The 68,111-nt window shown below is 45.8% G+C and overlaps 4 protein-coding genes and 8 non-coding genes across 12 annotated transcripts; 3 read left to right on the top strand and 9 right to left on the bottom strand.

Annotated features, from left to right (window-relative positions):
* Positions 1 to 878: 878 nt before the first annotated feature.
* RNASE9 (ribonuclease A family member 9 (inactive)) lies at positions 879 to 3,674 on the bottom strand. The gene is made up of 2 exons (XM_011237566.3): positions 3,589 to 3,674; positions 879 to 1,861 (listed from the first exon to the last, which is right to left on the bottom strand). The coding sequence occupies exon 2, from the start codon at positions 1,845 to 1,847 to the stop codon at positions 1,242 to 1,244; it is 606 nt and encodes a 201-aa protein (XP_011235868.1). The 5' UTR covers positions 1,848 to 1,861; positions 3,589 to 3,674; the 3' UTR covers positions 879 to 1,241.
* A 17,776-nt stretch (positions 3,675 to 21,450) lies between these two features.
* Positions 21,451 to 22,551, bottom strand: RNASE11 (ribonuclease A family member 11 (inactive)). Its single transcript, XM_034648638.1, has one exon. It carries the CDS (start codon positions 22,549 to 22,551, stop codon positions 21,952 to 21,954), a length of 600 nt encoding a protein of 199 aa, XP_034504529.1. The 3' UTR covers positions 21,451 to 21,951.
* A 3,732-nt stretch (positions 22,552 to 26,283) lies between these two features.
* On the bottom strand, positions 26,284 to 31,046 carry RNASE12 (ribonuclease A family member 12 (inactive)). Its single transcript, XM_034648639.1, has 2 exons — positions 30,599 to 31,046; positions 26,284 to 26,932 (listed from the first exon to the last, which is right to left on the bottom strand). Exon 2 carries the CDS (start codon positions 26,892 to 26,894, stop codon positions 26,457 to 26,459), a length of 438 nt encoding a protein of 145 aa, XP_034504530.1. The 5' UTR covers positions 26,895 to 26,932; positions 30,599 to 31,046; the 3' UTR covers positions 26,284 to 26,456.
* Positions 31,047 to 42,122: 11,076 nt separating this feature from the next.
* TRNAP-AGG lies at positions 42,123 to 42,194 on the bottom strand. Its single transcript has one exon. It is a non-coding gene; the product is annotated as a tRNA-Pro (tRNA).
* An 851-nt stretch (positions 42,195 to 43,045) lies between these two features.
* On the top strand, positions 43,046 to 43,127 carry TRNAL-AAG. The gene has a single exon. It is a non-coding gene; the product is annotated as a tRNA-Leu (tRNA).
* Positions 43,128 to 45,209: 2,082 nt separating this feature from the next.
* On the bottom strand, positions 45,210 to 45,281 carry TRNAP-AGG. The gene has a single exon. It is a non-coding gene; the product is annotated as a tRNA-Pro (tRNA).
* Positions 45,282 to 45,597: 316 nt separating this feature from the next.
* TRNAT-UGU lies at positions 45,598 to 45,670 on the bottom strand. Its single transcript has one exon. It is a non-coding gene; the product is annotated as a tRNA-Thr (tRNA).
* A 6,189-nt stretch (positions 45,671 to 51,859) lies between these two features.
* On the top strand, positions 51,860 to 51,941 carry TRNAL-UAG. Its single transcript has one exon. It is a non-coding gene; the product is annotated as a tRNA-Leu (tRNA).
* Positions 51,942 to 54,803: 2,862 nt separating this feature from the next.
* On the bottom strand, positions 54,804 to 54,894 carry TRNAY-GUA. Its single transcript is given in 2 exon segments — positions 54,804 to 54,839; positions 54,858 to 54,894. It is a non-coding gene; the product is annotated as a tRNA-Tyr (tRNA).
* A 645-nt stretch (positions 54,895 to 55,539) lies between these two features.
* Positions 55,540 to 55,612, bottom strand: TRNAT-UGU. The gene has a single exon. It is a non-coding gene; the product is annotated as a tRNA-Thr (tRNA).
* A 1,625-nt stretch (positions 55,613 to 57,237) lies between these two features.
* TRNAP-UGG lies at positions 57,238 to 57,309 on the top strand. Its single transcript has one exon. It is a non-coding gene; the product is annotated as a tRNA-Pro (tRNA).
* Positions 57,310 to 63,521: 6,212 nt separating this feature from the next.
* LOC100483896 (olfactory receptor 6S1) lies at positions 63,522 to 64,575 on the bottom strand. Its single transcript, XM_002929518.2, has one exon. It carries the CDS (start codon positions 64,573 to 64,575, stop codon positions 63,583 to 63,585), a length of 993 nt encoding a protein of 330 aa, XP_002929564.2. The 3' UTR covers positions 63,522 to 63,582.
* Between the last annotated feature and the right edge of the window lie 3,536 nt (positions 64,576 to 68,111).

Here is a 68,111-nt window from a genome sequence, read left to right on the forward strand (position 1 = left end):
AGTCTGAAGACAAGCAAAAGGATGGGGAGGAAATGAGCAGATTGAATTTCAGTGCAATGTGCAAAAGTAATCGACACTCTCCCTACTATCTCCCTTCACTACTTCTTATCCCATTTTCCGTAAGTTATTGGGAATCATAATTAAAGGATATTAAGGAATTTCACAAAGGGAGAGAAATTATTACCTGCACTGGACAGACAGATTTCCTTTATCGTGCAGATTTTCCAGCCTTTTTTGGAAGTGGCATATTCTCAGATGAAGCCACGTGTACTGGCAAGTACATAAAGGTGACTGTGCCAGAAAGTGAGGAATTGTTTGGAGTTTTGTGAACAGTGATGTCTGATGCAGAGCAAAGATGTAGAAATCTATGAACACAGCATTGGACAATTGAAAAGTACTTTGGGGAGCTTGCTATTCTGAATATTTAGGTATTTATCCTGAGACGTCTCATATTAGAATCTACACCTTCATGGGGCGCCTGGGTGGCTCAGTCATTAAGCGTCTGCCTTCAGCTCAGGGCGTGATCCCCGAGTTCTGGGATCGAGCCCCACGTCAGGCTCCTCTGCTGGGAGACTGCTCCTTCCTCTCCCACTCCCCCTGCTTGTGTTCCCTCTCTCGCTGGCTGTCTCTCTCTGTCAAATAAATAAATAAAATCTTAAAAAAAAAAAAAAGAATCTACACCTCCATGTTCTCCTTGGGTATTTCGTTGTATGGAAAGAACAGAACAAGTGAAATGCTTACAGATACAATACTGGAAAACTGAATTGCACGATTTCTTGAGGAGCTTTGCGTTCTTTTCCTTTCAAATTACGTTAAAGAGAAAGGCGCTTCCAAACCCGGAAACCCCGCACAACCGTACTGGAGACGCTTCGCTGGGTCAATGCACTTTATTAGTTTTCCAGAACTAGAGGTTGCCGTGAATACAACTCAGGAGCACACTCCAGACAACCATTTCCCGTTCCTCCTGGAGCTGCTCTCCCTTCACTGCAGCCGTTCATCCTCATAACACACTCAAAAGGTGCTAACTTACTTGACCTGTTTGAAACCACATCTCGGAGAGCCATCGATGAACTTAGCCCACCTCGCCTTTGCATGGTGTTAGGGGAAGAAGGGAAGAAGGGAAGAAGGTGGGTGATTCAAATGAATGGGACCACAATGACCATTCTCAATTTGAACTTGCAAGGATCAGTAAGCACGGAGTGGGTTAGGCCTCCTCTCGTGACTTTTTGGAGAACACTCCTTCAGAACGGCCACTCTAGTTCACTGTAGAAGATGTTACCACCTTTGACATGTTTATCTAAAGTCATAATATCATTTACGTAAGCAGGAATAATTTCTTGAATGTCGTTTTGCCATCGACAAGTGATAAGGACATAGCCCTGCCTATAAGATGACTCGTATTCACAGTCAGACATTCTAACCCCTCTTGTTAAATTACAATACACCCCTTCTATCAGTTGCCTGCTCCTGTGACATTTCTTAACTCCATTCTTGCAAGGCACGAATATGTTTTTACAGAGCTTTTGCAACTCCTCATATGCCACTTGGAGGAAGAAATGTTCTCTGACACAACGGAACTTGTTGTGAACATTTTTCATCTTCATTTCCGCAGTACAGTACTCTGGATCAGTTAGTGGTCTTGTGGGATCGATAATCGTACGTTGTTGGAAAGCATCTTTGGTAAGAGGTCTGGCAGGTCCTGGCCTGAGCAGCTCCTCCAAGTAATCTTCAAACTCTTCCGTCTCTTCCTCTGACTTGCCGAGATGCATACGCAAAAATTTAAACTGCAGCGGCTGCAGCAACAAGAGCAGCAGAGCCAGGGGCCGCGCCGCCCTCGGAGCCCGCATGCTCTCCGTGGGGACTAGGAGAGAGAAGGGGACAGGTGCCGCTGCCACGCTGCGCTTGCTTCTGTGCCCAGCAACACGCGTGCGTTTCTGCCCGCTCGCTGCTCCGCTCAGCTCTAAGGCTTTGGGCGATTTTCAAATTGACAACTCGGCGTGTATTTCAATATTTCTGAAACATGGACTGAAAAGTAGCCTTCCGACGCCCATAGTCAGTCTAGAAGACTGTGGACATGCGAGGAGAAGGGGAAGGAAGGCGGAAGAGAAAAGGAGAGAGAAGGGAACGAGGAAGGATGAGGAAGAGAGCAAAGGAGAGATGCAGGGCAGGACAGCCGCGGGGAGGGGAGAAAGGTGGAGAGGAGACTCCCGCTGCCGCCCTCTGGAGCAAACGCCTCCGTTGCCTCCTTGGGAGTTGTGACCCTGCACTGCAAAGAGCCCTAAGTGACCCTCCCTCCCGTCCCCCTGCTGTGAGGAGGAAGGTTCTTCATCTTAGGACTTCCCTGGCTTCTCTCACGGGAGCTGCCTGGGAGAAGGGATCAAGCCAGGGACCTCGGGTCAGAGGATCACGTCTGCTGCTCTTTGGGTGTCTGCTTTCCCCTTGGCCCGTTGCCGGGAGCTGCTCGGTCCACTGTGAAGCCTCCCCTGACCTCTCAGCATAGCTGAGCTGCATCACTTACGGGGAGAGGGGGGGAGTCATCCTATTTTGTTCTCTTTGGTCGACTTCCTAGACTTCCCGGTGTCACTGTGACCAGGTTCACATCCCTAACCTCTCTCCACCCTGTGTGCCTGTTGGCAGTTATGGTAACCTCACCAACAAGATTTCAGTCCTTACTTTCTTGCCTCGTCTTGGGTCCCCCCCGTCTGTTCACCCCACAGCAGGCTGCACCAATATCCCCCAGGACTTTAAATACCCGTGAGCAAGTGTCTTTGCTAAGCAAATGTGTAACACTGAGATGACTTACATTTTTAAAAATTGAACCGCCTTGGTGGCTCAGTTGGTTAAGCATTTGACTCTTGATTTCCGCTCGGGTCATGAGCTCAGGGTCGTGGGATTGAGCTCCGAGTTGGGCTCTGCACTGAGTGTGGAGCCTGCTTAAGATTCTCTCCCTTTCCGGGGCGCCTGGGTGGCTCAGTCGTTAAGCGTCTGCCTTAGGCTCAGGGCGTGATCCTGGCGTTGTGGGATCGAGCCCCACATCAGGCTCTTCTGCTATGAGCCTGCTTCTTCCTCTCCCACTCCCCCTGCTTGTGTTCCCTCTCTCGCTGGCTGTCTCTCTCTCTCTCTCTGTCAAGTAAATAAATAAAATCTAAAAAAAAAAAAAATTCTCTCCCTTTCCCCACCCCTCCTCCCACTCTTGTACTCTCTCTTTCCCCCCACAAATTGTCCTGCTTTAAAAAGAAGTGAAAATATCTAATTTGGCACATATTGAAGAAGCATGTTATTCCTAAGCCTTGTGGTCATGATGTGAAATACTTTAGAACCTTCCCTCCCAGAGCTTCAGCAGCAGTAACACGTGTCGCAGGAATTGTGCCCCATCGCTAGACACCTGGGCATATAGTTGGCCCTTTAGTGTCAAGTGTCATCTTTCACAGAGAACTCTTGGGCCTACCTATCATTTTCCATCCCTATTCCAAATCTGGCTGTGAATCGTTAATCCTGCAAGGAGGCTTTGCTTCCAGAGAAAGGCGAGGACCTTAGGTATGCTGGAGAGCAGGCTTCCAGACCTCCCTCTGCCCATGGCCTCTTTACCTCGTTCAGTCTTTGTCTTGTCTATGCTTCTGAGATTGGATGTTTCCAGGTCTGGGCTGGAGAGATCCTGATATGGGGGGTATTGGCTTCCCCTAAGAGACAGGAGCTTAGAGTAGAAAGGGAGAAAAACAGGTCTGAGCAGCTGAAATACATACATGCTTGGGGTCACCCTAAAATAAAATAAAAAATAATAATGGCTGGCATAATGAGCAATGATACGCCAAGCCCTATGCTAAGCACTGTATATATTACCATCCTCACCATCCGAACGACCTTTGATAAACATGTGTTTTAGTATTGGTTTTGTTTGCACTGTAGTCAGCATCTCTTGTGAAAGGAGGTTGCTTAAAATCTTATGCTGGCTCCGGCAGAACCCTGGTTCAAGCCCCGGGCACAAGTCCTTCTGATGTCCACATCTCGGGCCTTCGCTGCTATTCTATGGCCCTCATCAGTCCAGCTTCCCTTCCTGAGGCAAATGTGTACTTCCTTCTCCACGCTGTCTTTGTGACTATCCGAAGAGACTAACAGGAACAGAGAGATCACAAAAGTGGCCAGAACTAGAATTGTGTTTGAACCACTGGAGAGCTGTGAGAAATCGGCCCCGTGGCACGAAGCCTCACCGTACTTGCAGGGGCAGGGTCCTGGGTTTTCTTACTCCACTGTGCCCTTGCCCTTCCTCAAGGCAACCTGAGGGGTTCTCTAATACTGGTAACCCCGAGACCCGGACTGACGTGGAGGAGACACGGAGAGCCTCTGATTTCGGGTGGGAGGCAACCTGTGTGTACGTGAGGAGAAGAAGCCAGAGAATGGAGAAGTTAAAGAAAGGCAGATGTTGGGGGCCCATGGGAGCAAGCGGAGAGAATAGGAAGAGTGAAGGCAGGAGAGCAAAGAATCGGACTGCAAGGAAAAACGGACGTGCGCTGGGGCTGTGAGCGTGGGCAGGCTTGGTGTGCCCATAGTTAGAAGCCCTTCCTCCTGGCCCTGCTTGCACACTCTCATCACACTCTCCCAGGGAGTCTCTTCAGGAGAGCGAGCCCGTTGTGACCGTCGAGGGAGCTCAGCACACATTCCCCCAAGGGAGAGCCTGGAGCCTCTGCGACGTCTTGGGCTGGAGAGAACAGGACAGCAGGTGCATGGACGGCGGAGCTCAGGGTCCCGCTGAGGACACGCGTCACGCCTGGCCCGGGACTCCTCCTTGCCTCTTATGCCCGAAACTTCTTAATCCTTTATTTATGAATTCAACTTGTAGTTTTCGTGCTTGTCAAAATCCTTTCTCACCCAGAAATATATGCATTTTCGCTTCTGTTCTATTTTGTGACTTTTACGGATTTTTTAAAAAACTTAAGTCTTTTACCCATCTGGAATATATTTTGAAGTATAGTGAGAGGTGGGTTTTATTTTCACATGATTTGTCCATAAGCCCAGTACCAGTTATTTGGGGAATGAAATCCATTCTCTCACCTCTGATTGATTGATTTAAACAAAATATTTTTTTTAAAGATTCGACGCTTAACGACTTTACCACCCCAGCACCCTTCTCACCTCTAACTTAAAAGTTACGTGTTGTATATTAAATAATTCTGTTTCTGAACTCTCTATTATGTTTTTATGATAGTTTGATCTATTTGTGTCCAGTAATATGCTTTGACTTATTTTCATTTTATAAAATATTTTAGTATCTAATAAAGCTTGTTCAAAAGTTAGCACAGAGAGAACAGAAGGAAGATGAGTGGTTGCTTGGGGCAGAGAGTAGGAGTGGAGATGAGCCGTAAATGTGCACGACAGACAGAGACAGAAACAGAAAACACAGACAGACGGCATGGGAACGTGCTTGTGCGATGCTGCTTGAGTTTTCGCCTGGCAGCCTCACAGCAGAAACACCTGGCCTCCCTGTGGATTATAGATGCCTTGGTTTTTTCTCAGACCTTATTAATCAAAATCTCTGTGAATGGACCCATAAATTTGCCCTGTTAACAGACTCACAAGGTGAGTCTTAGACCAGGAAAGCTTGAGAAGCACTTCCCTAGTATACATAAAAATGTAATTTATGATAGAAAAAACATCCCCAAAGAGTGGGGAAAGTGTTAGGCCTTTTCAGTAAATGTTTTTGGGGAAAAAATGAGATGCATTGCTTTCACCTGTTGGCTACTGTGAATAATGCTGCTTTGAACATGGGTGGACTCTGACTGAGTCCCACTTTTCCCCTCTGCCTTTAAACTTGCTTGGGAGGGTTAGGGCAGCTTAGATCTATAGACGGGCCAGAGCCTGAGAAAGCCTGTGGACCCTGAGCCCCTTCTGTGATGTAGGTCCTGAGTCCCTCGTCAGGACTCTGTATTTAACACTATTTTTACAAAAGTAAAAGATTGAGATGAGTCATAGGCCCCTTAAGTAGACAAATACATATTTCAGAGGGATTATTAAGTGGTCTTTTAAAAGTAGGTCATTTTTAAAATGCAAGATTTTTAAGTGATCTTACAATAAGGCATCAATGGATTCTGATCATATAATAGTTACATAGCCTCAGTCCCAAAAGGAAAAACTAAAATTGTATCTTTCAAATTGCTGAAAATTATACCTTACAAACTCAATGCTGGTGAGTGTGGTAAGGTGGGCAATCATGCGTTTGTGATTAGAATGAAAAAGTGGGCAAATATAATACAAAGCTTTAAAAAACTGATAATTTCCCCCTAGTTTTAATAGGTAGGATTCTATTAATTTATATGGAAACATGGACAGCAAGTTTTATTTAATAGAGACCAAAATTTGAAAACATAACTATCCAAAATTTATAGAAAAAGTTAAATAGAGTCTGATATGTTCATAAATATGATAAAAACAACAATAAGCATTGCGATAAGAGCTAATACTCGAGGCAGTATTCGATAGTCATAGAATTATATATTTGTAGGATGGATTGTTTTCCAGAGTTTACACATATATTAATCAATGAAATGTCAAAAATATGAAATATGTTGAATATTATACTAGTAGGACTGGTTACGAGGACAGAAGTATCAAACAAATTAAACACAAGATGAACTCTATTAACTCACAGAAAACAAGTCCAAGAGGCACAGTGGGATGGAGACAGGAAGTCCTTCGCTACAGTCTTGTTTTCTCTCTTGTTCCACTGTTCTCTATGCTACCTTCATTCTCGTGCAGGGTCCCTCAATATAATGGCAGAGAAAATCATTTATCACCTTTATAGCCTATATTCAGGGTCACAGGAGGAAGTGTCATCCTCTCCCACTGTCATCCAATCTAGAAAATAGCTTTACTGATTGGCCTTGTTCCTGTCATATGCATAAATCCAGGAGTGTGGGGTCCTCCGATTGGTCAACCTGAAACTCATGTGTTCTTTTGAGAAGGAAAAGCAAAATCACAGAATTAACACTCCAGCAGAGTGTCACCTGGGTGGCTCAGTCAGTTAAGTGTCTGCCTCTGGCTTGGGTCCTGGGATAGAGTCCCACATCAGGCTCCCTGCTCAGCAGGGAGCCTGCTTCTCTCTCTCCTTCTGCCCCCCCTACTCATGCTCTTTCTTGCTTTCGAGTAAATAAATAAAATCTAAAAAAAAAAAAAAGGAAAGAAAAATTCCAACAGAATTCCAAGTGCTGTCAGAGGGTTGTTCCCTGCAACATAAGAAAGGAAAGGAAACCAAATACAAAAGTAGCAAACGTCTATTACAAATGGCTGGGGGGGGGGAAATAAAATATTAAATTATATCTACGACATGATCCAAATTAATGGAAATATAGATTACATGGTGGGGAAGGAGGAACTGAAACAAAACCTCAATAAACTATTATTTCTGAATGGTTGATTTTTTTATTGTTATCTTTAAAGCTGTCTATTTTTCACATTTAAAATAAGTAATCCTAAAGAAATGTCACTTAAATGCATTTTTTTAAGAGCTGGTTTGGGCACATTCTTAAATGTTAAGTGCCAATTTCTCAGATTGCCTCATTTTGATATCAGTGAACTTCCACTTTTTTCAGCATCAGGCAAAGTCAGTTCCTTAGTTTGAGTGGTTAAGCAAAGATAAAAACTCAGTCCTTAGACAGACTTACCTTTATGAGTAAGTCCCAGAGCATCTCTTAGTTGAATTCATTAAGAAGAATCTAGCCAGTTTCACATTTATACTTTGCAAAAACATTTTTGAGGCAATATTTATGTTTCTGACCTTTCCAGCCATAACCAGACTGAGAATGAGGTCAGACTGAGAAAATCTAGAGAAAAGTGTGATTTTTGTGGGTCATAAAAGGATCAATGACTTCCCTGAAATGCACATCTTTTGCTCAATTCAAGACATTTTTTTCCCTGTAGGGCCCTGGAAAGACCTGAATATCTGAGCTTATAGAGACACACAGAACAGGCCTGCACAGAGAAAGAGCTACCCAGTAACTAAGAATCAACCTTCGCAGCACAAATATAGAGTAGTTTTGGCATCTTATTTTGCAAAAATGGAGTCAAGCCAGCTCTGGGACGACAGAATTATCTTCACATTTGATTGCAGTTTTCTACCAATTTATATTTCCTCATGCCTTGGTTAGCTTTTTTATTGTATGATTCTATTAAAAAAATTTTTTTTAAGATTTGTTGCATTGATAGCTGCTATTTTTTCCCTGTAATGCAAGTGTGAGTTTAGAAGGTATAGACTAAGATATGGCCACTGGTTTGGTTTGATTTCATAATTTGGTCCTTCTCAACAATCAGGAATAGCCAGAAAATAAAAGCTTGGAATATATTAGGGTAGGCTATCTCATAGATTTTGCTTAGGAAAAGGAAAATAAAGCCCAATGAGACAACGGGCTTTATATCAAGAAAAAATAGGGGTACCTAGATGGCTCAGCCAGTGACGTATGCAGCTCTTGACCTCGGAATTGTGAGTTTGAGCCCCATGGGCTGGGTGTAGAGATCACTAAAAGAAAAAAATAACATAGATTTCAGTGTTTATAACACACACACTCCTCAATGTATGATGGACAAGAGATCAAAGGAATATTTTTAAAACAACATTAAGGATATTGAAACAAGTGTATAAAGTAGAATATTTTTCACAATTTTGGAGTTAATAAAGGATGTGTTCTATTAAACCAAACAAGAGTACAGCCACAAAGAAAATTATTGAAGGGCTTGATTACACACACATAGACTGACTTACATACCCATAGACACAAGTACACAGAAACCTCACCCAAACAGATAACATAATCATAATCCCTAATAACAACAGGCACCAAAAAAATGTTCAAAAACCAGCAACAGCTTGGAAAAAAATGCTTTGAAAACATATTCAGTATGAAATTGCTTCTCAAACTCAGGTGTAAGAAAAGTGTGAATTTCTTTTCTCAGTCCAACATATCTGCACCAAAACCCTGGCTCTTAAGGGCGGCAGTGAAACTTACCTCTCTTAGTATTTTGGGTGTCTGCTGCCTTTCTTACTTAATTAGGAAAGTCGAAGTGTCTGAATCTGTCCGGGTAAAGCAGGAAGTTCCGTTTGGTACGTGGGTGTTGAGTGGTAACATCCCAGTCTCTCTGGCTGTTACAAATTATCTTACTATGGAACATAGCGGTGCTGTTGCTCACCTTCTAGATAACATTTTAAAAACTTAACACAAATCCATTAACAACCCTTGGAGCCATCGAGACCCCAAAGTGTGACAATTTCTTGTGTTATGAATTTCTCTTTCATCAGAGTACTGTTTATCATGCATGTGGGAGAAAACCGCCTGAGGCTGAGGAAAGAACTATCTAAAAGGTTCAGAGGAAATAGTGCCTAACCCCACTAGCCAGGCTGGAAAAAGTCAAAACTCATGGGGCATGAGATAAAGCACTCAGGAAGGTCTTGCCTCAGTCGTGGGGAATAATTAGCCCTGGACCGTGACTGCTCTGCACCCACCAAACAAATCAAACAGATCAATGTGGTTCCAAATAGTTTATGTGTATCCCAGAAAAAAGTTCAAGAAGATTTACGGGAATACAAAAATATCCTGACAACGTAAACCAACAAGATAAAATTCACAACATCTGGCACGCAATCAAAAATTACTAAGCATGAGGGTGGCTCAGTCGGTTAAGCGTTGGACTTTGGCTCCGGTCATGATCTCAGGGTCCTGGGTTTGAGCCGTATATTGGGTTCCGTCTCTCTCCCTCAGCCTCTCCCCCTGCTTGTGCTCTCTCTCTCAAATAAATAAATAAATAAATAAAATCATTAAAAAACATTACTAAACATGAAAGGAAACAGGCAAACATAAACCATAATGAGGACAATAATCATTCAGTTGAGTTTAACTCCAAATAGACACAGAATAAAGACATTAAAACTATCATTATAACTGTACTTCTTATGTGTAAAAAATTAAGTAGATTCACAGACAATAGAAAAAAAATCAAACTTTAAAGATACAAACTAAAATGTGTGAGATGAAAAATACTCCAGATGGGATTAATGGCAGATTAGATATTGCAGAAGAAAGTTTCGTGAATTCGAAGGTTCCAGAAATGGTCCAAGTGAAACACAGAACAAGAGAACAAAACCAAGAGTGAAAAGAGCATCAGCAAGCTGTAGAATGAATTCAAGTGACCTCGGATGGATAATTTGAGTCCCTGAAAAAGAGAAGCAGGGGAACAGAAAAAAGAATTAGAAGAAGTGGCCACTTTCAAAAGTTGATGGAAAGTATGAGTTCATCTGTGTGGGGCAGATGGAGCCTGACCAGGTGTATGAGGGGATCACCTTTGACGACTTCCTGAAGATCTGGCAGGGGATAGACATCGAGACCAAGACGCACGTGCGCTTCCTTAACATGGAAACCATCGCCCTCTGCCACTGACCCGCCTGCCCCCAGAGGCCACGCTGTGCCCACAGCCTACCGCAGGGCCCGAGGCCACAGGTGTCCTTCCGCCACGGCTCTTGTAAATAGTCCTTACTCCTCGGCTGTCTTGTTCCCCCAGGGTGTGGTACGTGGGACTGCGCTGTTCTTATCTCCAATAAAGAAGAAAACGGTTAAAAAAAAAAAAAAGCACAAAAACAAAGGAAACCATACCAAGGCACATCATAACCAAATTGGAAAGAAAATAAACCCACCTAGTAATGAAAAGAAAACCTTAGAAGCAGCCTCAGGAACAAAAATATGCAATGCCTGGAGGAGCAAAGAGAGGGGTGATGTTAGATTTCTGATCTGAAACAATGTAAGTAAGAATAGAGTAGGAAAACATTATTAAAGTACTCACAGTAAGAAAATTAGACATAGAAATTATATACCTGGCAAAAATACCTTTAAAACACTAAGGCAAAATAAACCCAATTTCAGATTGCAGAGCTTAAAGAATGCATCACCAGCAAACTCTCACTGTAAGAAATTTTAAAGGAAAGGCAAAGAGGCAGAGAGAAAATTATACCAGCTGGAGATATGAACACACTCAAAAGAATGAAAGACACTATACATGGTAACTCCATGGCCAAATGAATATGATTTTTTCTTATTATTTAAATTTATTTAAAATAAAACAGACTAGGGGAACCTGGGTGGCTCAGTCGGTTGAACGTCTGACTCTCGATTTTGGCTCAGGTCATGATCTCAGCATCATAAGGTCGAGCCCCAAGTCAGCCTCCGTGCTCAGCGCAAAGTCGGCTTCTCTCTCTCCCTCCTCCTCTGCCCCCCGCTGCCCCTACCCCACTGGCATACGCTCCCTCTCAAATCAATAAATAAAATCTTAAAAAAATAAAATAAAATAAAACAGACTAAACAAAGCTTGTAGCAATGTATAATGGGATTTATATGGTATTTCAAAATACAATGCATGGCGAACGATAGCATAAGATCTGGGAGGAGAGGACTCTAAGCATAGTATTGTAAGGTTTTTATACTGTGAGTAGCAGTGCAGTCTCGGTTGAAAGCAGGCTATGATAAGTCGTAGATATATGCTGTGAATCCGAATGCAGCCACTAAATTAAAACAAAGAGCTATAGCTAAAAAGTCAACAATGAGATGAAAATGGAATCATCAAAAGGTTGATAAATCAAGTGAAGGAAAGATTTTCAAAATCAGAAAAAGGGAGCTAAGGATAGAAGGGACAAATAAATCAAATAGCAAGAGTTAGACTCCACCTAACCCGTATCAGTAATCCCATGAACTAGAAATGGCCGTAGCATACCAATTAAAAGCTAATGACAGACTGGATTTAAAAAAAAAAAGTTTCAATATACATCGCCTACAAAAAATACACTTTGTATGAAGACTCAAACAGGTTAACAGCAAAGGATGTCAAAACATGTACCATACCACTGCTTGTCGAGAGAAAGCTGGAATGCTACGGCGATATCAGACAAAGTAGATTTCAAAGCAAAGAATATGACCAAGGCTAAAGGGGGTCACTTCTGAATGATAAGAAGGTCAATTAAACAACGAGACATAACGGTCCTAAATTTTTATGACTCTAGAAATATGGCTTCAAATTACACAAAGCAAACATAGAAAGAACTAGAAGAAGTGAACAAATCCATAATTAGAGTTTGAGCTTCCGATATCCACTTCTCAATAGCTTTAGATCAAGCAGGCAGGAATCAGCAAGACTACTGAAGACTCGAACGACATTAACAACCGTTTACCCCAGCTGACAAGTATAGAATATTCTGTACAACAGAAGCAGAATACACGCTTGTTCAAGTGTCTGCAGAACATTTACCAGGATACACCAAATTTTCTGCCACAAAACAAGTCTTACTAAACTCAAAAGGATTCAAGTTAAACAAGATATATTCTCTGCCACTGAAATGAAATTAGCAATGAATAAGAGAAAGACCTCTCAAAAATCTCAAAACGTCTGGGAACTAAATAAACCAATTCTAAATAACCCATAGAGCAAACATGAAATCAAAATGGAAATTAGAAAATATTTTGATCTGAATACTGTTGAAAACAATGACACAGCCTAGCGAAGTTTATGGGATCCTGTTAAAGCAGTGTTGAAGAGAAAACTGATACACACTATACATTCGTATTAGATGCAGTGCATCGATCTTCTATCTATCTGTCTATCTGTCTATCTGTCTATCTGTCTATCTTCTATCACACAGCAACATAGATGAATCTCAAAATAATTAAATTGCATTAAAGAAGCCAAACAAAACATTGTACATAATGTACGATTCCATTCCTATAAAACTCTAGAAAACAGAAATGAATATATAACGAAAAGAAAACAGATCAATGGTTGCTAGGGAGTGGAGGGTGGGGACAGGTGACAGGAAGGAGTAACTAAAGGACATGAAATTTGGTAAATATTGGCTATGATTTCATGAGCATAGACATATGTCAAAATTTAGGAAATTAGACAATTTAAATACTTTCCGTTTATCATATGTCAATGGCATCTCAATAAAGCTGTTTTAAAAAATTAAAATATGAAGTCATATAACAAGTCTTAGTGGTGATCGGCTGATTGTTTGCCACACCTTCAGAATTTTGTTACCAGGGAGAAAAAAAGTCTTGGGCAGCGGCTGGGGACTTGGAACAGGGATCACCATACAAAGACGAGAACTGTAGTGCCTTTGAGGAATTTGGGGTCTGATCAAAGAAAAAGATGTGGCCACCGTGCGGCAGGGGCACACAACAAGCTGTATTTGGGTGCTGCTTGGCAGCTTTGTGTGTGGGTGAAGTCCCTCCTGGCAGCAGACCTCCCGGAGACTACAACGTGTGGTGAGGCATCACCCTGCAGGGAGTGGGGAGCGAGGAAACTCCCAGGGAAGAGGGAAGTCCGAGGGGGGGTTGTATGTCTAAAAGATGGCGCTCAGCAGAGCTCGGGGGGTCTCTGCATCAGACAGTCCAAAGAGCAGCAGCAGCTCGTGTTTTCTGTTTCTTTATAGCTACCGTGTTTATTTAGCCCGTGGCTTGTAGATGGTGGGTGTAGTTTTATGGGGTATGCAAAGCATACATGCTCTAACAGGCCAAAAAATATGCTTATCAAGGCTACATTTAAAACAACTGGATAGGTAAAAATTTGAGCTTGACACTGGCAACCTTTTGAAACTATGTGTCCCACTTGCTATAAAGAAGTAAACATAGGGCCGATATACAGGGACTGTCTTTGGTTCCTTTATATAACATGAACTGTCCTCAGAGTGCACTAGAAAAAAAGTCCACAGGCCACCCCTGAACTTAGACTCCAGCCCTCACATCTCTCCATTTGGGGGTGATATGAATACCGGGTCAGGAATTATACTACCCCCAAAGAACATTCTCCTATCTTTCCACTTTCGGGGAAATGGACTTTCTTCTTTCATTCTTGGCTATAGCTTTCTTTTGTAGGCCTAACACACAAATCTCTGGGAGACTAGCACAGTTTTCTCTACTGTTCATTGCTGTTCACTACCATTACCTGGCTGGAAATACAAAAGATGTTAACAACGCACGAGGCATATGTACAAAAACTCGCCTTCCTTGGTGATGGAAAAGAGAAAAATGCATTATATTGTTTTCATCTCTTGGAGGACCAAAAAAAAAAAAGCAACCATATTAGTATCTTAATTAATTTTCCTGCCATGCACATAACAGGAAAGGTGGTGATATCTGTAATATGTAAAGAAAATTACTTCTTACTGATTAAAAAAAAAAAGCAACCACCCAACAGAAAATAGTGTTTGTAAATAACCAAATGTCATCTGAAAAGAATCTTAACTTGAGTAGACATGAACAGATTTATATTTTGATCAGAAGATTGTGTTTGCACACTGGAGAATGGCTGGGCAGGCACGAGGGTGTGTCAGAAGAAAGGAAGTGATCAGGAATATCTTCACAAAAATTGGGCAGACCAGAAAGAAGATAAATGATAGGCTTAAAAATTATTTAGGACATAAAAACCACAGGACTTGCTGTTAGGATGGATAAAGGAGATCAGGAAAATGCGTCAAGGATAAATTCCTTGGGTTTTTCCTTAGCAGTTTTATTGAAGTATAGTTTACATAACATAAAATTCACTCATTTAAAACGCACAATTCTGTGATTTTTAGTAAATTTAGAATTGTGCAATTGTCACATAATCCAGTTTTAGGACCTTTCCATGACCCTTAAAAGATCCCTCGAACATGTCTGCCATCACTCCCCATTCTCCTGCCAGCCCTTGGCAAGCACTCATCTATTTTGTGTCTGTACTTATGATGGTTTGACCTAACAATTTTTTGACTGTATGGTGATGCAAAAGGGATACACATTCAGTAGAAACTGTACTTCAGATTTTGAATTTGGTCCTTTTCCTGGGCTAGGTGGCGACACGCGGCACTGTGCTCTCATGCCTGGCAGCCGCAGGTCACGAGGGTAAACGTCCTATACACTTAGAGCCATTCTGCACCTGTACAAGCATCCTGTTTTCACTTTCAGCACAGTGTTCAAAACTTTTGTGAGATATTCAGCACTGTATTATAAAATAGGCTTTGTGTTCGATGACTTCGCTCACCATAAGCTGAGGTAAACACTCTGCAATTACCTCGTTCCAGTCACACTGTCTTCTTCTGTTGTCGTCAAATGGCCACGCTCCTCCTCTCGTGGGAGCACTGACATTTGCACTCAGGACCAACCCGGGTAATCCACATCTCAAGCTCCTTAACTTCATCACATCTGCAAAGTCTCTTTTGCCATGTAAAGTAACATCTGCCAGTTCTAGGGATTAGGACCGGGACATCTTTGGGAGCCATTATTCAGGCAATCACAATCCTGTAGGGAAAACAGCAGACAAATTATTTATTCCAATACTCAAAGGATCCAGTACTCATCCGTCTATGGTGATCTTTCCACCTGTTCCTTATGAGTTTGTTCCCATTCCTAGTACCTTTTTCTTCTTCTGTTCAGATCTATTTGAATGGATCATCCATCAAGTTGCAGATTTTATTATTTACAGGAACCTACACTAATCACTCCAGACAAACGAGATATGGATGTCTCTCTCTCTTAAGAGGGTCTTCTATTGTCCTATACCCAATACCTTACGTAGTGAGGTACATTTACTTATGCGTTTTCCTCACTGTAGCTGGTACAATGCCTTACATATGGAAGTTTCTCGATTGCTTGACTATAAACATCTTCTGCTCATTAACCGCTCTAACTACTCTGTCCCCTTCACCGGCTGTCACTGTAATCTCATTACATTTCTCTCCACTAGGTCCAAAACCTTACTCAACCATTCTGAGCTACACAAAGATGCCTTTCAACTTATTTTTTTTTTTAGATTTTATTTATTTGTTTATTTATCTATCTATTTATTTATAGAGAGAACATGCACAAGCAGGGGGAGGAGAGAGGGAGAGGGAGAGAGAATCCCAAACAGATTCCATGCTGAGCATGGAGCCTGACTCAGGACTCGATCCCACGACCCTGAGATCATGACCTGAGCCCAAATCAAAGAGTCGGATGTTTAACCTGACTGAGCCACCCAGGTGCCCCCACTTTCAACTTTTATAATTTATGGAAAGGTGACTGCCCGACATGAGAAATAAAATTACGAAATAATTTTTAAAAAAGATGAACGTGATTTTTGAACTGTGATGAAAACAAATTTATGTCGACATAATTTGCTGCACATTGAGCGATGTCCATAGCCACAATGATATTGTCTGGCAACAAAGCACATGAGGAAGCAGTTCTCTGAAATCGTTACAAGGAGTATGATTTTCATAAAGACAGCGGAGCCGTTCCAGAGTTTTCTAAAGGAAAACAAGGGGGAGTTCAGCAGACCGGGGAGCAGACTAGCAGAAGCACCCACTAAAAGGGCTTCATGTGTACCCAGGGTGAGTCCAGCAATTCGTGCTGTTCTTGTCCTTTTCCACCTGGGCAACTCGGAGCCGTGTGTTCCCGGAGCCTGGATAAACAGGTGCGGAAGCCGTGACAGATTGCATAGTGGCCTCTAAGTGCAAGGCTTAGGGGTGGCAGGACTCTGGAAACCTGCCCAACTTGTCACTCTACGCCTGATCAGTGAGTCTGAATGCAAGACCCACAGAAAAGAACACGTAAAGTCAAGAGGTGCAAAGCCTGAAAGGAAGAGAGAAAGCAGAGGCCACAATAGGGTCCAAAAGGGAGATGTGTGTTGGGGGCACAATCTGGGCAAGAGAAGAGAACATGGACATTGGATGAGAAAGGGATAGAAGGGGAAAGGTGTCAGAAGGGGAGCAGGAAGAGTGGTCACTCTCAAGAGTCCATCCTTCCAACCTTGCTCTTGAGTCCACACTTCTGCCGATTCTTCCTCTGAGGGGCCTTGCTCCTGTGGCCAGGAGGGGTGTTTAATGGGATGGGTCTGAGGGCTCAGCTCATGTTCCCGGAAAGGAGAACATGGAGTCCTTAGAACAGCCTGAGCTGGGGAGAGAGAGGGGAGCAAACCAAGCAGCATAGCCTGGAGCTTTCATGCCTCGGGCTCTGCCAACCAGGCCCTGTTCTTTGACCATATGTAGGACAAGCCCCAGGGCCAACTCACGCCCCCAGTGAGATACCAAACTCAAAGTCCTAAGGGCCAGAATTGACTGAGTTGAGTCTCTTACCTAAAGGATGTATGAGAGGAGGGAGGAGTGTCATCAGTGAAGTAAAGAAATCAAATGTGCAGAGAACCTGAAAACTAGAATGGGGTTTAGTTCCAGTTGTTCTCCAGAGCGACAGCAAATGTACCGATTTGTTCTCCCAGGAGGAGTGCACGAGAATGTCCCCTTTCCTGTACCTATGACATCACTATGTTATTATTTTAAATCTTATGTCTGCTGATTGGGCAGGTAAAAAATGATATCACATTGTTTTTATTTGTATTACCTTTAGTAGAAAGGGGGGGAAACATCTCCAAATGTTTAATGACTCTTTATTTCTTCTTCTGTTAATTTTCTGTGTCCCTGGCTTATTTTTCTGTAGGCGTATTCATCTTTATCTTATTAAATAGACCACTCTTTTTATATGTGAAAGACATCAGCCCTTTGTCAGCCATCTATACTGCAAATGTTTTTCTTCAGTTGAGTTTAACACAGTGCCCTGATCTAATCATAATGAAAATAGTAATAATATTTCTCAAAACAATCCTGTGAGGTGGGGTTTTTATTCGGGAGCATTTCACCACTTTCTTTCTGTATCATTCCGGGCAAGTTTGCCTTCTCCTAGGAAATAAAGGTGAAGGGCACAAGCGTGGCCTATGGAATCAGACCCTCCTTGTTTGCTCCTGGGGGACTGCACATTTGAAGAAGAAACAAAGCACGAAGAGTTTAGGCGACGTACAAAGTCACGCACATGGCGTGTCCTCACAGTGCTTCCGTTTCTTCCTCACTGAAGTGGGATGATAATAACCTATCTCATGGAGGTTGTTCCGGGAATAAAAAAAAGCAATATATACATTTTAGACCAGTGCCTGGCATTTTATAAGCGCTCAATTGTTGTTATTAATTATTGTTATTACCTATGAATCATCCCTGTGGTTATTTATCATATGTGATCTTGAAAAAGTTTAACATATCAATAAACAGGAAGGTTTAGGGATTTTTTTTTAAGGATTTTATTTATTTATTTGATAGAGAGAGACAGCCAGCGAGAGAGGGAACACAAGCAGGGGGAGTGGGAGAGGAAGAAGCAAGCTCCCAGCGGAGGAGCCTGATGTGGGGCTCGATCCCATAACGCCGGGATCACGCCCTGAGCCGAAGGCAGACACTTAACAACTGAGCCACCCAGGTGCCCCAGGTTTAGGGATTTAAAACAGCCATCTTATCCACAACCTGCTAGTTTTCGGGTTGCCAGCAATGCATTCCATGTGTGTGACCCTTCTTCTAATAAGTGGGCTACTCTCGTGTTTTTGGAAACATAAGTCCCTGTTAGAAGGTGAATGTGCTTGCCCCCAGGTGTATCCCGGGGCCAGGGAGCTAGTTCTGGGACACTCTGTATGAGGGGGATGCTCTCTGAGTTAATGACTTGTTTCACCCTAGTGCTGTCCTCAAAAGCTCTGAATACATAGGCAGCAACCTTTTTTCTCTCCCTGGGACTAGAATTAGAATGTTCTGTAACTAGAAAGAAAGTTCATCCAATCTAATAGGGTTCAAGCTTGGAACCACATCAGCAAACCTAACACCTGTAAAAATCCCACACGCTCTAATCCTATCTCTGAGCTATCGAACCCAAATCTCCTGGACTGGGGCTCAGGGATTTGTATTTAATAATAGCTCCTAAAGCTAGTACATTTTTAGGGTAGAGCTCAGCTGACAGAACAAAATCTCTAAATGCAGTGCATTTAAAAATATACATGTTTATTTCTCTCTCATATAATAGTCCCGAAGTAAGCAGTCCAGATTGGCAAGGTAACTGTCTCGCACAGGTATCCAGGCACATGCCTTCCTTCCCTTTCACTGTTCAGCCGGTCCCTAGAATGCTGTGATCATCTGAGTGATTACAGTTGAGTCACACCCATGTCCATTTGGGGATCTAGCCGTTGGGAAGAAAAAAATTCACGGAGGAAGCCAGTCCGACGTCACAAGACCTGGATGCTGAAGTGGCTCGTATGGCGTCAGCTCAGGGAACCTTGGGAAAGCAGTGTTGCCGGGAAGGCCCGTGCCTCATCGGACCGCCTTAACTTCAGGCCAAGGAGGGTGGCTGGGGCCGGCAGCCTGAGATGATTCTGGTGCATACCAAGGTCTGAGAACCCAGCTGTACCCAACCTCCGCATTGTGTAGATAAGGACATTGAATCCTAGTGATGTGGAATGAGGGGGCGGGGGGGCATGAGTCAGTGAAGCGTATGAGAACTTCCCTGTGATGTCATGAAGGGCTCTCCTTACCTCAGCACCATCCCAGGCCCTTGGAGCCAGGGACTTGTTTCACTTTGGAATTGTTGGTTAAAGGAAATTTAGTGCATTTTATGTTGGAAAAGCAGAGGGAATGGTTGGAAGTAAGAAGGGCACTTCTCTTATGCTAAAGACCCCTCCTAGTATCCCTGTCTCAAACCTCTTTATCACTACATTCCCAATGCCTCTCTCTATCTGACTCTCCCTCCATGGGCCTTGGAATTAGATCTGTCTCCTTTATCCCCTCCTCTCATCTTCCCTAATGTTTCTTTGTCCCTACAGGGAGATGACACATATCTACTCTCAAGTAACTTTCTAGCAAGTGCAAGAGAGACTTGTTGGGCTCCTCCTAGCCAGGGAGCTTCTGTGATTGAGTGGACTGAGGTGATAGAATGAGAAAGGGAAGACTTCCTAGTCTACCAGGACCAGCCCACCAACAGAGTGAAGATAAGGACGCAAGTTCTGTGGGCTGTGAAGACAGCAGCCTCAAAGCAATAGAGCCTGGGCTGTGCTGAGGTCAGGCTAGGTAAGATGACAATTGGGCATTAGTGGCGTTGAGAGCCAGCCTGAGAAATTTAGGTGTAAAACTACAAGAAAAAAAAATTCCTCTAGCCCTCTGTGGTTTGGGAGCCGAGAAGAGACATTATGAAGACTCAGTGCTTTAAAAACTGAAGTCCCTTACTTATTGCCATCATGAAGGACATTAGGATACACATTATGTCATAAGGGTGACAGGCTTCAAGGGTGGGAAATGCTAGTACTCAGGAGCCCTGACACTCAATGGCACCCCCATGTCGGACATCTTTCAGACTTCATAGTATGATGATCAGATGGATCCTGGGAACTCCTGATTCCTTCAGAGAAGTGGAAAGTTTTGGTCTTAATTAAAGCTCTTTAGAGGATATTCCTGGCCTGGAAAGGGGTATCTATTCTGGGTCTTTGCTCTTCTCTCCTGGTGAAGGAAGAAATCTGTACTAAATTCTGAATGAGGCTGGATGTGCTTCTTCTTACATATAACCAAAAAACTCTGCCACGGTCTGCGTAGTTATTGTCTCTGGGGCTGCCATGCACGTCACCTACAGCTGGACTCTGCAGTAGGACTCTGCTGAAGGAAAGAAGTTACTCCAATTGGAACCAAGTTCCAACCAAGAGGAGACCCGCTGGATGCCCTGGTAGTGATAGAGCCTAGTCCATGTCTCGTGAATGGGTGGTAGCAGCAGCCTTGCTACACAGAACTATCCCTGGAATGGAACTCAGTGACCATATCTCCCTGCCAGCACCCTGGGATCTCGCCCTACGGAGAAGAAAACTTTGGGCCCCAAGCGTTTCCATCTACCACCTTCTCCACTGGCTGCCAAGAGAAAATGGAGTGCTGACTACACACGTATTTGGCCAAGCCCATAGTGACTGTTAATTTAAGCAGCCACCATACTGACAAGGAAAACCCAGCTGAAAGATACAAAAATATCTGCCCTTAATTCCACACACTGGTTGATTGTCGGAGTGTTGCAGTATTAATACAATGAGGATTCCACACAAAATGTGAAAAACGTTAGGGAAGTTGATGTCTAAAGAGTGATGCACAGTAAGAAAAGTGTTACAGTGATGTAACGTTTGTTTACATGCTTTTATTTGCAATCAGGACATTAAGAAAGAGTGGTCTCAGGATGGGGGGAGGATGTAAGATGAGGGAGCAGGAAAATGGAAGCACACATTAATGAACGAGATCATTGCCCATACTTTGTGTAGAGTGTTGAACCATAAAAATTTATAAATAAACAATTGGTAGTGAAAAAAATCCAATACAACATCATAAACGAGATTGAAGACTAAGCCTGCCCAGCACTTGGCAGAGACGTCCTATTTGCCATCTTTCTACCTGCTCTGTTCCTCCGTGGCCTGCCATCCTCGGGAAATCAAGACTATGCTGAGTAAAAACGGCAGTAAGAGTTTTACCACTCCGTCTGTAGCAACTTGTGATATAGAGGATGGAGGAATGCAGATTGCACTGGGCCCGAGCTGTTGACTGAGAGCAAAGGCCAAGCAAAAAGCACCATTTCCCCCTGGAGTCTTCTGGAGGACAGGCAGACACCTGGTTACAAGGGTGGGTGTTCACATTTGGTGCATCGATGCACACACTTATCTGAAAAGAAACAGTGATAACAATATCCCCAATGCTCATTCACTATTTCTCTGAATAGTCTCAGCGGCAGTACAATTAACGTTCAGTTACCAATATTGGTTTGGGGCCTTTTCTCCTTAATTTGGTCAAGTTGGGTGACTCTACTTCTTGGCTTTATAGCTGAGTTAGGATGGAGTTCAGTTTACTTCAGAGAAAGTGTGTGTGTCTGTGTGTGTGAGAGAGAGAGTGTGTGTGTGTATCTGTACCCCAGGATCAATTATAAATTTTAATCGAATTCTCCACAGTTTGGGATTTTTTTCATTCCCCCAGTTAGTATAGATAATCAAGAATTTACTATAGTGCCAAAAGGTAGATTCAGATAATAGAAGGAAATCAACAATAATAAGACTAAATATGTCCTTTAGTTAGACCCTGGTCTCAAAGCCCAGTAGGATTTACAGCTTAGAGCCACTAACCAACCAGCTCATCAGAGAATGACCTGTCAGCACTGCCAGTATTTTCTTTAATGAGGTATCACTGTGGTATTGGCACCTGGGGAATTGTTCGCCCACAGCAAGCTGGCACGTAGTGGTGTCCAGTTCTGGGCTCCTAGAGCAGTTTGTGCCGAGATTCTGTCCACACTTGCAGCTGGAGGCTTTGGGGGCCCCGTGAATGACTCCCATGGAACCATGGGTGAAGTTATAACTTAACTTGCGTGACCCATTAGCTTCTGAAACTTCTCTCCAGACCACCATGTCATTGCGATACTCTTTGTCATTACCTGGACTGTTTCCTTTGGCGAAGCTATAACGTAATCTTCTAAATGTCAATAATGAGGAAGACAGAATATCCTTGGACATACGGAGGCTGGTGTTTTTATATAACAGAGTCAAGTTCATTAATACCTCAATAGTCTGTTTGCCTTGGTCACTGTTTCCCATGTCATATTGCATCTCTCCCCCTGAGAATTCTTCTTTAATTCTCTCCATTAGGCTTTCTGAATCTCCTGCAAGAACCAAACCCAGGCTGAGTAGCAGCAGAGAGAAGGTCTCCATCTCAGATCTAGGGTAATCTCTTCTGCAGTAGAAATAAAAAAAAGTAAAGGATGAAAATAAGGAGAATGCTAATGAGATCGTTCTCTTTTCCTTACGGCAGTTAGTCCAGGAGTGACTCCGACATGTATGCTCGGGCTCCTTCAATGGAAGGATGGTGGCATGAAAAGATAATCAGCTGGAGAATCTGCAGACCCAGCTTCAAGTCCCCGCCCACCTACTCATAAACAATTTACTCTCCTTCCTCTAACCTCAGTTTCCCCATGTGGGAAAAAAAAAAGAAAGGTGAGACTTAGACTTATATAAGAGAATGTGTGTAAAGTGACCCAAACCAAGTAGTTACCTCTCTCCTTTCTCCCCTTGTCTATATCTCACTGGCAGGGTCTGTACCCCACGTCGTGGTCACCATAACCTCACCCAACCCATTCCTTATTACTGCCAGGCTCCTACAGCCTCACACAGTACCTGGCACATGGCAGCCATTTGGAAACATCTCTCATTCTTTTTCCCACCCATTCTCAGTCATGGAATTTCTCTTTACCAGTTCCTTTGGCAAGTGGGTCCTGAAGAGAAAGTGGGTCCAGCTTGTTCCCCGGCAAGAAGTGAAACTGTATTTGTTTCCTGGAAGTTTCTGTTATTGGTCTAGCTGAGGGAAGGAGGGGCAAGAAAGGGGTAGGTAGAATTGCATGAGACAGAAGGAGGGGACAATGTGGAACCAAGGATGTTCAGAGAACTTCATAAAGTGTGCCTTTGGCTGCCAGAATCCCTGTGACACGTGGGCAACATCACTGTTTCTTCTTCTGTGGAATCTTCCCTGTTTATAATCTTCCCTGCTTAACCCAGAGTGATTTGTTTTTCGCCTTTTTGAAACCCTACAGCGTAGATTACATCACACTTCATTTTATATGTTCTTTTTTTATTTTGCAAGTTGGTTAGTAAATGTAATTTTTTTCTCCCTCTTTTTAAGTATGAAAATTCCTTGAGCCTGGAACTTAGTTTCTGCTTCTTTTTAATCTGTACACCGAACTGCATATATGGTCGTTTCTCAACATGTGTTAACAACATAACATGGCTTGACTGGTGTAGAAAATCCTTTACTCGAGATCAATGCTGGTAAATTCATAATGAAAACCTCAGAAAGAATGGTTATTTAGGGTGATAATTCCTTCTCTTGCTCTAGAAAGAATTTCTTTTGCTCCCACCTCTAAGAGCCTCTTTCGCTTGTATTTCCTGCATTACCCTCTTACCTCCTAACCACTGCTCCTTACCCTCCAGGTCCTTGGATACACTGCTTTTCTAGAAACAGCACTTGCAACGACACTATTTCAAAAGCCTTGAAATATTTCCACTCCCTGCTGGAGGTAATCGAATCCCCTGAGGCCACTTAGTCAAGGTTCTTCTCGATCTGATCTCAACCCGCTTCCCAAGGCTCTTTCCCATTACTTTGGTACGCAGGCCTGCTGCAGTCACATCAGCGTGACCCACCCTTCTCTGAATATACCCTATTCTGTCTCTCCATGTTTGGTCCTTTCTGGAAGCCTACTCTTTTCGGCCTCTTGAAATCCTTCAGAGTCCAATTCAGATCATATTCTTTCTTTAACACATTTTTCACTACTTAAATCTACCAAATCCATTGTTCACTTCCGTGATCTTCTTATCACTCATTTCTTTTTTTTATTATTATTGATGTATAACTGACAGGCAATGTTATGGTAGTTTTAGATGTGCAACATATTGATTCTATAATTCTATATAATCATTCACTTCTTATCCCACTCATTTGACGTGAACACAAGTGGACTTGTATTTTTTATTATATTTAATTTTAAAATGTTCTGTGGGTGAAATTAGAGCAAAGACCAAGTACTAAGAATAGGTATGCCTTAATAATTGGGTTGATTGATTACTGATAGATGATTAGGAATTAAGTGATGTATTCATATGTGTGGTTTGAGCATAGACTTGCTGCGAGTTGAAGGGAGTAGGGAAGAAGGCTTTAGATTTTTTCCCAAATATCTTTGACTGTCAACATCAGTAGTGAGGTGATAATAGAAAAACAGAAAGACAATGAAGAGAAAAATGAGAAGGAAGAACAGTGCAGAGATTCTGCACTGAAACTATTTTTCTGAAACATCTTTTTCAAGTGCACAGAATTCACAGCTACCTGGGTTTGATCTGGGCTGCTAGGTGCCCATTGAAAAAAAAGAAGTACCCCTCGAACTACAAATGTCTAATACATTGCAATTCATTTGAACTGGGTCTTGATCCCTATTGACTGAAAATATTCTGAGAATAGATTTCACTGGAGAGTCTCAGTTACTTACACCTTAATGGGAATGCATTTATCTGCAAGGTTTTGTTTCTACTTAGAAGGAGGAAGGTTAAGGAAGGAAAAAAGAGCCAATAAAGCCTAGGGAGAGGGCCAGGAAAAGGAATCAGAATTCAGAACATAGAAACAGGGACATTAAATAGACATATTTCAGTTACTTTAAAATTTTGCCTAAGAAATGTTGCTGCTTGAACTAAGTCCAAATAAATAATGCAATAGTTGAAGTCTCTCAACTGAAAAGATGAGAACAGAAAGGGCCCTCTAAAGCTTTGGGCATTGCCTTGCCCGCTCTAGCTCGCTGTGTTTCTGGCTCTCACAGGATGGAAATGCCATAGCTCAGAATTAGTGACCCCATAATCCGGCGCTTAGCTGCCAATTACCCATTATTTCTCACGACCCCTCTGTACCAACCCTCCCCTCCAACGAGGAGAAATGGAATTGTAGAGTCACAGGCCTGGCAACCTCAAAGACTAGCTAGTCCAAGCCCCTCGCTTCCCAGGTGTGCGGACTAACGACAGGACTTAATGAAATCCCCGGAAAGAGGAGCCTCTCCTTCTCTTCATTCTCTCCCCTCGCCCTCTAACTCTAAGGACGCTGTGCCCACAGCTGGATGTGGGGGAGCTAAACAGCCAGCTCAGCTATAAGATCTAAAAGGGGAAAGAAGTTGGAGTCTGGAGGCAAGTTCTCTGTTCCTTCTGGGGATGCAAGCGGAGGGGCACTGAGCTCGGAGAGTCTCAATCCCGTCCTGGAAATCCGGGTTCTCTTCCCTCCACGGTCTTTAAGGGACATGGTTTCTGACCAGTCGGGCAGTCCTTCCGGTCTCCCTTTGCCTTTCTTTCAAGGCACAGAGGCAGCTGGTGATGGGAACAGGTGCAGTTTGAGTCACATATGCCATCTTTAGAGAAGACCCCAATAGACTATTCCAAGTGCCTGGACACGTACGGTCAAGTCTGGGAGTACAGCGCGATGAGAGGAGACACTCACTCCAGGTACAAAACTTAAGGGGGGGGTACCAAAAAGCCCACGCAACAGTTAAAAATGTTAATTTAATGCAAAATAATCTCTGATCAAGAACCATCAAAATGTCACATCATAGGATCTGACGCTGTACTGGCGCAATTCCCTAACACCCTAAATCCACCCGTCAGACTGGGTCTTGACTTAAAACTTCGATATTTAATTCATCAGAGATTTTTGCATTAATTTTGATCTTTAAAAAAATGTGTGTATATAAATTACTGGGGTTTGGGGTGCCCCTTAAATTTTGAACCAGAAGTGAGCGCCTCGCTCACTTTACCCAAATCTCGGTTCTACCTCGGATTCACTTTTGGCTCTCAACAAATGACCCCAAGAAAAGGGACAACAAATTAAAACACATGCTTATGATTTAATTCAGTAGAGGGTTTGTTTTTTTTTTTATTACAGCAGAATAAGAAGATTCCAGCTCAGCAATACTGGAAGGATAAATGGCTCCCCAGTTTGCTCAAGGCATTATCCCCAGTCCACAGTTCAGGTGTGCCTCGGGGAGAGCGAGTACTCCTGAGAGAGGAAAGAGAGGATCTCAGGCCCCGGTCTCAACTTATTCAACGTATCCCTGGAGACTAACTGGCCCCATGTCATCACAAGTGAAGGCAACGAACCCCTTCATAGAGGACATGCGGTACCTGCAGGCAGGGTATCTGGTGCCCCCCACGAGCTGGCACACTGTCATTTTGAACTTGGTCATACTCTGGAAACATAAAGTGGAAGAACGGTTCTGACAAATCCTCTTTTTGGAAGAGGTGCAGACCCTATTGATATTTCGAGGCCTCTCGTGGATGAAAACATGCTCCTTCTTGCAGGTGTTGTCAGGTCCCCTGATGACTCTTTGTAAGACCATACGGTTGCAGTACCTTACGGGAATGTCACTCTTGGGGTAGTCCACGTGCAACCGCTCCATGGTCCACACTTCTCCTTCCTCATTCAGCTCGTTCTCCCAGAACAGAAGCATCAGGAAAATGATCACCATTAGAATCATGAGGGGTAAGAGTCCCTTCACATCTTCTGCTCTAACTCCTACCGAGTAAAAAGAGACAGGACATAGCCGAGGGTAATCGGATTCCTCCAGCCCCAGCCCCTGATTTGCTCCCCCACCCCTGGGATATTTTACTTCCTTCTCTCTGCTGATTAAAATCTCACGTGAGGGGCGCCTGGGTGGCTCAGTTGGTTAAGCATCTGCCTTAGGCTCAGGTCGTGATCCCAGGGGCCTGGGGTCGCATCAGGCTCCCTGCTCAGTGGGGAGCCTGCTTCCCCCTCTCCCACTCCCCCTGCTTGTGCTCTCTCTGTCTCTGTCAAATACATAAATACAATCTTTAAAAAAAATAAAATAAAATCTCATGTGACCCTGCAAGCTCCAGAAAGCCCTTTTGGACCATTTCAGCTCTCTGAGTTTGGCCTTGAACTGTTCTCTGATCATTCCATTGTGTTGTGTTTGTTGTGCTTCTGCAAGCTCCTTGAGAGCTCCTGTTTCTCCTGAATCCATCAGCATGCTTACCCCAGCGCGGAGCATGTAGAAAAGGGAGCTACAAAGTACCCGTGCCTGATCGTTTCTTCCTATTGCCGAATGACTTCCTTCCCCGTCATTGTCTCAACACTGATTCCATCCAATTCCACATGCTTTCAGCATTGTCTGCTAATCTGTTCTTCCCAGTTCTTCCCCATCTCTCCTACTAGGCTAGCTCCTCTCACCTTTTGTTTTTGCAGTAGTTCTCACAGGTAACATATCCTGTGATCATGGGTCTGAGAAAGTCCTTTGTGTCTGGCTGTTCCGTGACAATAATGGGGCAGGGAGCAGGTCGAGGGTGGGGAGGGCCCAAGTATAAAGAGCAGAAAGGGAGGAGCCTGTGGGGAGTTGCTGGGGTGCCATTGGGAAGGATGACAAGTCACCTTCAGAGGGAGAGTTGCATAAGGCAGGTCCTGAATGTATCCCATTAAAAAGGCGTGGACTTTCCCAAATGTTTATTAAAGTCCTGATGTGTGTCAGACACAGTATCCTCTGTTTTCCAGATTTGCGGCCAGTCCTTACTACAAACCCGTGGAGTAGCTACTACCCCCCTTTCATTAAAGAAGAGATGACTTGCAGAAAGCGTCAGGTGGAGAGGGGAGATGGCAAGAGCAACGAGAGTCTCACCCTCTCAACACTTCACACTTGAACGCCAAGTTCTAGCAAGTGTCATTCTCACGGGGTGTCCAGGACAGGACAGAAACAATTCCCGGATGTTAGCATTAGCCTTGATAAAGCCCTCGGCTGCTGGGGGAATATGGCAAAGTTTCCCAAACCCTGCTGAACACTGGAATCCCCTGGGCATTTCTCAATGCCACCTTGAGACATTCTGCTTTAACTGGTGTTGGGTGTGACCTGAATCTGAGATTAGTAAAAGCTCCCCCAGTGATTCTAACATGGAGCAAAATTTGGGAACCACCGGAAATGGTGTTCTTGGGAAACTGACATGGGGAACTAGCAGACGAGGGTTTGGGGAAAGACAGTGTCATAAGGCATTGAGAAAATACAAGACTTTTTGTTGCTCTCATCTCCTGGTCATTTGATAGAGAAATGGGAAAACTACGTCTTGCCCTGAAATGATTTCTCTTTTGGAGAGACAGCTGCCTAGTCTCCTCTGTACACGTCGGTGTCTTTCTAACTGGTAAGAAGAAAACGATTTGGGGATGGAAAATCCTAGAAAAGCCTTCCAAGAACGGGTCTCTTTCTATATACCAACAATAAAAGCATAATTCCAGAGCATGAAAATGAACAACCAGGAGGTTACTATTTACTTTCCCCAAATGTGCATAACGGGTTCCCTTTCAGAATTCAAACCGTCCGTTTGGGATACATGTTGCTCAGTGCCGCCAAGATGTAAATGCATAATTAACTTTTTTCTAGTGAACAAATTTTGATTTGCACACTATCTGCAGAAACATTTCTACTGTATAAAGAGAAATATATACTGTAACATGTTCCCTATATCCTGCTGAAACTTCCAAGCAGTTGAATTACAGATACGGTTATGTTCAGTTGACAAACCAGAAGGCAGCGTTTGTTACAAAATTTATCCTCAACTGAGGCAGCTGGACCTATCTGTATATTTCAGACAATTACTCTGCAGAAATTGAGCTTAGACTGGGTTCACATGTTCAATAGTGTTGGCAGCCTGGGAGGAAACACTTGTAATACCTAAAACCAATTAAGAGCTAACATCTATATGGGACTTACTCCTGTCAGCAATAAAAAAGAAACTTCAGGGGCGCCTGGGTGTTGGGTAAGCGTCTGCCTTCAGCTCAGGTCATGATCTCAGGGTCCTGGGATTGAGCTCCACATTGGCTCCCTGCTCAGTGGGGAGTCTGCTTCTCTGGCACCCTCTGCCTGCCACTCCCCGTGCTTGTTCTCTCTCTCTCTCTGTCAAATAAATAAAATCTTTAAAAAAAAAAAAAAAGTAAACTTCAGAGGAGAAAAAAACTGTTAAAAACGTAGAAAAGCCAATTTGAGAAGAGAAAGCCAAAATGGGTGAACAATGAGCAACTTCATTACTAATCAAATAAGTGGAAATTAAGATAACCAAGAGAAATCAACTTATAATCATCAGATAATCAAAAATTAGAAAATCTTACAGTGCTGGCAAAAATGTTAGTGGGCATGAAAATCGGCGTGGTGATACAGGAAAATAATCTGGAAGTATCTGATGGAATTAAGAATGGGTATACCCTGAGCCCTTGTGAGTTCTTCCAGACGGAGCACATGGAGGGGTGTTCATCACGGCTGACTGGTGGCAGAACAGGGCTGTGGCCCCCGAGAAGGGAATGGATGAGTAAAGAAGCGTTGGATACATAAAATAGTATAAAGCAGTTTCAAATAATGCACTAGATTTACAAATGGCAACATGGAATAGAACTCGAAACGTGGTACTGTGTGAAAAACAGTAAGATACAGAATGAAAATTCTTTCCAGTTTATTTAAATTTAAAACATATACGCTCCAAAATAAGACAACGTGTTTTGCAAGGACACACAATATCTAAATAGGATGGAAGAACACGGATTAAATACGATAGCATAGGTGCCTGGGAGGGTGATTGAAATAGAAGCAGGCACAAGGAATAAAAGGGGAAATAATAAAATTGACTAAAACAAAAGAGAGGCCTAGCATGGGCCATAAATGGACTAGGACAAGGTCAATTCTGTGTGTCTGGAAAGGGGAAGGAGGGAGGAAGGAAAGAAGGAAAGATGGACGGAAGGTGGCAGGAGAACGAGGGGGAGGAGGAGCAGGGGGAGGAAGAAGAGGAAAGGAAGGAGTTGGGGGGAAGGGAGGGAGTGAGATGAGGGGGGGAGGAGTGAGATGAGGAGGGGGAGGAGGGGAAGGAGGACAGGGAGGAGGGGAGGAAGATGAAAAAGAGGAAGAAGGAAAGGAAGGAAAGGGAGGGAGCACCTGGGTCTGTTTTCAGATGCCTGCACTTGTCCTGAAACTCCTCCCCACACCCAGACCCCCCTTCGCTGAGCCTTAGGCAACGCACAGGGGACTACAGAAGCCACACAGCTGCCGGAAACTAAAATTCGTGTCAGGCTGTAAAACCTCATTAGCAATTCCCCTAATTACTCATTTTGTCAAATGAACAAGCTGCCTTGCAGGGTGGCTGGGGAGCTACCCAGCCCCAGCATCTGGGGATAGCAGAGGAGGGGGACACTTACTCTGGGTGCCTCCAGCCGCACGTACGAGGTTCCACTGTGTTAAGGCCCCACGTGGAGGGGACGCTTGGAGAGCGAGAAATGCTCCCAGAGCTCCCCGCTTGCAGCACTCCTGCAGAAACTGGGAGGTTGTTCGCGTCTTACGGATGTGCTTGGCCACCCTAGCGAGGCTTCTGCAATCGCCCGAAGCCGTGCTCGACTGGAGGCAACGTAGCAGATGGCATTTTCCAAAACTGGCCACAAAATATTTTCCATTCCACGTTCTCTTCGGGAATCTTGACACTCCCCTATGAAGAGGCAGCGTCCATGTCCTTTCCTGAGAGCTGGGGTGGGCCCGTGCGCCCGCTCCCCGCAATGCAGCAGGGTGCAAGGGATCCTTCGTGACTTCCGAGACCAGGTCATCCAGCTTCTGCCCGGCGGTGGGTCTCCCGGGCGCTTGCGCCGCGTGCCTTCAGCCGCTGTGTATGAAGTCTGGCAACGCGGAGGCCACCACCTGCAGATGCCACCCGGACAGGTGGTGCGAGGTTGCCCCCTGCCCCAGTTCCCTGGTGCTCGAGTCTTCTCAGCGCAGGTGCCAGACTGCTGAGTGGAAAAACCCACGCAACCGACCCGCTCCAGCCGCCGTGTGAATAAAAACAGGCCGGACCTCCAGGACCAACTGCGCAGCTGAGCTCAGTCGGCCTCCAGAGTCAGGATGCTCGGAACCGCTCGTTTCCAGGCACCATTTTACGGTGGTTGTAAAGCAGCGGTAGAGAAGCAGAACAGAGGGCTCCCCACTTGCTAAATGTCCCGAAGCAAATCCAATCCCACGGCGGTTAAGTAAGCAGTAGATAGCACTGAAGTGTTTGGGTATAGAGCAGAGGTTCTCACACAAACAGCGCAAGACTAGGTGCTTGTTTATTTACTTCAGAGAGAGAGCACAGGCGGGAGGGGGCGGGGAGACAGGCAGAGGGAGAGGGAGAAGCAGACTCCCCGCTGAGCAGGGAGCCGGATGCAGGGAGATCCCAGGACCCTGGGATCATGACCCCAGCTGAAGGCAGACGCTTAGCTCACGGAGCCACCCAGGCGCCCTGCAAAGCTAGCTTTAAAATCTCCATCTGATGTAAAACTCCTATAATTTCCTTTTTAACTCCCCAACTCTCTCCATCCCTGCCTGGAGAGCCTCCCCTGCTCTACGGGCTAGCTCACAAGGCCTCCCAGAGTCCACCGGCTCCTCCATGCCTCCTACCTTCCCATCCATCACCTTGTGACCAAATAAAGACCCTTCCTGAGCATCTAGTCACTTAAAAAAATCAGTGAAGTACTTTAAGTAGATATTTTGCTACCTAGTGGTTATGAATCTTACTCTACACACACGGGCAAGAAATTTATATTTCTTAATTCCTTCTATGTCAAATTGAAATTAATTCTAAGTCTTCTATCCTACTAATCTGGGGAGAAATTCAATTTATGCCATTATTAAGCTTCCTTTTCCTCCCTAGCTAGGGGTCCCCGAGAATTTGGAAGGCGTATACCGTTCTTGCTCCTTCCCACTATGGGCCCTGTACTGGCCAACAGCAGCAACCAAGGGAAAAACATTCTTACTAGTTTCCCTTATATAAACTCTCTCTATGTATAGAAACTTTAGAAGAATACTTTCGAATAACCTAATTTATTACAATTAGCATATTTATTGCTAGAATATATCTTTTGATCCTAAACGCTCTTCATAGGAAGAGCCCTCACCTTACTCGAAGTATCTTTCTTAATATCCTTATTATTTTTGTTGGCTTCTGTATAAATTCCTAGGCTATCCATATATCCTAATACACAACTGGTTTTGAAAAACGAAAAAAAAGCAAATCTAAAGGGGTCATCGTGACACCTTTCCCCAACGGCAGCTAATGACAGAAAACACGAAGTGACAGTAGTCTGAACGAGATGGAAGTTTATTTCCCATGTAAAAGAGAGCCTGGGGTAGTTAGTCCAGGATTGGCGAGGTGCTCCAAGGTGCTGGACTTCAATCCTGGCGTGTGGCTTCTCTGTCCCAGTCTGAACGGGCTGCTGTAGCTCTAGGCGTCATGTCTGCATTCCGCCACCAGGGAGAAGCAAAGCGCAAGAGGGGCATGACACTGCCTTCTAGGGGCCCATCCCCCAGTTTCCCGCACCATCTCCCCTTACATCTCATTGGCAATAACCTGGTCACGCGGTCACATTCAACTGCAACGGACAGTGGCAAACGCTGGGTGTATTCTGGGTGATCATGTATGTGCCAGGCTCAAATTCTGGTGTCCTATGACCAAGGAAGAAGGGGGCAAATAAACACTGGGGACGACTAGCAGCACTTTTGCTACTTGCCTTCAGCCAAACACTGTTCTGGAAAATGTTAATGAGTGCGCTTCAAGAAAAAAGTGTCCTGATCAAAAGTTTCATGAACGTTGTTTATTAAGATTCCTTCCCTTGGAGAGTCACAAGATTCACAAGGCATGAGATTCTGAAAAGCTTGACTAATTTCACTTAATTCAGAATTTTACAAACTGTTTTGAGCATAGAGCTTCATTTGACCACTAAGTGGTTAACACTATTAACATCCAAAGGAATAGGGTTCCATGGAACATCAGTTTGGGAAATGATGCAAGGGACTAGGAGCCATAGGTGGCATCTGAGTGGGAACTCAGGAAACAATAGACAAAGGGAATCTAATTTAAATAGTTTCAGTTAGTTAGATTTGGGGGATTGTCCTTCCTTTAATATTCATATAAAAATAACCCAAGGGCGCCTGGGTGGCTCAGTCAGTTAAGTGTCCAACTCTTGATTTAGGCTCAGGTCATGATCTCAGGGTCATGAGATAGAGCCCTATGTGGGGCTCTGCTCTGGGTATGCAACCTGCTTGAGATTCTTTCTCTCCCTCTCCCTCTGCCCCTCCCCCTCTCTAAAACAAAATCCAAACCGCATCCCTCACTGCTACTAGAATTTTAGTTCCCTTCCAGAAATGTCTTAGGAGCTCTCTGAGGAGTGCTTTTTAAATTTCTTGTCCAAAACTGACCTTCCGGACTTCCTTGCTATTCATCCCTGGCTTCTCATAAGTGCTCTCCGTGGGGCTGCAGCCTCTGGCCTGTTTCACCCTCCTCCCAAAGCCTGGATAGAGGCCCTGCCCTATGTTCTCTAACGCCCACGAAACCCAAGGATATGGGGTTGAGAGAAAAATCTTAACACTAACTCGCATGGACTACTTCCAGCAGCCATCAGCAGGCCTTCACTAGAACTCCCTTTGAATGTCCCTTTCCTCGGTCATTCTGATGTGGGGTTTGCTTATTCCCCTTATTATCCTCTCCTTTTTATCTCCTCTTCCTCAAGTCCTGGAGCCCCGGCTCTCTGTAGTGGTGACCACAGAGTTTCCGTGGAGAAGGATGCAGGAGACAGGGATCATGCCACAAGGGGGCGCTAGGGGCACTCTTCTCGAAGATGCCTTTTCTGAGTGCTTTACCCAAAGCTGAGGAAGCGTGAATTGCCCCTATTAAAGAATGGGAATGGACAGAGGTCGCAGAGTATATGGGGGAGGGTTAACGATCTCTCCACCGGCCCTTAACCACTCCTTGGTCTGCCACTGCCTGGCTCTCACAGATAAAAAAATATACGTATATATGTGGCGGAGGGAGGTGGCTTCTAAGAGAAATGCATCAGAGTTTCTTGGCTACTAATTAAAAATGCAGAAACCTGGACCTTACCCCAGACCTACTGAATCGAAGTGTCTAGAGGTGAGGCCCTGGAATCTGCATTTGTAATCAGCAGGCCATCTCTGGTGATTATAATGCACACTGATGTTTAAGGGTCACCACAATAGGTGGGCTCCGAATTGGTAAACAGCATAATTTCTAAAGAGTTGCACCCATCCCACAATAAAACTGACTTTTACATCATAATATGGAATGCTCAGTACCCAGACAAAGGGTAGGCACTTGCCTCATGTCATGTGACTAAAGCAGCACCTTGGAGTGTCTCCCTCCCTGGACAGTGGGAGGACTTGCCCCCAAACGCACCGCTGGAGGAGGGAGGATTGGTCTGTAATCTTAGCTGTGGTCCTCAATCCCTATGTTCTTTCACCAAGTCTGGAAGCCATTTCATAGGGGATCATCGAGATGAACTGGGGCGGTCTGAGTTCCACGGAAGGGAGGTTCCAGGGCCAGGCAGGAGTGCAGGAGAAGTGCCAACGTGCCTGTGGGCTGGCAGCAGGGCTGGGCAGGGGTGGGGAGTGGCAGTGAGGAGCTGGGAATCTGGGAACGGCTTGCATTCAGGAAGGTTACTTAGGGCAGAAGGTGCTCTCCTCCCCCACCATTCTCTAACCCTCTTCACACCCACTTCTCTATCACCTTCGAGCCCCTCCCTGAAGACAAAAAGGTTGGAAGTACTTCTAAATTGGGATCCACTAAGGTGTCCTCCCAAACCATTTTCACCTCCTAGCCTGGTGTGGGGAACAGTCAGATGATAACTTGCTTGCTTGCTTTCTTTTTTTTAAAGGTTTTACCCACTTATGAGAGAGAGAGGGAGAGGGAGAGAGAGACCGAGCCGTGGGGAGGGGCAGAGGAAGAGGGAGAAGCAGACTCCCTGCTGAGCAGGAAGCCCAATGCAGGGCTTGATCCCAGGACCCAGAGATCATGAGCTGAGCTGAAGACAGATGCCTAAGCAACTGAGCCATCGAGATGCATCGTTCCTCTCTCCCTTATTCCTTCCCTCTCTCCCTTCCTTTTTAAAGATTTTATATATTTATTAGGGGGTCGGGGAGGGGAAGAGGGAGAAACTCTCAAGCAGGCTTGCCCCAATCCCAGAGCAGGACAAGGGGCTCAATCTCACGACTCTGAGATCAGGGTCCTGAGATCATGACCCGAGCTGAAACCAGGAGTCAGTGAGTGAGTGAGTTAACCGGTGCTTAACCGACTGAGCCACCCAGGCATCCCGATAGGTTTCTTTCTAACCTTGGAAGTGGGCCTCACCTGTGAGGAAATCCGTGCTGGCTCCCACAAACTCTCAGGCCACCAAAGTAAGCCCCTGTATCAGGAAATATCTCTAAGTGCAATGCAAAGGCCGTGGGGCCTTACTAACTCCTCCAGGAATCTTTAAATGAGCTACGGCCATCTCCTCCTCGAGTCTCCATGAGAAGCCCTTCTCCACACTTCCTGTAGGTGATTTAGGCTTAGTGATTGCTGTGTGGGGCCCAAAGGGCCTATTTGGCCTCCTTTCCCACTTGCTGTGGGCTTCTGGTGATTCAGAGCAGGGGACCTGCTTGCTCTAACACACTGCCCAGTACTTCACAGGCAATCAAAAAGTGTTTGACTGTGGGTGTGTGAAAGAAAATTCCTAAGATGGCGTCAGACGTGGGAAGGGGCCGGAAGACGGAGCTCAGAGGCCTGAAGCGCGTCCTCACCCAGATGGACCCCGAGCCTCAGGCCCATGCAAACAACATGCTGGAAAACAGCCACATGCTTTGGCCGCAAGGCCGCAAACACTCTTTTGCAACATTGCCTGTACCCTCCAGGGACATTCCAACAGCTCAGCATATGTGCGGCTGGCACCAACCACATTTCATGCAAAACAAGTCCTGTAAATTCTCTCTTTCCTCTTTCATACCCTAACGCCTTTGTCTCTGCAGAGCGCACTCTTGGTCCACCTCGGCGCCTTCCAGATGGCGATTCCTAAGACCCCAGTAAACGCACATTGATTCCGAAGCTCGCCATTCTGTCTGTTGTTGGTCAACAGATGAAAAAGTGAAAGACTTTGGATCCCGTTCTTCTTCTGCCACGAACCGGCTGTGTGATCTTGGGATAGTCGTGTCACCTCTGAGTCTGAGGGCCTTCATTTCTCAAATGGAGGTGGCAGTCACTTCACTCCATAAGGCCCCTTTCCGCTGTCACAAACTGAGGTTCTGAGCTAAATTGAAATGACCCCGATGGCTATTCTCTTCAGATGACAGTTTTCTGGCTTCTATGTCCCCCCTCACAGAGGGAGTAGAGATGTGGTCTCCACCTCCCAGCCTGAAGTCAGGGTGAGCCGTGGGGAAATGGGGGGGCTGGCTCCTGGCCACCAGGCCCAGGAGTGGGGAGGTGGAGCTCTGATTCAGGAACGTGGTGGACGTGGAGTAACCCTGTGAAATGGCGTAGGAAATTGACATTTTGGTCAAAGGGACACACACCTCCCCAAATCAAGAACACTTACTATTACCCAAAAGAGGGGGCATGAAGCATGAAGCGCCCTTATTCCTGAGGGGTTCATTGGGTACCTTTGGCAACTGCAGAGCAGTTCCCTGGACAAGCGGTGACCTGCAGGATTCAGGCGATACCTTACTAAGCCTCTGGGCCCCTGCCAACTGCCCTCCCACTCGCTTTCTCCGCGTGAGACCGTCAGACTGGAGCTTGCGTGTGTCAAGAACACGCAGCTTCCGACTTGCGCAGGCCGAGTTCAGATCGGATCAGGCTAGCAACCTCTGCCTCACAGTGAAAAGCCCCAACTTGTGAACAGGGGAGATCCTGTTCTCCCTTGGGGTCAAAGGAAGCCTGTTTTGTTTTGTTTTGTTTTGTCACTTTATGTGTGTCCCTGAAATGACTGCCACCAGGCCATCGCCCAGGGCAGGTCAGTCAGGTTGAGGGGAGGTTGTCTAAGCCTGTCTTTCTAACAGCTACCTGGTAGGCCCCCTGTCCGTTCAGATTTCCACTTCTGAGAAGGCTTTGATCTTAGCACGTCTGGCTTCTCCTGTGTGTCCCAGGCGAGCCCCCAGCAGCTTGCTTTAAAGCTCATTGAGGAAGGACAATTACCCCAGCCTTTCCCACAGCACCTCCAAGGGCATTCAGGTCTTTCATACACTCCCAGGCTTTGCTCTCCTCTCCAGGCCAGTTCCAGCTCCCCTGAAAATCAGATAAGATTCCCTGAAAGAAGATGAATGCTTGTCCCCTGACCCCACATAATCATTGAGGCCCTAAAGAATCGGATTCATTTTAAAAACAAACAAATGATCAAACCAGCTCCTTCTCAGAAGCACCCAGCTAGGGCTGAAGGAGGAGGGGCCTGGGATTCCCGAATGCCAGGTTCCTGTCTTGACACTGACTCTGCCACTAACTAGCCCTGTGGCCCTGAGCTTGATTCCCAGGTTCTCACCGACCTCCTTTAAAAGTGGCTGGAAACTGGAATGCACGAGGTGAAAACAGCTGATAATTTTAGAGTTGGTAAAGCCTTCCAGCCGTAACATTTCCTCATGCAGGGCTCTGTGCTTATTAGAAGCGAATCGGGGCTCCCCATTGCTTTTTGTCAACCTTATTATACCATAGTAATCTTTTTAAGACACAAATCTAGTTCTGGGCCTATACTATCCACCCCCAACCCCACCAAAACTGTATCAATGGCTTTTCATAAGTCTTAAAATAATGGCCACTGTTCTGACCTCTGCCTGCCAGACCTTGTATAGAGAGCCTCACCTCAACCCACTCTCTCTCTGTGTCTCTCTCTAACCCTACATACACTCCTCCTTTCAGTTCCCTAAACTCACCAAGCTTCCCTCCAACTCAAGGTTCTTAACATCTAGTTCTTTCGTTGTGGAATGTTCCTGACCCCACTCCCCGTCCCCAGTCTGCCTGCTTAAATCCTGTGGGTTAAATCCTGTGGGTCCCTCCTTCCCTCATGCAAGCCTTCCCAGAAACCCCAGAGTAAGTGAACAGCTTCCGTGTTGCTTGTATACTACTCTCTATTTTTTTTCTTTGTGGCCCTTATCACTAGCACAATAAATTAATTATATTTCCTGATTTTTAAAGTTATCTGGTTGTTTCATGAGGATAGAAACCCCATCTGTCTGGTTCCCTGCAGTAATCTCTGTTCCAAGCACAGTGCCCGGAATATAACAGATGTTTCACAATGTTTGCCCAATAAATGTTTAGTAAATACTGATTGAGTGGAAGAAGGCATGACGGGATGACCTAAAATATTTTGCTCTTTTAATGGTAGTATCAGAGAGCTATTCTTTATTCTTTGTAAGACTCAGTAATCTTTTTTGATACTTGGGGTGGGACCCTGTAGCACCACACAGATCAGTGAAAGGAAAGAAAAATGTTGGTTCACCTCTAATTACTACTCAAGGCTCAAATCTAAGATTTTCTCTCTGAACCACTCACTTCAGCTGTTAAAGACCAACCCCAGGGTTTTGCTAGCAGTGCTGGCTCAATTTTCTGCTTTCCCTCCAGAACCAAGGGAGGCCATCCACCTTAATAAATAGTTCCTCTGAGGGGCACCTGGGTGGCTCAGCTGGTTAAGTCTCCAACTCTTGATCTCAGCTCAGGTCTTGATCTCAGGATTATGAATTCAAGCCCCACTTCGGCTGCACCCAGCGTGGAGCCTACTTAAAAAACAAAAATAGTTCAGCTTAACTGCACGAGCACCATCTCCCTGGACGAAAACACAGCTCTCGTCCCTATAAGTTCCACCTTTATATCACGCACACAGAAAGATCAGCAAAAAGTAGTGGGGTCCCCAGAAATTAGCTTTTAATTGACTGTGTCTCCTTTAAGACCCCTCAAGGGAAGACCCATGACAGTACCTGTTTTGCCCACAAGGGGACAGAGTCCAGCTTGCATTCATAGCTCCAGGGGGCAGGCACAGCGTGTGACCAGCACAGGTTCTCACTGCCTAAATCCTCCCAGCATGCCAGCAAAATGTCCGTAGGACTCGTACTCACCGTGAATCCTCCTCACAAAGCCTGGTCAAATGAGGTCGATGAAGTCCCATTGGTTATACAATTCCTTCCCTAACCTTAGTTTTCCTCTTCCCCTGGTGCCCCTATTGTGGACTTCTGTTCTTCCTCTTAACAATTACCTTAAGACCCTGCTCTGCGCAACCTTACAGTGTGACCCCCAAACACCATCTGGTTCAGAATTGGCTGAAAGTGACCAAGGCCTAGAGCAGCCCTGCATGTAAGCAGCTTTGCCTGGGGCAGGTTTGCAACGGGAATCAACGGCCCCGGCCCCGATTCCCCGCTCCCGAGAGCCTACCTTGTGCCTTCCTGTATGTCCAGCTGGAAGAGCCTTTCGACGCTTCTTTAAAACATTGATAAGGCCATACTGTGGCCCAAAAGGAGAGCTGCCACAAAATATTTTCCAGGCAAGCCCCCACCCTCAGGCTTTCCCAAAGATGGCACTTTCCCCACACTGCAGGAGCCCTCTCTCTGTTCAAGCCCCAATACCTCCCTGCTCCTGTCTCCCCCAGCGCGACAAGATCAGGTGTTCCTTACCAGCCTGTATAACTCTGTGATTTACAACAATTCGTACAAAGCATTAACCAAATATTTATCAAGTATTTATTAGGTGCTAAGAACTGTTTCAGCCTCTGAGATGTCAGCAGTAAAACACCTTGTTCTCATGGAGCTTCCCTTCTGGTGGTGGGAGAGGGGGAATTAAGAAAAGCAACAGCAGCAGCAGCCAAAGTCGGGGGGGGGGCGGTATGTGCAAAGAGGAAGCTTAGAGTGGAGAAAGGTGGACAGAGAGCAAAGAGGGTGGGTGCTATCTCATGTGAGGGGTCAGAGAAGACCTCCCTGGTAGGTACTAACATCTGTGCAGGGGTCTTAAAAGCAGTGAGAAACTGAGCCATGCAGGCAGAAGGAAGATAAAACTCAAGACAGAGAGAAGAGCATGTGCAAAGGCCCTGAGGTGGGAATTTCTGAGGTGCACTAGTGGCTAATGTAGTTGGAAGGAGTAAGCTCTGGGAGATGAGATCAGCAAAGTGAAGAGCGACCAAGAAGCGGCAAAATCACACAGAGATTTTTTTAAGCCCTGACAAGGAATTTGATTTTATGCTGAATGAAATGGAAACGCACAGAGGGTTTTAAGCAGAGTAAAGACCAGGTCTGACCCAGGTGTCAACAAGATTGTTCTATCTATTCTGTTGAGAATGGCCTGAAGGGCACAAGGGCCAGCCAGAGAGACCTTGCAAGGGGCCACTGCAACAGCACGGATGAGAGATGGTGGCGGCTTAGGCTATGGCGTGGGTGGCGCAGGTGATGAGAAGTGTTTGGATTCTGGAAAGATTCTAACTGTACAGGTAACATCGTATGGTAAAGGATTGAATGTAGGTTGTGAGAGAGAGGGCTAACAGATAATTCCAAGATTATTTTGCAGTTCTTCCAAATATCCAAGAGGTACCAGAAGTTAAATACTTAGCAGCATAGCTAAGAGTGAGGTGAAAAATACCTGTGGTTTCTAACTCTCGTTCATCAGGTGAGTCAGGGCATATCCGACTGAAATAGGAGGGTGTTAGCACTAAATACCCGCAGGCAGGGAGTCGGGGGGAAGGCGTGATGATAGGGTCTAGTCCTTTCTATAAGGACTGAAAGCCACACACATTTCCACTAGTCCCTCCTCAAACCAAGCACGCTGACCCCCTGGGCTGCCTCTTCTGGAGTTTTCTGCTCTTAGCAGTCTGTTTCTGTGGCCTGGGAAAGTAAGGAGCGTCACAGAGAAACTAAGTTTGGCACATGGTTGCACCCAGAACTAAACTTATCCAGGGAAAATGAAGTCCCAGCTGGAAGGGGGGTGATCCTGAGGAGGGTGGATGGGATGCAGGATACCTAGAATTACTGGGGTACTGGGCCCAGTCTCCAGCTGTGGTCTGGAGAGCAATTGTGTAGCAGCTGTACCGCCCAGACCAACCCTAATTACAGCTGGCAAGCTTTTTTTTTTTTTTTTAAAGATTTTATTTATTTATTTGACAGAGATAGACAGCCAGCAAGAGAGGGAACACAAGCAGGGGAAGGGGAGAGGAAGAAGCAGGCTCATAGCGGAGGAGCCTGATGTGGGGCTCGATCCCATAATGCCGGGATCACACCCTGAGCCAAAGGCAGATGCCCAACCGCTGTGCCACCCAGGTGCCCCACAGCTGGCAAGCTTTTAATCAATAACCCTGCCAAGGGCCTATCCTCACAAAATCCGATTTAATTGGTTTGGGGTTGGACCCCAAACGAGTGAATGATTAAAAAGTCCCACAGGTGAGTCTAATATGGCGGCAGGCCTGAGCATCCTCGTCGGAAGTTCATCCCATGGTGCTACAGCACCTGAGACTCCCCCACGCCCACAGGCACGAGGTCCCAGGAATGTTGGGCCCAGAGGAGGGAGGGAGGCCAGGCTTTATGGGACAACACACCTTGCCGCACTTGCTGACCCTTGGGGTCCCAGCACCCAAAGAAGGGCCCCATGATTGCAGTGGAGGAAAACTGAGGGTCATGCAAAACAATTGATATAAAATACGCCTCGCCCAGGCCTGAATGACCGATTTTTGGATAACAACACAAAACTACAGAAGAGAAACAATGGTCGATTTTAGAAATAGTGATTTTGCAAAAGAAATGCTATATAAATTATATGTAAAATCTGGTATTTACCCTGATGTAAATACACAAAGAGCACTTGTCTGAAGATTAAGCGTGTAAATCTGAACCAGTGGAGCACACACTGGTGTCCGTTCATCCATTACCCGCAGAAGGTGCCCCCTGAAGCCTGATGGTGACCAAGGGAGAAAAACAGGGCTCGTCCGGGATTTGAACCCGGGACCTCTCGCACCCTAAGCGAGAATCATACCCCTAGACCAACGAGCCGCACACAGCTATCTTTCTATTTCTAAAGTTTAGTAAAGAAAATTTTAGCCACGTCCACAGTTGGCCGGAAGGGCTTCTTTTTGCAACTGTGGGCATGGGGTGACGCCTAGCGGATGAACCGACCACTGCAGGCTCCCTCGCCCCCATTCCGGGAGGCGGGGCCCCTGGGCTACAGATCCTTTTCGGGAGAAACCCCAGGCATCGACGAGAAGAATTTCGGCACGTTTAGGCTCCGGAGGTTGCGGGAGTGGTGGGAGGCCATCGTCTCAGGGACGGTCCCGGGGGAGTGGGGAGGGGAGGACGCGCCTCGCCGGGAGGGCTGCCCGCGGCCGGCGGGACAGCGGGCGGTGGGGAGGCTCCTCCCGGCCTGGGCACACTGCAGACGGCTGCTGGGCTCGGCCAGCCCCACGGAACGCGCCTTCTGGAAAGCTTCCGCGTCTCCTCCGGGCGCGTCCCGGCGCCCCACCGCCGGCGGGTCCCAGACAGACTCGGCATTGTCAGCGGAGCGACAGGTCTCGCCGCGTGACGCCCTTCGTGGGGGGCCCTGCGAGACCCGAGAGGGCCCCGATTCTCCCGGGTGACCGGCCTGTGCCCCGCCCGGGGCAGGCGCTCCGAACACCTAGACCCAACGGAGGTTGTCCTGTCTCGGAACAGGACGTGCGGTAGGGCCCTTTCCACCAATCTCGAATACTGCGGCTTGAAAGAAGAAAGCCAGGCAAACCAGCCAGGAAGGAACGCAGAAAGAGATGCAAAACCCGGGAGAACTAGAAATAAATGAACCACGGAGTGGAGGGTGGGGAGGGGGGAAGAGAGGCAGGGTAGAGAATGTGTTTGTGAGCGCACGCCGAGCAGGTAGCGTGGCCGAGCGGTCTAAGGCGCTGGATTAAGGCTCCAGTCTCTTCGGGGGCGTGGGTTCGAATCCCACCGCTGCCATTCGCTTTTGAAACCGTTTGTGACGGACAGCGATGACTGCCTTGGTGTAGCCACGTAGAGCAGTGAATCCCTTCGCCTTCCTTTCGCGCCCAACCGCTTTCCCTGATTGGTGGGAATCTGGGTATGCACCGTTTTGCAACTTCTCGTATTGCAGTCTTTCAAATCTCAGAGTTCTTATTAAAGACCATAGTACCATCGCAACATTATAATTACGCCTTTGAACCCATGGTTTCCACGAGGTCAAGTACTAGTCCTTTAGTTTCCTCTATAACCTTTGTTTTGCCTTTCTTCACTCAATCAGAGAGCAAAGTTTGATCGCTTGTCTTGTTATTGACAGTGTTCAACCGCTGAGGAGTACAAAAAAGATGAATAAAACATAATGCCCGCCCACAAGGGAAGCCCACTGACCATCCTGGAAGAGGAAGACATACCATTGCAAAACAGTCTTGAAACACTGTAAGACATCATCAAACAGAAGATAAATGCCTTCTAAGGAAGGCAATGCAGTGATGGGAGGGTGCTGCGGGGCCAGTTCTGCCCTTAGAATACCAGAGCTCCGGTTCTCCCATTACTAGCTGTGCAGCCTTAGGCAGGTGGCTTATGCTCTGTGGGCCTCAACATCCTCATATGTAAAATGGAGATAATAATGCTGCGTATCTCGGGGAAGTTTCGTTAGTTCATACACGTAAGGTGCTTAGCGCAGAGTCTGGCAGTCAAAAAATGTTAAATGTTTTCGTTACTTAAACACACATTTTGTGGTATTTAAGACCACAGGACCTACCCTTTCTTTTCTCCCATCTGGGTTGAAATTTTACTACAGATTAGATGAGAAAAGATCAAACATTGTCTACAGAAAGCTTCAGAGAGCAAAGAAGTCTAAACAAATGTCGTGTTATTTATCAATACATACAGATATTTGTAATTCTTGTGTCTGCAGGTAAGCAATTTGGTACTTTCTCTCTGAGAAGAAGCCTGAATTGGGTACCTGGGCCCAAGTGGAGAGATGATCAAGTTAGGCTGTCTGTTTTTAATATAAGCCCATAGCTATGGTTCCTATCCTTTGGGGATATTTTAATGAGTCGGCAGAAGCCAGAAATAAATGCTGTTTAATTGTGGCTTCTGGAGGCCAGCAGGTACGTCCAGGAATATGGCACATTCATTCATTCATTTATTCACACATTAATCACCCACTACATACCACACACAGTGCTGAGCGCTTAGGGCACAGCTGCAAGCATAATAAAAAAATTTTGGCCTTCCGGAGCTTATATCTTAATGGGGGAAAAGGGAAGGAAAAAAGAAACAAATGTACATAATCATGTCAATACTGGTAAGTGCTGTGGAGAAAAAAATAATGTAGGGAATAGTGACAATTGGGGGCCATTCTGGAAAGGGTGATCAAGGAACTTGTCTCTAAAGAGATGACGTTTGAGCACAGGAGGAATTAAAGAGGAAGCTACAAAAATATCTGAGGAAATAATATTCCAAGAAGAGGAAACGGCAAGTGAAAGGTCCAGAACAGAAAACAAGGGCCATGTATCTGAGAAACAGTCAGAAGGCCAGTGTAGCCAGGGGAGGGAGGGAGAGAGGGAGGGAAAGAAAAAGAGGAAAGAAAGACACTGCTATGTGACCACACGTAAAAACTCCCAGCGGCTAACGCATCATCCATTTGTAAAACGGTGGCAGCGTCAGCATGCAGCAGCCCCAGTTCCTTCGCAGGAAAGCAAGCAGCTCCGTATATTTGGCACGATATAAAGTTTCCAAGACAGTCCCCTTACACCCTTTGAGGTGACTAACCGAGATCCCTGGAGTCAGGCAGGGGACAGGAAAGCGTTACCATTCCGGTTTCGTGTCGGATGCACTCACGGGCGGGAGAATGCTCTGCTCTCCGACCTGCCCGTCTGCCTGTCTCCCGGGGAGAGTGGGCAAACACTTGGTCGGACAAATCAAAAGGTAGCTTGCGGCTGGGTCTACTTTGCTATTTCACATCAGAGAGCATTCGATCGCAACTTTCTAAAGCAGAGTAGAGAGAACAAAATGCAGCGACGGAAATATTGGGAAGAAGGCGATGGAGGCAAAACAGGGCTCGTCCGGGATTTGAACCCGGGACCTCTCGCACCCTAAGCGAGAATCATACCCCTAGACCAACGTGCCGGTCTGTAGGAGTTTTTTAACTCTGCCTCAAGGCTCATTCCCGTCACTGGGCGTTTCCAGAAAAACTGTGTATTCGAGTGCCTTCTGTTGGAAGGAATGCGTGCTTGTTTACCAGAAAGCCGAAGCCTCCCGCTGCAGCCGCTGCCGTGGATCCGGAGCCGGAGAGCCGCAGGGGAAGTGGATCACCCACTGCCTGAACGTCTCCTCCGGGCTGCGGCCGGCCTGGGAGATTCTGCGGCGTCGGAACCCTCCCTCTGACGGTCCTGCCGGCCTAGCTCCAGAGGCGCCCAACCAGATGCGGAGAAAAAAGGACCACAGGCCCCAGCGAGATTTGAACTCGCGACCCCTGGTTTACAAGACCAGTGCTCTAACCCCTGAGCTATGGAGCCCTCTCCCGTGCTGACGTTCTCTAGCTCTCATCTTATACAAGTGTCTAGTAAAGCCAGCATCCCAAAGCATGAAACGCAACTTGGGCTCGAGCAAAAATCCAAGATAGTCTCCCACAAAATTAGATTTTCTTCCTGTCCCGTCAACTCCTCTAAAAGACTCCGTTTTGAGTACAGCCACTACCAGGCTGTCTTGTCGTCTCTCATCTTGATACTCTGCTGAGACATTGCCTCCTGTGCCTCTGGTGACCAGAAAGGAGGCGGGTATCAGAATTCCAGATACTTGGGCACACGGGAGACCCACCAGAGAAATAAGAGGCGCGTAGAGAGGGCGTCTGATGGGCACGCGACGCACTCCTTTCACTTAATATTGTGGTAAAATCTGGGGAAGGTGAAAAGAGGTTTACCACGGTTTTTTCCTTTCTGAATCCAGAGCCCCACACCTTTATTTTGTATTTTGGAATTAATGCCTCCCTCACAAAGATTGAGGGGTAGGAGCAAGTAGGGGAAAGGGGTACTGGGGAGAAAGAGTTTAATCCTTCCTTAAAGACATAGACAGATTTATATACATCTTTGGTAGGAAAATAACATAATTTTAAAAAAAAGGATTTTCACTTTTTGAAAACCTTGTTTATATAAGCTAGTTAACAGGAACTAAAAATAAATTAAGAAAGGTCTTGTACGTTTTTCTTGCTGCAAATATAATCACAGATGAGCACTCATTCATGCCACCCCAAGAAGTGAACCAATTCTGTTTAGTAAGGGTTAGACTCTCCGCCCACACACCTGCTCTCGTACCCACTGTTTTTTCATGTTTCCATTTGTCCGCGATCATGAAGTTTGTAAGAAATCTGTAAGCCTGTGATTCGTTGTTAGAGTGGGAGTTAGGTTCCAGCCCAACACCCGGGAGGTCGGCAAGGAGGAAGTCGTGGTCAGCGATCAAAGTCAGAGGCCTCTCCGGGCAGCGCTCCATGAGCAGCAGGACCACGTCAGACAGGCCCAGGACCACCGAGGCCAAGCCCGGAAAGCCCTGACCTACTTAGAAAGAAGTGGGAAACCCTGCTTCTCGCCCCAATTAATGAATATTCCACCCCCTAGTTAACAACTGCAGGTAAAAGATGGAAACCCAAACCCCAGGGACGCAGTCCTCTCTCTTGATTTCACTCTGGAGCTCGCAGGCTCTCGCATATCAAGAGTGTATTTTTTGCCTTAAACTTTCCTGCTTGTGCCGCTCGCTCCTCTGCGGTGCTGCATGTCTGTCCTTGAATTATTTCTCATGACAAGACCAAGAACCTTCCATGACTCCTTTGGTTCTGGCTGAGTTGAGGCCCCAGGACCCCAGGTCTCCACAGTGTAGAGGCCTCTTTCAGGCTGCAGGCTTGAGCAATGGAAACTTGACCAAGACAGAAGGGCCCGTGACAACCCCCTGGCTGAGTACAGACAGGCCTATCAGGTGACCCGCATCAAAATATCCATAAGCTCACTGACCAATGGGCTCCTTACAACCAGGCACAGTTTCCAAAAAAGGGAAAATTCCAACCGTTCCCCATACCTGCTCACCTTCCCTCTTTAAATACAGCCCCCCACCACTGCCTCCTTGCAGACAGTCTGTCCTTTGCTGTCCTGCCTGGAGCTCCCTTGAGGTGTATTCGGTAAAGTGTCACACATCTAAAAGGAATTTAAAATGCTCAAAGGAGAAGCCAGAACAGCAACCATGGGCCTGAGGTTTTTTGGTCTCTCCTTCACAGACATCACCTCCAGGGGCAGGGTCCTCACTCTCCTCACAGGATAAATGAGCGTTTGCCCAACAGACCCTATCTACATGCAGTCCATTTCCTACCCCTGAAGTCTGACTCAGGACCTTACATCTACCCCTCTCCTTCTTCCAGCCACGCTCTGCCCTCAGCTCACTTGGGTTGGCCTGACTCCGGAGGTTCCCAGAGCCCATTCCACTGGCCCGTTCCAGAGAACAACATCAAAAGGGCATGTTCCAGAGTGCTCTGGCCAATTAGAAGTTCTTGACTTCTAACTTGACCCCTACGAGCGATCTTAGGATTGTTTTTAATTATTTTGTTTGTTTGTTTGTCTCTATTTCTTCCATTTTCCCTCAACTTTTTATTTTGCGAAATTTTAACTCTAGGGTGGAAATAAATGAAATCCAGCTAAAAGACAACAAGCAAAGGCTATATATTCAGAGCTTGCCGTCGCAAGGAAGTGGTCGCTTGAGTTCTGGCAGACAGAAAAGGGAAAGCTTTGTAATGGGGAAAAAAGGAAGGCTTCAGGTGTACCTTGATTGGGGGCTATTGGTATGGGGAAGCGGCACACAATCTATCTGGAAGCAGGGAGTCCTGTGGGGTTGGTTAGGGGTACATATTTGGTTTTCTCTGGTTGGTCCTAAGTTGGAAGCAAGGACAAATATTAGCAAAGCTGTCAGTTACTAATCAAGTCTTACCCACTTGGCACTGATTGTTACAGGGTTATTGCTTGGCTTCCTGGATTGTTACTAGAGAGAGTGGTCTGAGTTCCTATAGGTCTGACTTAAAGAGAGTAGGCTGCTTTCCTGAGCTGATGAACACTGTAAGGGAAAAATACAGAATTAAAAATAAGAGGCTTGAGTCTTCCTGTTGAAAATGAGAAAGTGATTACCCTCCTCTCCTTTTCCTTTGAACATTTACTTTAGAAAACTTGCAAGTATAACACATCACAGTATTTTGCATTACTGTGATGAATGATATAATTAACATGTGAGACCATATAGGAACTAAATATTTACGTAGGGGCTCAATAAATGCTGAAAGGACTATCTGCTACATTCCTCGAAAGGAACATATTATTTACTAGTATTTAATGTTAGTGAGATTTTTACAGCACATGCGGAAGGGGGCCGCAGGCCAATACCTGGGTGGCTCTCTATTGGACCTAGGGACAAAACTTTACACTGCAGTGTAATGCAAGCCTTCTGCTGATCCAGAAGGATTCTTATGGAAACACAACCTATCTAAGTCAAACAAAACATAAGAGGAGACAAGTCGTAACAAGGTAAGCATACTGGAAAGTGTGCTTGGATAAACTTTCAAATGCCCTAAATTGAGCATAGGGCATTTGATACACAGATTGGAACACGGAGTACTTCTCAACGTTCTCTCACCTTTGGGGAGTTTGTTAAGACTCCAATTCCTTGAATCTCAGGCCTGAGATCCTGCATTTCTAATAAGTTACCAGGAGACGCTGATGCTGCTGGTGCCTGGACCGCACTATGAGTATCAATGTCTTGAATTTCCTGCTTGTCTATAAATTTTCATCATCTGGACTATTAGCAAGGTAAGGATAGCACAACACTCAAGGTTAAATTCTCCAGCAGTACTGCAGAATGCTAGAGTCTAGAATACGAGCATTCTATGCTGAAGAGGGAAGGGATAACCATGTGCCAGACAAACACATCGCATTTATCTGTATCCCACATCTTTCCAAAGAGGCGCTTATCTACTTGCTTCAGATACAGGACAATAAAGTGGGTGGCAAAGTCGGTACCCCACTGGGAAAGCTGCGACACCTGGCTTGTGAGTCTCTGGGCATTTCTTATTTGAACTGTCCAGTCCAACATAGGATCCATTTCTTGAGGGGACTAGACCAAGGCACCTCCCTCCACTGAGGGCCGGTGAGTTCAAGGTAAGCATGAGTCCTCAGGCACTATGCAGGGACTGGTCAGGACAGCCACGCACCCTGGGTAGTAAAGGAACTTCAGCCAGGTACGGGAGACTGTGGTACCTTCTCTCCTGGTAAGAAAGCGCCTTCAAGCCTGTCACTTTGGATGCTGAACACGCAGCGTCCCAGGATCAAAGGGAGCTCTGCTGTAATGACCAGGTTCTTTCCTGTTGACTGGTTTTTTTTATGGCCTGATCAGGAAGGGCTCAGGTCACTGCCATCTTATGAGAATCTCTGTTGTTGTTTTAGGTTAAAACATAGTTACAGAAACTGTGGTTTATTCAAATGTGTATGTGCCCTAACATACATGGACACGAGTGTGTCTGTGTAATCACATTTGGAGATCTCATCCAAAGTGTCAATAAGACCTTCCCAAGACCTTCCCAAGACCTACCCGTAGACCCTGAGTCTCTTGTCTGGCTCAGTAGGAGGCATAATAGTTCAACCGATATTTTAATTTTTTTTTTTTTTAATTTTAAATAGGCTTCACTCCCAACCTGGGGCTGGAATTCACCACCTTGGGATCAAGGGTCGCATGCTCCACCCACTAAGCTAGCCAGGCCCCCTCAACCTATATTTTAAATATTTGTTCTCTCCCTTCCCATTTCCTCCCCACTTCTTCCGAGTAATAAAAAGCCTCAGGTTCTTTTCTCCCTTTCGGACTCCTGCTTCCTTCTCTTACTGAGGGTTACACAGGTTCTCTCCACCTTGAGATTAACACCAGTCTTCCCACAGCAGTCTTTCCAAAGTGGCAAAGACTTTTGCGTACTGCTGAAAGCAATCAGCTCACACTCACTTTTTTCCCTGAGGATTCTGAAACACAGAGTGAAGTTTCTCAGTACACTTCAGCCAAAAGGGCCGGCTACAGGTATGTGAATCCCTCTGGCTCCAGTGTGTAGGGCGCAGAAGCCACAGCGTTGACCATTGTGCTGGACTGGATGGTGCCCCCTGGCCTTCGCTGCTGACAGCCGCCAAGCCTGTGCCTGGCTCCTGACTCTGGGAGCTTCTGGAGAGAAAAAGAACTTGGCTGGAGCCTGAGGCTGGACGCCCATGTCTGCCCAGGGAGCTCAGAGTGCCCATGAACTAGAAGTAGAGAGAGGAAAGCAGAAGGCATAAATGAGGCACTTAATATGTTGTCTGCAAGGAAAGGTCGGGGGGCAGTAAGGGTGCAGGTGGCAGGGCGAAGGGGGTATGGCCCAGCAGGCAGCCGTCTGGAGGGGATGGGGTGCTGATGCAGAGCCCAAGAAGACCCCGCCGCTGATCCCGGTCGGTCCAGGACCCCTCCTTCGCGGGGCCCCAGCCTTCTCCTGACCCCTCTTCCCCGCCTCGGTCTACAGCCACCAGATGCTCCCTGCGCCCTATTTCCAAGCAGCTTTTCTAGAACTTCTTTTCTGTTCGTCGCCCCCTCCCATGGCAGCGAGGACGGGAGCTAGCAGGACCTTCGCCCCCTGAAGATCCATAAAGAACAACTTTTTCTCTCTCTGCGCGCCTCCAACCCCCGACCCTCAGGCCACCAGGACTTGGGGAAAGACCTCGGAGAGCCCTGAGGCAAGGAGAGGCAGGAGGAGGTCGGAGCGGGGGAGGAGGGGCCCCTGAAGTTCAGAAACTAGACTCCCGGGAGAATTTCTGGCTCCAGAGACTCAGAAATGGCCAACCAGAAACAGGAAGGAAAAGAAAAAAAGAATATGGGTAAGATAGAATCCAGGGCTTTGAGCCTAGTAGAGTTCGTGGTCAGGTACGAGACCCCACTTTGGGTCAGGAGACGGCAGTTATCATCATGAAATTTTTCCTAGCTTTCCCTCTGCTCCTTTCAAAAGAAATCGCACGGAGCTAGTGGCGCCTGGACCCAAGGGAAGCCCGGAATCCTCCCCTTCTGGGGCTGGGGACGCTCCTGGCATGCAACCTCCCTGCGGGGTCACTTTGGTCCCCATCTAAGGGAAATGGTTCGGTTACCACGGCCGAGCGGTGGTTACTGACCAAGAGGGCCGCAACTCCCCAGTCTCTCCGTTCTGACTGAACCTGCAGGAGGAGGCGACCAAGGGGTGCCCCCGGAACGCGGTGGCGGGCGGGCCAGATCTGTGAACGAAAGGGCGCCTCCTGCTGGATCTGAACTCCGACCTCATTCGCGCTGAGACTCAGGCACCGACGAATGACTCGACAGCGAGGAGCTCCTTATTCAATCTTCTCTAATCACCTGTAATAAGTCGCCAGCGGGGTTTTTCTTTTCTGGGTCTTACTGCCTAGGTTAAAGAAAAGGTAGAAATCTTCCAAGGACATTCACACTAGTAATCGTTGACTACCTTGTGGCTCACTTCCCAGGCGTGTGACAATACGATTCCTCCTTTCCTGCGTTTGCTCAGATCCGCAGGGATGAATGAAAACGCTGCGGGGAACCCTACTAACCATGAAGAAAAAATCCGAATTTTGAGCCCACACGCTGGGAAGGGTAAATAACTTAGTGATGGGGAAAAAAACTTCCTGGCAAGTGGTAGTGTGGCCGAGCGGTCTAAGGCGCTGGATTTAGGCTCCAGTCTCTTCGGAGGCGTGGGTTCGAATCCCACCGCTGCCAATGCTGTGTTTTAATCTAGCTACAAATAGTCTTCTTTGTTAGAAGGGAGTTTGAAGAAGACTGTCTAGCAGTAACTATTCGAAATCCCTCTTCCCCAACGTAAAGTTCCTAGCGGACACTAATTTCTCTATTTGCACATCAAACCACCTCGGTTTACTGCTTGAGATCGTCCTGCTCTTCTGACATTCCCTCCCAGGCTTAGTATGTGCACCGGACCTTCCTCTTGTCTAGGCTTTTGCACTGCTTTTGTGTACCCCCAATCGGGAACGTTTTTGGTCTTCCTCTTCTAAAATCCACTCACGCTGATTAATTCTTATGACGTGGCTTAGGCATCATCTGGTCAGGAAGACGTCCCAGAAATTTCCTGCCCCCAGCCCCCGCCCCAGTCATTCCGCCCCTGACACTAATTTAGGAGCTGCAGCTCTGTGGTCTGAGAAGTAACCTGCACAGACCCAATTTTGGTTTTAATTACGTTACTTTTGTAATTGAATACGATGGATGAATGAGAAAGCCAATACTACCCAGGCTTCAAGCTCTCACTCGAGCATCATTGCTTTATGGGGTGGTGTTGGGTAGGTAAACAGCTATTTTGAATTTGACTCTACAGGTGGCTTTGTGATTCCAAAACACTTCCAAGCTGATTCTTGGCTGACTCCTTGCTTGGGGCCCAGGGAGCGTGTGCTGTGAATGGTGTTGGCTTAGCCACTCCCCCGCGCCTTCCAATGAATCTACTTATCTTCGAGACTGTCCAGGTCTCTAAACCACTTAACTGCAATACCTGTGCAGAGCCTGATTCAGTGTGTCCTCAGGGACTGCTTAGTGGTACCCTCTTAGAAGGGCTGTTCCACTGAACTTCTCAGCCATTTACAACCCCTGTTACTTACAGTCCTACTCCTGGATTTGAGCAGGCAGTTCCCTTGGAGAAGGTAGAGAATTCCCCAAGAGTGTCATGAGGAATGAGTGAAATAAATGGAGGAGGGAACGAGGACTCTGCAAGAACCAAGGTCTTGGGGTTTTTCATGCCACTCTTTGATTGTGCCTTCGTTTTTATGACTTTCCCCCTCCTCATTCAAAATCCTCTCCCATGTTCTCCCAGGCCCCCTTCATTTCACTTTGATGACTCCTCTTTGATGTTCCCTTCCTTTTCACCCACCTCCCACCAAGAAATATCTTGGGCAACTGAGATTTTCACAAAAGAAACCGTTTTTCTCAGAAATGGAGAGATTTCTCTCTTAGCCATGGGAGGATTCAGCGACAAGGCAGCTGTCTACAAGCCAATAAGCAGGGCATTGTCAGACACCAAATCTGTTGGCACCTGGATCTTGGACTTCCTAGTCTCCAGAGCTGTGAGCGATACGTTTTTGGATTAAGCCACAATGGTATTTTTGTTATAGCAGCCTGAGCTAAGACTAGCAGTTTTAGATTTACAGCAAAATTGGGTAAGAAAACACAGCGTTCCTACACACCTCCTTTCCTCCCTACGCACCACACAGCGTCCTCACCGTCAGCCTCCTGCACTAGTGGTTTGCGTTCGCTACAATGAGTGAACCAACGAGTACGTATCGTTATCTACCCCAGGCCACAGTGAACACTAGGATTTACTCTATGTATCATGCACTCCATGGGGTTTTGACAACTGTACAAATGACACATATCCACCATTCCACTCTAGTATCGTACAGAAGAGTTTCACTGCCCTAAAAACTGTGCTCTGCCAATGCAACCCCCCCAACCATTGGCGACCACTGATCATTTTACTGTCTCCATAATTTTGCATTTTCCAGAACGTCATATATTTGGAATCATAACCTTTTCAGATTGGCTCCTTGCACTTAGTGGTATGCATTTAAAGTTTCTCCGTATCACTTCATGGCTTAATGTCTCATTTCTTCTTAGTGCTGAATAAATATGTCCTTTGTTTTAATGTACCACAGTTTATTGTGGTTTTTGTGTGGACGTACTTTTCAATTCATTGAGGTAGTTACCTAGAAACGTGATTCCTGGATTACATGATAAGAGTGTATTTAGTTTTGTAAGAAACTGCCAGAATGTCTTCCACAGTGGCACAGAGTATGTTTAAATTTTATTTTGTAAGGTTAAAACATTTTTTTTATTAATGTAATGTATACAAGTGATATCTTTTGAAAAAAACAAAAAATATAAAGAGTACAAATCACCCACAAATAACTAAATCTCGCCATATTTCCTTTTTTCATGTATAAATGATAAGTTTATAGAGGTAGACGAGAATACCTGACCGAACGTTACGCCTTTTACGGCTCCTGATTTATAACGCCCAGTGCCCTCGAGAAAGTAGGGACATTCTCCAAGAATGTCATAACTACATCCTGGTCAATATTAAATAGCAACCAACATTGTCTACTCTGGTGATGAAACAGTACCCTCTCGTTTAAATCAGCATCTCCTTTCTTCTTACTGGAGGGACAGCTGCGTGCGTAGATTTAACCGTTTGCATTGCTTATTCTCCATCGTGTAGTTATCCTTTCCAAGCGTAGCCTTTCTAATGTGTTTCTCCTTAATCTCTGATTTCTCTAGTGTACATTACTCGCCCTTATGAAAAAGTGGGGGTATCTGGTGAGGTTGAGGGATGTTACCCCAATATTCAATCAACGTAAACTGGTCCCAAAGATTAGGAGATAACAGATCCAAGTCTTATATGAAAGCCATTAGTTCACATCTACTGCATAGTCAGAAAGAAGATAAGTGAAATTAAGTTTCTTGGCAGGGAGTAAGTTGCTCTCTTATTGCCTGAAAATAGAATTACAGTAAATGTTTCAGGTCATCCAGTTGGGAGGATAAAATTTTCAGGAAGTAGGGGCCATCGTCAAAATGCAATGTACCTCCTTCGAGCCGGAATCGAACCAGCGACCTAAGGATGACAGCAGTTGTTTCCCTCTACAGTCCTCCGCTCTACCAGCTGAGCTATCGAAGGGCACGACAACTGTGCCTTAATGTAGATTTTTGTGGAAATAGTAACAGCTAGTGAGCTGTCTGGCCTCTTTGTATTTGAGGTTCGGACTAAGACTGACGCCCACCAAGTCCCCACAGAGTCTTATCTATAACAAATCGAATCCCGAGGAGTAGCCTGGGGTGTAGGACGCGGACTCTGAGTCTGAGAAAGTGAGCTTGGAAGCAGCACAGAAGCCCAATGGGGCGTAGCTTCTGGACTACACTGCAGGATTAACCCGCCAGCGGGTCGCTCCACCGGCGCAGGAGAAACCCGGCTCCCGGCTGGCTGCACTCGGCAGGTGCACAGGACTCCACGCCGCTGGGGTCAAAGCTGTCAATGGGCCGAAGTTGCCCTGTTCCGCAAATACGGAGGTGTGGACTCGTGCCAACCCATTCTGTGTTCTAGCAGCGACTTGAGTAACCTGGTTCCTCTCCTGCTTACTGAACGGTACAGACACGTCAATTTTACCTCGGGATCACAGGAGCCCAGATTCTGTGATCTTCTGTCCTGGATCTCTAGGATCTGATTATCCCAGAAAGATCACACAGTGCTTTTTCCCTCCAAGTCCTTTTCAATAAGTGAACAAAAACGGAGAATAACATTGGGGGAGAACCAGCATCACACCGAAGGCTCCAGCGAGATTTGAACTCGCGACCCCTGGTTTACAAGACCAGTGCTCTAACCCCTGAGCTATGGAGCCAACCCACAGCCCACTTCTTACTGCTGAATTCTTTTGTTTTAAAAAACTGCAGTCAACTGACTTTACATCTAAAGTTTAACAGACAATTCAAACTTGAGGGGAATTTGTTTTGAAGGAAGTACCTTCAAACAAGGGAGTGATGAAGAAACATGTTCTTGACTAGGCCTAAACGAGGATGCAAGTCTCTCCAAGAGCAGGGCAAGCCCCATAGCACAGTCTGGTCAGCCTCAGTCCTGACAAGTCCCTGAGCTCCGGCCACAGCAAGGCCAGAGTGGAGGGAGGCCTGAGGTCAAGTGGGGTAGGGTGAGGGTGCCTTACAGAAGAGAAGGGTGAAAGACATGGACGGCAGCAGCCCCACCGTCTCCAATCTGCTTGGACTCACAACGAACTGCTCCAGCTCTTACAGATTACGATGGGGTTGTTTTATGTTTTGTTTTGCTTTGTTTTAAAGGGAGGTGGCTTTCTCTAAACACAGTTCATACCCCTCCGACCCTCAGAATTTGGGGGGGGGGCGGAGGCAGTGAGAACCGGAAGGCATCCAGACCCCCCTTCCCCCCTCCCCAAGCCTTTCAGGCAGAGTCAGGCTCCTCACAGTGGACCCGGGCCTGAGATCCCTCCAGTTTTCCTGAAACAGAAGCCGGCTAAAAGAGAGCGCGCCCTTTCCTCGGTCCTTTAAAGCTCTCTGCTAACAACTTGGAGCGCGAGAGGCAGCTGCTTCTCTCTGGGCCACCATGCTCTTGTAAATGCCCAGCCTAAAGTCCAGAACAAATAGAAAGTGGAGACTTGTGGGAGGGTTGGAAGGGAGCGCTCCTCTTTTCCTTTTCCCTCCTCTGGTAGCTCGCCCAGGAGTCTGGTGCCTGGTTCAGGGGATTCAATAGCTATTCACCGAGTTTGCACCCCGTGCCAGGAACGTGTTCGGCGCAGGGTAGACAATGTGACCAAGGCAGACAAGCCAGAGCCCAAGAACTTCGTTCCCCAAGCAGAAAGCCTTGCAAAGTAAGGACAACGCCCTCCCTTCCCTTTCCACCCACCACATTCTGGTTGATAGAGAAGCGGGCAGGTCCAGCCTTCTTTAAAGAGGGTATGGGAAGGGGGCAACTCTTCCCCGAGGTCACCTTCTGCCCACCCTTGAAGGGTGCTTTAACTAAAGCACAAAGTTTATTAAATAAAGCTGAAAGGAAACCGCAAAAGCGTTTATGCAAATGTTGAGAGAGAGAGCCGAGTGGACTAAAGCGGTGGTTCCAGGATTTGACCTCCATGGGGGCTATAGTGTCCAGTTCCTCTGCTGGTCCTGGAGGTAACCTTTGCCTCTTAGTGAGGTCGGTGGGTCTTATTGTTCCTGTGTCCTTACACCCCGGGATGCCTGCGACGGCTCTGGTCCTAACGGTGTAAGCATCCAGACCCCAACTCGGGAGGGTCCACGGACAGACTCGCAGCTCAGCCTGGACTGCTTCATGAACATCCCTACCTCTGGAACGCCGCGGCTCGCGTTCCTCCCAATGCGCACATTGATGTTCTTGGGGTCTGGAGGAAATTGCTGGGTTTATGAACTGCATCAAAAACAGCGTGATGCAGCTAATAGGATGAATGAACATTCCAAAAGAGGAAAACCCCTTCTCAGGCCTGGCTCGTTGGTCTAGTGGTATGATTCTCGCTTTGGGTGCGAGAGGTCCCGGGTTCAAATCCCGGACGAGCCCAGTTTTTGTTCTTTGGGTTTTTTTCCCCCTCTGCCTCCCCTGTAGAGCCAAACAAAGCCAACACCGCCCCAAGTCAAAATCCACCTAGGCTGAGGTCAGTTCCACCCCGGATCTGTTTCGAGATCAGCTTCCGGGCAAGTTGGACCTTCTGTGGACCGATACAAGGACAACGAAGATGCTACCGCGAGCCAAGGGCTTCATGAGATCGGGCTGCCCCCGTCCGGCTCTGACAGGTTCTTTGGTCAGGAATAGCTTGCTCCGGCGGTTCTTACCCAGGCACTTCGCCGGGAAAAAAGCTAGTGCCCTTCTCGCGAGGGCATTGCGCACGGAACAGAGCGGCACCTGGAGGTGTGTTCGGATCGCAATGCCGGGCCAGAATCCTCCTCCAGAGGCCGGGGTCCACGGCAGCGATCCCTTCGCGGTGCAGAATCTAGCCCCCGCCTGGGAGCCCCCGCCTGGGTGAGGAGCGCGGCTGCGCTTTTGGTTCCGGACACCGTCTACCCCACAGTCACAAGCGCCCTGGCAGTCTTCCGAATAATGCACAGCTGCGGACTGGGGACACTTGCGCTCCGAAGGCGCAGACATCCATTCCATCCAAAAAGAGCCCAACTGAATGTTTTCCAAGACTCAATATAACGTAGTGATAAGTCGTCTTGCCATTTCTAGCAAGAATCCACTAGACCCGTTAGTGCTCTTTGATTGCTTACCTGGAAAACCAGCGGGCTGCCGTGTGAGGTGTCTTCCTGAAACCTTACAGTGTGGTTGATTTCGGTTTGCAGGAGTAGCCCAAACCTGCTGGAATGACAAGCCTTAGTTCGCTTATCTTCTGAAACAGCTTGTACAAGGGCAATCTCTGATTGGATTTCTGACTGATTCTATCGTATTTGTCCTTTCCCAGGTTCCTATCTTGGAAAGGTTATGTGGCCAGGCAAGAATCAAGGGTTTTGTGATTGGTGATTGGAAGGAGGGAAAAGTGAGGGCGGAATCTGCCGGGGTGCCCTGGTTACCAGTTGGTAGTCCCGTCAGAAGTGTGATGTAGCTAGCCTGGGCTTTCATGTGTTGGGTGTGTTTGCTACTGGGAGATGCACAGTAGGAAGCTGGATATAAAGTCCTGGCGTTCAGGAGAAAGAGTCAAACTAGAGAAGGGAATTTTTAGAATTAAAACCATAGTAATTGTGTGCGTGGTGGCAGGTGGGAGCTCCACTTGTGATCACGACATAATGTATTGACTTACTGAATCACTATGTTGTGCTTCTGAAACTAACGGAACAGTGCGTGTCAACTACAATTTAAAAAAAGAACCCACAAGGTGGTAGTTAACGTTGGCTTGGAGAAGAATGCGCAGGAAAGATCATTCACAGAGAAAGAATTTAAGGACAGGCCCTGGTGATCACCAGTGTGTAAAAAGTTGAGAATGGAATCCTGTGAGTGGAGGAACTGGAAAGGAAGCATCATGGCAGTCCCTTGCCCTGACAGCTGATTTGATTCCTTGGGGGCTATTGACTGCCTTTACCAGCTTTTAAAGCAGAAAGAGTAGGGAAGCTGACACGGGTGGGTTGAAGAAGGAGGGAAAGTGTGGACACGTAGGTAAAGAATTCTTTGTAGGAGTTTGGCTGTGAAGGGGAAGACCTAGACCTTTCATGGTTGGCTCAGATGTCTCAGGGTAGTTCATGATTATTTAGTGGGTCCTTTCTCTCCCTGCCCTCAGGACTAGCAAAGGTTTCTTGGGGTATCGAGGACTCTCAGGGACTTTTATGACCAGCACAGATGAAAGTGGCACCACTACTCCTCCTATTACCGTGGTAGGAGGCAGGAATACTGGCCGGGCTTACAATCAAGACAGGAAGAACTCAGCAGCACTTGAACAAAGGCACAGGATCGAATTAAAGGGGACTAGCTCATGGCCTGAGGAGGGAGGTGAAAGAAGGAAAAGCAGAAATAGTTTTCTGAAAAGCAGAAATAGTTTTAAGATGATCTTAGGTGGGAAAGAGGTGTGGGTTTCAGAACCCAAATAATGGTGGTATTGTCTGAGGTTCTTAAGGGTCTAAGTCTATCTGTTGATTCTTAGAGTCCTGGTTGCTTTTTTTGTTTTATTTTGTTGTAATATAACAGCTTTTTAAATAATATTGATTATGGGAGCTGGTGTGGGCCTTTAGTACTCTACACTGTTATAACGTGACACCCCCACCTCGAATCATGCAAAAAGGTCCCCGGCAAATCACCAGCGAGCATGGCTATTTGACCCTTATCCAGCCCTTATGTCATTTGTCCCTTCAAAAAAACGATGTGATGAGATTTTGCTGTGTTCCAAATTACCAGGTACTCTTCTTATTGGCAAGAAAAACAAACTCAGATAGGACCCGGTCTCTGTCTTCAAGGCATTTTTCAAAATAATGGGAAAACAGGGAAAATGGTCCAATTGCCAGAGCAAGTTTATCATTTAGGATTCGTAGATTTGCCTATTCTGGATATTTCATGTGAGTTGAATCATACAATACGTAGTCTTTCGTGACTGGCTTCTTTCACTTAGCGCTATGTTTTTAAGGTTCATCCATGTTGTAGCATTTATCAGTACTTCGCTCCTTTTTGTCAAGTAATATTCTGTTGTACGGATAGACCACATTTTATTTATCCGTTCATCAACTGATGGGCACTTGAGTTGTTTCCACTTTTTGGCATTATAATGCCACTATGGATACGGTGTACAAGTTTTTGTGTGGACACAAAAGTTTTTACTTCTTCTGGGTATATAACTAGAAGTGGAATTGATGAGTCATATGCAACTCTATGTTTAAGCTTTTGAGGAACTGTCAGATTTTTCTAGAGTGGATGCAGCAATTTACATTCCCACTAGAAGAGTGTGAGTGTTCTATTTCTTTATATCTTCATCAATACGGATTAATGTCTTTTCCATTATAGCCATTTCAATGGGTATGAAATGGTCTCTCATTGTGGTTTCATTTTATTTCCCTGATGACTAACAATGTAGAGTTTCATGTCCTTATTGACTATTTGTATAACTTTGTACGTCTCTTCGGATCCTTTGCCCATTTTTAATTGGGTTCTTTGTATTTTTGAGAATAGATGTTTTTATATATTCCGGATACAAGCCCTTTTTCAGGTGTATGACTTGCAACTACTTTCTGCCGTTCTGTGAGACATCTTTTTCGCTGTCTTTTTTTTTTTTTTAAAGATTTTATTTATTCGACAGAGATAGAGACAGCCAGCGAGAGAGGGAACAAGCAGGGGGAGTGGGAGAGGAAGAAGCAGGCTCATAGCAGAGGAGCCTGATGTGGGGCTCGATCCCATAACGCCGGGATCACGCCCTGAGCCGAAGGCAGACGTTTAACCGCTGTGCCACCCAGGCGCCCCCTTTTTCGCTGTCTTGATAAGTGTCCTTTGAAGCACAAAAATTTTTAGTTTTGATGAAGTTCCTGTATGTGGGTTTTTTGTTTGTTTGTTGGATTTTGAGCTTATGTTCAAGAAGACTTTATCTAAGGGAGTCTTGTACTGTCTGTGTTGAGGTGCGGCCCTCTTCAGAGATGTTGAGTCCATTCTGCCCATGGGTGTTATTAACTGAGAATAATGCTTATATGAAGATACTAGCTTGCGGTTTCCCAGATGACACAAATATTCATAAATTTTTTCATAATACCTAATTTTTTAAAGTTTTTATTTTAATTCTAATACAGTTAACCCACAGTGTTATAGTAGTTTTAGATGTACAATGCAGTGACTCAACACTTCCATACATCACCCAGCGCTCCCCGAAACCAGTGCCCTCCTTCATCCCATCACGTGTTTCACCCATGCCCCTGCCCACCTCCCCTTGATAACGCCAGATGACGCAACTTTGTGTATGAAGAGAGAGCTTCAGTTAAGAATCCTCAAAGATGACTTTTTCCTAGAACAAAGCTATTTTAAATAAGAGTCCAAGATCAGTTGTGTGAACTGCTGCTGACATTCAGACGAAGAGTAGACAATTCTTTATGGAACAGGAACTTGTAAAATGAGATTGAAAAAAAAATTGCAATATTTTTTAATTAAATAAAAAAGAAAATTGCAGATTGCTTCGTAGTACAATTTTTATTGTGATATTTCCATTCCTAATCACATTCAATTACCTAATGTTTTCTCTTATGTTTTATTAGTAAAATGTCATTTTGTCAGACCCACTTTTAAATTTTACAATGGTCTTATTATATTTTGACCTAAGTCACATATACATGGATATATAATCTTAATTTTATTTTTACATATTAATATAACTATATATTATATATTAATATAATTTTATATTATAAATTATAACATCTATATCTGTATAGTCTGTGAGCTCCTTGGTGGCAGAGACCATATATGTGCATCTCTTCTTACCAACTTATTTTCCAGAACATGGTACTTGATAAACTTTTGTTGAACTGAGTCCCAAGTAATTTCCTACAATAAAACAATTTTGAAAATAGATGGTTTAATGCACTTTCCAGCCAAAATATGGGGGCAGTTCCTTCCAAAAATATTATACACTGTTATATGAATTCCTCTCCTTGGCCAATGTCTGCGATTGGCTTCAGATTTTTGGCACTGTGAAAGTAGGGAGTTTTTAAGGCAATAGCTCATCTCCTCTCCGGCAGCAGTCCTAGATCACTCCAGAAGAATTCTTTTTCCTTTTCAAACCACAGGTCATTCCTTCCATTCCTTTAGTTTTCACTCAGAAATACTTTGGGGATTGAAATAGTTTGTGTGTATGTATTATTAATGGAATTAGATGGAAGCATTACTATTTCCAGTGCCCACTGGAGCTTTATGGCCGTCTCTGCACGCTACGGCTCAGCTGGCCAATTCTGTGGTAGTATTTTGAGGTTGATGTGCTGTCCATACTTGTATATATTTAAGCATTGTCTCTATGTATACAAACACTCTAACATGGGATCAATCCCCATTTAATAGATGATCGTCTCTGAAAACTTCTCTAACAAGAAAATACTAGAGAGGGTAAATCAATTTTCCTATGATCTCCAAAGTTGTTTTGTAAATCCCCTTGTTAGCCCTATTCCTTTGAATTATTATTTGTCTCTCAGTCTTCTCCTCTAAAATCAAAGCTGCTTGAGGTGAGGAACCATTTCTTGCTCATCTTAGCACATATCAGAGTATCCAACAAAGATGCTTCACAGACCTTTGCCAAACAAATGTGTAAATAAATGAAAAAAAGTGAGTGAATAAATAAGCGAATACTTGTCCAAGATGTCCAAAGGCACCACAAATAGGAATCCTCACTCCCTATCAAATATCCAGTGAGGAGCATAAAATGTACCCCAAAGTCTGGCTCCTGGTTGGTACAGCAGTTGGCATTCGTAATTCTCTGATATTAAAGGTCTTTGTCCCAGTTCCAATTCTACTAAAAACAAAACAAAATTGAATACAACGAATAAAAGAATGTCAAAAATGGACAAATGAAAGGGACGCAATCCAGTGAAAAAAATGAGCGGTAGCTTTAATTCATCTTTGTAATACAGTGCAAATTAGAAAACCACATCAAAGGCTATTATTCATGAACTTTCTCTTGGATCTGCTTTTGGAAAGACACCTGGGATTACTGTGGAGAAGTGAGTCCCTTCTCAATTTGCTTTACCTCACTTCCATATGACAGTAAACACAATGTTTTTCATGAAGTGTATATAAAAACACACAAATAATCCATTTATTCTATTTTTATTTATTTTAAGATTGTAAGGAAATTTTTCTTAAGATTCTTGATTTTCATAAACAACTGAAAGACTCTACTAAGAACTTTAATAAGTTTTTAACTTTTGGCAAGTTCACAAATAGATCTCTCAACGAACTGGATTAAAACAATGGATCCTCTTCCCAGACAAATGCATGTAAGGTCAAAAACATAAAACTTACTAATGGGGCTTATAAATTTTCTTTTTTTTTTTACCTTCAAATTTTATTTAAATTCTAGTTAGGCAATAAGTTTTCTGAAGCCCATCCTTAGACTCCCTGGTGATCATGGACCCTTAGGTTAAGTTGTCACAGATTGGAGGATCTTATGATGTAATGATGGTATTGATTATGCTGTATCAATAATAATATGGATTTATAGATGAGATAGAGTCAAGGAATTTTGCTTGAACGAGAAGGGCAGCCTTGATGACTTTGGAGTTCTTCCGTGGGTCCAGAATTTGGTCATTTGGTGATGTCCATGATGACCATAGGAAAGAGAGGGACAACGGAGAAGACTTGGACTCAAGACTGGTTATAACACTCCCTTCACGTCACTGTCTTCCTATTGAAACTCTTAGCAAGTAGAAGATCCCCCAAAAGGCTTGCTCCCACCTTCCTAAACGTATCCTTCAAAGCTTCCTTGACTTGCTTATTGCGTAAGGCATAGATGAATGGGTTCAGCAGTGGTGTCACAAATGTTACCACGGTCGCTGCCCAGTTAGTATCCACAGAGCCACTCTGTGATGGTCGCACATAGAGAAAAATGGCACTTCCATAGAAGAGGGTCACTACCATCAAGTGGGAGGTACAGGTAGAGAAGGCCTTCTGACGACCTGAAACAGAAGGGATGCGCAGGACAGCCAGAACTATGTGGCCATAGGACACAGCAGTAATCATCAGTGAGGGCACAATGACAAGAGAGGCCAGGACAAAGTCAGTTTCCTCCAGTTTCTTGGTGTTGGTGCATGCCAGGCGGAGCAGTGGGCCACTGTCACAGAAGAAGTGCTGTACCACACCATCCTGTTCACAGAAAGGAAGTAAGGCCACAGCCACTGTGGGGCCAAGCACAGGGAAAAGTCCCCCCATCCAGCAGGCCAAGGCCACCCGAGAGCACACAGTGCCATTCATGAGCAGGGGATAGTGCAGAGGGCGACAGATGGCCAGGTAGCGATCCACAGACATGACAGCCAACAGCAGGAACTCAGAGGCCCCAAGAAAGAAGTAGAAATAGAATTGAGTAATACACGCAGCAAAGGAAATAGTGTGTTGCCTTGAGAGGAAATTGCTCAGCATCTTGGGAATGATGACGGAAGTGAGCAAGATCTCTAGGCAGGACAGGTTACCCAGAAAGAAGTACATGGGAGTCTGCAGGCGAGTATCAGCTCCTACCACCCCAACAATCAACACGTTGCCTGTTAGAGTCAGCAGATAGACAAGAAGGAAGACAGAAAACAGTTCCGCTTTTGTGTTATTGAGATTCGGGAAACCTGCCAAGATGAACTCGGTCACACCACTGCTCTGGTTCTCGCCTGGAGCCATTATCTTTCCCACCTGTGTGACAACAGGAACCTGATCCCGGTGAGGACACGTCTTCTCCAGAACAATCCTGAAACTTCTTTTATTGTGATATGACGCACATATCCCCACTTTCTCCAATCCCTGTTAAGATCTGAAGAACCTGAGGTCCTCATCTAATTACTTTTAAAGCTGGAGAAGATTTTCCAGGAAGGGTAGCTAACACTTAGGTGTAAAAATGCCAGGAGCCTCCATTCTTAGATCCTAAATGGTGATGCCTCATTTTTATAATAATGAGATCTTTGACCATCTGAGTTGGACAAAAATATCAAAAAAATGATTTCATGAAGAATATGATTCTCATTCCACCAAGATCAGGACTTGAGTAGGCTGCATAGCTTTGAATTCCATCATCTCCATTTTCTAGCTGAGTAGCCTTGGGAAAGTTATGTAATCACTCCTGCGCTTCTCAATCGTGAAATGCTGTAAGAAGCAAGTGAAATAAGAGTGCAAAGCGTTCAAAAGACTTTCGAGCACTTAGCTGAAAAACGATGTGGTAGAGAAAGCCGTATAAGTTAGGGCACCAGACTCTAGACTTGGCTTGGCATTGCTCTTGGAAGGTGACCAACGCATCCAGCTCGTTTGTCCTTCAACTGCTTGGCTGTGGAATGAATCATAGCAATCTAGGTCATTAGTACATCTATTATATAAAATGACCTTTTTCATGGAGAATTTCCCCCAGAACTTATGGGTCTAACTGAACTCAGCTTGTCATAAAATGCTTGCCTATCTAAAGCAAGTTATGGTATGTTTAAAAAAGAGAATAGGGCTAAACTACACTGAATCATTCGATCAGGTATCCACATCTATATATTTAATGTCAACATTAAGCTAAATATTCTGGGGAATATTAGGATGAGTTTCCTTTTTTTTTTTAAGATTTATTTATTTATTTAGAGAATGAGTGCACACCTGGACAGGAGGAGGGGCAGAGGGAGAGGGAGAGAAGCAGACTCCCCGCTGAGCACAGAGCCAGACTTGGGGCTTGATCTCAAGACCCTGAGATCATGACCCTGAGATTATGACCTGACCGAAGTCAAGAGTCAGGCGCTTAACCAACTGAGCCACCCAGGTGCTCCTAGGGTGGGTTTCTTACGCTCTTTCACTCCATGATACCAATCCAACACCCTTTCACAAACCTGGGTTCTACTAGATGACTTGCCAGAGACAGAATCAGGAATTCATGGACAAAATCAGAAATGAAGTCTTTAATATTTGATTCAAATCCTTCCAGTTTTAAAGTCCACCACCAGTTATAAGAATCAAATCGATGATATTCTGAAACTTGGTTTAAAAAAAAAGCCTCAGTTATTAGAATACTGATCACCTTCAGCCATGCAAAGCGTAAGAATTGACCTTAAGGCCTTGGTTCTCAGCCCTATTGTTCTCTGGCACACTCCAGAAGTCTTTGCTCCCAGCAGGCAGTAACCTCTTTGCTTACAATGTCTCAACTGCGGGTCCCCACGTGAGTAGGAACTTTTTTGTACTTTTGTGTAGCATAAAGGACTTCTGTGGTCTTTCTCCCTAGGGATTCCATTCAGAGCCTCATCTTCCTCCAGCTTCTACAGGAATTGACTCACTGTCAGTAAAATCATTCAACTCCTCTTCTGTATTGATTATATATCAGTGCTAGCTATACTTTGTGATTCAGAAATAAAGGAGACGTTGCCACTGATGAGGTTACGGAACGTACGTGAGGTTCAGTGGGGTGGAGTCCGGAGCCGACGACCAGGAAAGAAATCTCGAGACGTCTTTGGTGCAAAATTGGTGGCTTATGACAGGACCCGTGGCCGGAAGAGCTGCTGCCCCGGCATGGGAGGGGTGGCTGATTAGATAAACTACGTACGGGGTTGGGGGAAGGTAAGGGAAAAGGGAGGTTGAGATCATACTTGCCTATGTTAAAGAAGACTCACAAGGTACAGAGGCCTTGCCATTGTCTAGGGAAGGTGGTTTTGCCCTCTGGCAAGGCACGGACATTAAGACGGTTGGGAACTTCCTGGAGGCTGCAGATTATAAGGACATTTCATTGTATCTACTTTCCCTTCAGGAAGCTAAGTTAGTGATAGAAATGCTTGGTTCTTGTCAACTGCTAAGACATTGGGAAACCGAGGGAGACTTCAGTCTTGCAGGATCGTGGTGTCTATAGGTTAACTATTTCTTTGCCCCCTAGGGCAGCCAGGAGTGCGTGAGGAATGTCACGTACACCTCGTGGTGGGGTGTGGGGGTGTGTGTGTGGGGTGTCCATTCCGGCTTTGTCCTCAGCTAGCCTTCTCTTCCCTCCTCAGTCAAGGTCCCTCCTGTTCACAGAGGTTCAAGCAGTTCTTGCTGTTGCCACCTAGTGGACATATGGGTGAACGCATTCAGGTCATGTCTGTGACTCCCTGACCTGAGCTGCCATGAGAGGTTGCTTCCTTCCTGCGAGGAGAGGGCCGGAAAAGGATGGGCCCGGAGCAAGCCGACAAGTGTGGCCCGGCCGACGCCCCTCTGCTGGCCTGGAAGCGGGACCCGGTTGCTCTACTTAGAAGCTGAGTTCTAGAGCAGGAGGGCCTGGAGTGGCTGGGGTGTGTCCCGGGACGGGGTCTCGGTGAGGGGTGTTCCAGGACCGGGGGTGGGGGGGGCGGTGTAGGCAGGGACGCTTGTGGAGGGAGGATCCACGAGGGCGGTATGGACAGGCTCGTCCCTGCTCCACGGGTCCCGCCCAGGTAGCCTGATGGCCTCACTGCTGGCTTGTCTTCCGCATGATTTCAGGGTTCATCTCTAGTCTCCGGGGACCCTCCTTTCCCGAGCAAGGCTCCACGGAAAGAAAGGGAGCATAGATAGAGGACCCTGCAGCCAGTACTCCAACAGTGGGACTAAAGTGTGTTCCCGAATTTGTGCTTTTAGGAAAGAGTCCTAAAGCAGAAGAGATTGAGGGCACATTGTACTCTTCAGTTGAAGGATGAGACTCAAAGGATTGGAGATGTCTCAATTGTTTCGGCAGGCGGTGCCGCTGGGTAAATGATGTGTAGCCCCTGAAAATGCCCAAGGGGACAGGAGTAGCGGTGCCTGTCCACTGTGGGGACCTCAGGGCGAGCAAGAGCCCGGCTGTGGAACCCTCCCTGCCCCACCCTGTCCCTCACACAGGCAAACCCCCTCCCCCGCACCCGCCCACCCATACACTGCGAGGGAAAGGACTGGCAGAGGGACGCCGTGTGTTATGGGCTGTCATGGTAGAAGGTAGAAGCAATGTGTCTTCCTTTCTTCATATTTACATCACTGTTTTACTAACAAAACGTGACCTGCTTCAACGCTTAGGGGACTTTTTAATTACCTGATGTGTCTGTAATAAAGAGGAAGATTTAATATGCAGCCTTAATATTTTTATAACATGCCCATTAGAATCGCTGAAACCTGGCCTGTCCAGGAAAATGAAAGGTTCTGAAGGTGTCTCATGGACCCAGATATTTCTGGCTCTTGGGTCACACTTACAAAAGGGAAGCCTATCCCAGATCATGAACACA

This window comes from Ailuropoda melanoleuca, chromosome 20, assembly GCF_002007445.2.
Source record: "Ailuropoda melanoleuca isolate Jingjing chromosome 20, ASM200744v2, whole genome shotgun sequence".
NCBI lineage: Eukaryota > Metazoa > Chordata > Mammalia > Carnivora > Ursidae > Ailuropoda > Ailuropoda melanoleuca.

Coding starts and splice junctions, on each gene's coding strand:
- RNASE9 (XM_011237566.3), bottom strand. CDS start 1,847: ATGCGGGCTCCGAGGGCGGCGCGGCCCCTGGCTCTGCTGCTCTTGTTG.
- RNASE11 (XM_034648638.1), bottom strand. CDS start 22,551: ATGGAGACCTTCTCTCTGCTGCTACTCAGCCTGGGTTTGGTTCTTGCA.
- LOC100483896 (XM_002929518.2), bottom strand. CDS start 64,575: ATGGCTCCAGGCGAGAACCAGAGCAGTGGTGTGACCGAGTTCATCTTG.
- RNASE12 (XM_034648639.1), bottom strand. CDS start 26,894: ATGATTCTAATGGTGATCATTTTCCTGATGCTTCTGTTCTGGGAGAAC.